The 60,948-nt window shown below is 40.5% G+C and overlaps 1 protein-coding gene across 4 annotated transcripts; it reads right to left on the bottom strand.

The window, feature by feature from the left end:
- Positions 1-4,196: 4,196 nt before the first annotated feature.
- TPD52 (tumor protein D52) lies at positions 4,197-44,336 on the bottom strand. Of its 4 annotated transcripts, XM_069465507.1 has the most exons (8): positions 44,177-44,336; positions 31,435-31,550; positions 20,340-20,488; positions 18,585-18,686; positions 17,483-17,509; positions 11,741-11,782; positions 10,144-10,192; positions 4,197-6,062 (listed from the first exon to the last, which is right to left on the bottom strand). In XM_069465507.1, exons 1-8 carry the CDS (start codon positions 44,313-44,315, stop codon positions 5,943-5,945), a joined length of 744 nt encoding a protein of 247 aa, XP_069321608.1. In that variant the 5' UTR covers positions 44,316-44,336; the 3' UTR covers positions 4,197-5,942. The 4 variants fall into 4 exon arrangements, with proteins under 4 accessions (XP_069321608.1, XP_069321612.1, XP_069321609.1 ...); XM_069465511.1 differs by lacking the exon at positions 11,741-11,782; XM_069465508.1 differs by lacking the exon at positions 17,483-17,509.
- Positions 44,337-60,948: the final 16,612 nt, after the last annotated feature.

Below are 60,948 nucleotides of genomic sequence, written 5' to 3'. Positions count from 1 at the left end.
GGATTGCAGGTGTGAGCCACTGCGTCCGGCCAGACCCTATTTTTTTTTTTTTTTTTTTTTTTTTTTGAGGCAGAGTCTCACTCTGTTGCTTGGGCTAGAGTGCCATGGCATCAGCCTAGCTCACAGCAACCTCAAACTCCTTGGCTCAAGCAATCCTTCTGCCTCAGCCTCCCGAGTAGCTGGGACTACAGGCATGTGCCACCATGCCTGGCTAATTTTTTCAATATAGTTTTAGTTGTCCAGCTAATTTTTTTCTATTTTTAGTAGAGATGGGGGTCTCACTCTTGCTCAGGCTGGCCTCAAACTCCTGAGCTCAAACGATCCACCTGCCTCGGCCTCCCAGAGTGCTAGGATTACAGGTGTGAGCCACCGCCCCCGGCCCAGACCCTATTTTAATAATGCCTTTGACTATGGATTTTAAATCTTTCTGATGCTCTCAAACTAATGGCATAGACAGCATACAGGTCACAGAAGGACACTGACTTTGGAATGGTGCATAACTGTATGGATCATAAGATTTATTACTAGCCGACTCCAGGGTAATCCTTACAAATTCAGTAGGGGGTTTAAGATAAATTCTACTCCAGGTGAGTTCTCCCTCTTGACACTTAAACTATTTCCCTTGACCATACATGGACTAAAACAATTTTGCGTTATCTTCTATGGCTGTTGCTACTTCTACTTCCTTCTAGAAGCAAGTGTGGTAAATTGTAAAGAGCATAGCCAGTGACTTTTAAGAACCCTGAATTCTAGTCCTGACTCTAATCCTGATCTTAGGCAGGACAATTTAATGTTGCTGATTTGGGTTCACTTGTAAAACCAAGCTATTGCCCTCTGTGCCAAGCTTAAGGAAGTGCTTTGTAAACTTAAATATTAACACATCAGTATGGACAGAACAAATGGGGTTACTAAGATCCTAGCTCTAAAATTCAGCAGATGTATTGTATTTATGTCCCATCTCAGCTAGATGATAAATTCCTCAAGGATTGTAACAGGCATTTGGAGACAAATCCTGTAGCTTTTAATGTATTTGTTGACGGCTGTATGTACTCACAAGATAGGATACATCATCTTGAAGCCTTCAATTTTACTTAGTTATTTTCACATTAAACACATTTTTAAAAAATACGTGAAATGCAAAATTCATCTGATTTTAAAACATAAAAGTTGTGTCAACTGACTTCAAGTTATGCCTTAAAACTTTCTGCCTCTGGTAGAGCATCAGAGGCATCAAATGAGAGGAACTATAAAGTACCAAGCAAGTCAAGGAGGATGTCTGCAGACTCTGCTTGCCTATATAAGCACCAACAGTGACATGGACTGTAATGGCAGTGTTTCCACATCTTCATGGCATCTTAAGAGTTCTGATCCTGCTTTAATTATACCTTCCTTCTTGCTTTATTAAAAATACAAGCCTCTTTTTTCTCTTGTAGCTTGCAAATTGTTAATACACATTGCAAAAATATTAGTAATGGCAGATGGCAAAGAAAGTGAACAGAAAATGGTTCAAGTCTACTATCAAGTTTAAGTGTGATACTTTACATCTACTGGCTATGTCTCATCTATAAAATGGTGACACTGCCATGTACCTGAGTAAAGAATTAAAGGTGATGAGTATAAAATGCCCAGGCACTTATTGAAAGCTCAATGCATAGTAATTATGGGTGGAGGTGACGTGAGGTTATTAGAAATTCGTGCCTCTTAACCACATGTGCAAACCTGGAATAATGTCTGGAAGTACAGATCGGGGAGCTACTAGTATCATTCTAAAGGTAGTCATTTCAGCCATAGAAATGGATAAGATCATTAAAGGGATCATGTAGAACTGCAGTCCCCAGCACCCAGTACTGGTCCCTGGCCTGTTGGGAACCAGGGTGCATAGCAGGAGATGAGCAGCAGTGAATGATGGAAGTGTCAGCTGTATTTACAGCTGCTCCCCAACACTTGAATCACCAGTATAAGCTCCACCTTCCTATCAGATCAGAACCCTACTTTAAACTGCACATGCGAGGGGTCCAGGTTGCACACTCCTTATGAGAATCTAATGCCTGATGATCTGCAGTGGAGCTGAGGCAGTGATGCTAGCACTGGGGAGTGGCTGCAAATACAGATTATCATTAGCAGAGGTTTGACTGCACAATAAATGAAATTCGCTTGAATCATCCTAAAACCATCCCCTCCACCGACCCACCGCTGTCCGTGGAAAAACTGTCTTCCCTGAAACTGGTCCCTGATGCCAAAAAGATTCAGGACCGCTGATGGAGAAGGTAACTAGGGAATAGCATTTGAAGAACTGGAAGAACACTAATGCTAAAAAATAGTCAAACTTAAGTAAGAATAGAATTAATCCTAGAAACCAAGGAAAACTTTAACGCATGTGTTGAAGTGGAGAACGTTACAGTGAAAGATCATACCCACTTACAAATACAGAAACAAAATTGTGTCTGGTTTTTACTGTGTGATACAAAAACCATCAAATTAAAATAATCACACTATCAGCCAACCCTCAGCAAGTGACATCAAAATTACATACAAGAGCTGGCAAGAATTTTAGTTGCCAAATATGATTTAAGTATGAAATCCTGGCAGGTGATAGCACATGCAGGCCCTACCCACTGAGGGCTTACAAACTAAGAGTGAAAAGCCTTTTGGTTCATTTGGATTTCAGAGTCAGAATAGGAAATTATGAAATCTAAGGTTTGCAGGTTTATTTAAAAGTGATACTGCTTTATATTAACTGTGATCCATATGTGGACTCTATAATTAATCCAGTTAGAATGTCATTAAAAATATATATGAATCAATGGCCAAGGGTCTCTTCACTATGGGCGAAAGTGTGATTTTTCATCTGGGTTTTAAGAGCAATAAAGAAATACATGACTGGGCACAGGGGACAGGTCTATAGTCTCAGCTACTTTGGAGGCTGAAGCAGGAGGATCACTAGAGCCCAGGAGTCTGAGGCCAGCCTGGGCAACATAGTGAGACCCTCCCTCACCCCACCAAAAAACGAAAAAAGAAACACATGATCTTGACAAACAACCTTATGTAGCATCTCCTCTAGCACACATGCAGCAAAAAAGTTACTTAATAAGTGGCTTTTGGTAGCCAGCATGTAGCTTTTTCAGTTTTGCTTATTAATTCAAGGGCGCTGCTCATGGTTCTTTACATATCCCAGGGCATGAAGGGTTTGGAGAGAAGTTGCATAATGGGCTTGTCTCTTTCCTCAACAGACAGGTAATACATACAATAGAACCCATACCCAAATCATAGAATTTTTATTGTTTTCAAATACTATACAAAAAAATAGACAGTATGTATATCTTGATTAACAGATCCAGAAACAGTCCAAATTAAATGTTTTTTTTTCCTATTTCAAGCTACTTTGAGTTGCTACAATGATAATCCAATTACTGAATTCTACTCTCTTCCATCTCAATTACTTTGGCCTCATAAGCACAAAAATTCTTGCTTTATTTCCCACAAACTTTAAATTAAGGACATTCCTTTTTGTAAGAAAGGGATATCGTCAGGGATATTTTCTTCTATTATACTTCTTGAGTCCTTAAATATCTGAGATTTCACTCTCGTTTTCTTAGAGTGTTAAACACAAAACACAATAGAGTAACCAGGACTTTTTTCTAGTATTTCTATTAATTACTATGTTTCAAATTCCTTAAATATGTGGGAATTCATGTTGAATCTGCCCTACAAAGACCATTTTGAGTATTTCTAAATCCATGTCTATTTTTCTAAATTCATCTTCACTCTTTGTACTACTTTTAAGGGGCAGAGTACTTTACAATAGATTAATTTTTGTTTTTGATTAAGTGCAGGTAGATGTCTAGAAAAGTGATTCTCCAATTTCTTCTTTCACAACCATCCCCAATACACACCTACATATACCCCTCCCACTTCCCACCCCTATTTCTATCATTTTCCCCTAATTGGGCAGTAAAGAGATTTGAGGATATTCTCTCAACTAAAGAAATTGCCATCTCACTCATATTTTGCCTTCTTGAAAAGATAGTTATAGGGCAGGACACTCAAGAAATGATGTGATGAAAAGATGTTGGAATAAAAAAAAAATTAAAGACTCGTGGGCAGAAAAAATAACTTAACAGTTACGATGAATCACCACAATATTTCTATAGAAAGATAAATTTCTACAGATCCACTTCTCTGGGACAATGCTTCAACAACCTTTGCCTAAAATTCTCTAAAAAGAAATAATTTAGAATATGTTAATCTGATACCATTAAGCAATGATTTAAAGTGGATGGTTAAAAAACTGGTTTGTTTTTTTGTTTTGTTTTGTTTTGTTTTAGCATAGACAACAGTTGATTCTTTAACACAACAAGCTTTTTCCAGACCATTGGTCTCATAATAAATATTAAGACCTATACTACTGATATACAGAATTTATTAAGCTTTTCACATGTAATAGAGCATAGTTTAATTGCGTCCAAAATGCTAACAAAAGCTCTAGCAATCAAGAATGGCAACATGTTATTTCATAGCAATCAACACTTGTGGCTTTTCAAATTTGGTTTTTATAAGATAATTTATCCTGAAGTAAATCTAGCCATGCTTTTAAAAAATGCTTTAGGTCACTCCAAGCTTGGCAATTAACATTTGGCATAAACAATAATAAAACAATCACAACTTGATAAATAACAAATACAACATTGTAGGCCATAAACATATACAGCATAAGGAAAAAGTGGTGGTGACATGTAAGCAGTTATTAGAAATGAGTACCTTGGCCTCTGTGCAAATTCGTCCAGAGGCCATGATTCACTCAGCCCCAACACTCAGTTCTCAAATAGGGGGCAGTGTCTACAGTATCCTTTTACAATTTCTAACACATTGAAAACAAATAAGTAGAAAAATGATGAGTTCATTTTTATTAATGCATTGCAACCTCACGAGTTATCACCAACCCCTTAGTATAAAAAAATGCTCAAGTTATATTAGTCGTATAACTTTGTGTGCTTATTTTAAATGGTGCTGAATGGATTAAATGAAGACAGCAATGTTTCCCCTAATGTGATTGATTTTGGTGTTTTTACAGCAATCTAGATCTAAAAAACTTTCAGTTTGAATTGACAAGAGTGCTTACATTTCAACCTACTGATGATACAATAATATCCTTGATTCAGAATGTTATTTTGTCAGTTTACTCAAATTAGAATTTTAACCTGATAAAAAATAAGTTGATATGAGTGACATAATAACCAATACACTGAAATGGTTACTGTCAAAAAATGGAGATAAGGATGGATGGGAGAGGAGTTCTACTGTCATCACCTACAAGTTTGATTACGGTATACACTGTCACTTACAAAACTGTAACAAATTGGATGTAGAGCTATTTATGCGAGTCTGGTGTCTTCAGACACCCAAGATATGTATCTTGTACCAAAACAGTGTTTACTCCAAAATATCTTTTTGTAACTGGTAGCTCTTCCCTTAGAGGTAAAGAAAATATACCCAAACTTTTAATAACTAGGATTCAGAAAATGTAAAGGAACAATTTTAATTAGGAATCAAATATACAGAGATTCAAAGAGAAAAGGAAATCTTGTAGAAGACAAAGACCAAACTGGCATCCCAAATCTAGAGCAATTTTGTAAAGGAAGAAAGTGTCTACGACAACCTGCAGCTTCTTAGATCATTCTAGTGAGTGTCCCCAGGTACTATAAGTGTTTTTATAATGGTGTTTCCTAAATAAAGGGCCTTAAATACACATTAAAGGGTGTTTCCCAGGAATAGAGGTGACGATATTTTCATTTTGTTTAACCCACAAACTATTTGGTCAAAGGAATATGTAAAGCTAAATAAAAGCACATCTGGTAGAAATTCATGACAATGAACGTTGACAAGATGTGCTTGGATCTCGCTTGCAGCATCTGGCAGTGGGTAGCAGAACAAAGGTAGGAATCTCACAGGCTCTCCTGTGTCGGTTCTGGAAGAGGCTCCGTGGCGGTGGCACTAGCATTTGCAGCTGAATTCAAGACTTCTCCAAAATCACCGCCAGCAGGCTTGGTTCCCCCTACTTTGGACTTTAAAAAAAAGTTCAAAAAAGGAAAAGACATCATGAAACATAAAATTAGCCGATTCTGCATAAAGCAACTGTAATTTTGCTTTCAAGAACAAATAAATCAGGAACCTAATAGCTTAGTGATTAGTATATATGTATGGAATTTAGTACTGTTGTAAACCACTTGAGCGTGGTTTCATAGTAAAACTTATGCATTCTTTTTTGCTGAAATATTCTGACTGGTAAATTCTACACTTTCTCCTTTTTTCTCCCTATCTGCTAATTGTTCTTCACAAGGAAATCTGTCTAAAGAACTTTGTAAGGCCTATTATTCTAAAATATCTACGAAATATCTACAAACTCTCTTTATACTTGGATAACATTTTGTATTGCATCAAAGTGTTCATTCAGCTACACTCATTCAAGAAATATCATTGAGTACAAAAAAGATAATGTATATATTTTTCCCAGTTACAGTATAAGCTTTCTAACCTTTTACTAAAGTGTAGTCTAAAGACCTACATACCCAACATCACCTGGGATCTTCATAGAAATACAGAATCTCAGATATCCCCTCTACCCACAACTCAACTCCAACAGCAGTTTAAAAAGATCTCCAGGTCATTCATATGCACATTATAGTTTGAATGACCTAGAAGCATAACTCCAAGCTACATGGCCTGAAATTTTGTCAATAATCATTTATTTGAATGAATATATCCTGCCTTACATTTATACAATATTTTATGCTTTTCAAAACCCTTACACATAACATGTCACTTTATCCTTTTCAACACTGATGTATCTGTGCTCTCTCACTGTGTTACCTCTTGTGACTGTCCAACAGGACAGCTAACATTAAGAAACCAGTCAGTGACCAAGGATGCAATAAGCTCACAGTGGGTGTGAACTTGACCTTGTTCTTAGCTCAGTCTTAACTGACTGGCCAGAGACTCATTAACAATTGGAAGCTAGTTGAAATTTCTCCCTCATTGTTTTTGATTTCCCATCCAAATACTTGTTAATTGTTTGGGAAATTTGTATATCTATTATTTATTTATTGAATTTACTAAAATACATTCCTTAATTAGAAGAAAATATCAAGATTCCTTGCAATTCAACATGTCTAAAACTGAACTTCTCCCCCACAACTAGCCCCTTCTCTGTTCTTTTTTTTTTTTTTTTTCTTTTTGAGACAGGGTCTTCTTTCTCTGCCTCTCGGGCTAGAATGCACTGGAGTCATCATAGCTCACTGCACTTCAAACTCCTGGGCTTCAGTGATCCTCCTGCTTCAGCCTCCCAAGTGGTTGGGACTACAAGTGTGCACCACCATGCCCAGCTGATTTTTCTATTTTTGGTAGAGACGGTTTCGCTCTTGCTCAGGCTGGTCTTGAACTCCTGGCCTCAAGCGATCCTCCTGCCTCAGCCTCCCAAAAGGATTACAGGCCTAAGCCACCTCACCTGGCCTTCTATTCTTTTTTTAAGACTACTTTAAATGGTAGTAGCACCTACCTAGTTGCCCCAACTCAACACCTGGGAGCTGTCCTTGATCCCAATCCATCTTGTTCCACATCCAATTAATCTTTTTTCTGCCATTTCTCACTTCTAAATATCTCAAGACTTTGTCCCACTGCACTACCTTAATTCACTCTACCATCATCTTTGGCCTCTGGATTACAACTCCCTCCTCCCAACTAATTTGCTGTCTCCCATCTTTCTCCCCTTCCATGAGCAGGGCAGGCAGTGGTCTTTCTAAAATGTACAGAATATGCCACTCGGGTTGTTTAAAATCCATCACTGGCTTCCCATTTCCCCATGTCCAAATTCTTTAACGTAGCCTACCCAACTCTCTAGCTTCACCTCTTGTTCAATACCCTACAGCACAATGAAGTTCTTGGTGTTCCTCAAAAGAGCTCCCAAGCTTCAAACATTCCCCTCAACCTAAGGGTCTCCATTTATATTACTGCGTCCTCTGAGACGCCTTCTCTGACCTTCCCTCCTGCCAATGTAGATCAGGTTCCTGCTACTTGTCCTCACTGCACCCTCAACTTTTCCTGTCATAGCCCTTACCTCACTTTATTTTCATTGGCGATTTAATTGCCTAAACATCTTACAGAAAGGGTCTATGTGTCTCTTGCTCACTGTGGTACCTCCAGTGGCTAATACTCAGTGCACCCACAGATAAATCAATCCAGAATCTAAATGTAGTACATGTAGATCTGATGTTTAATTGAATATAAATTTATGGCTGGGCACGGTGGCTCACGCCTGTAATCCTAGCACTCTGGGAGGTCAAGGTGGGAGGATCGCTTGAGCTCAGGTGTTCGAGACCAGCTTAAGAAAGAGTGAGACCCCGTCTCTAATAAAATAAATAAATAAGTCCTACTTATAAAAAAATAATTGAAAATAAACTTACTTTAGCAAAATTATATCCCAAGCATAACAACTTTATTTTATAACTTCCTTGGGATACCTGTTTTAACAAGCTATACTTTTTAAAAATTACTTTTTTAAAAATCTGAATGGTGCCTACTCATATTTTAAAAGATTACAATTTACAGAGTCTAAATATATTCAAGAAAAGAGTATATAATAAATGACCTGGAAGTTTCTCCTCATCTCCAACGTCAAAAGGACACAGGGTACCTGGCTTTCCAACTAGCCATTTCAAAAACTAATGCTTACAGCAGATTTCAAGGAGAGGCCGTAACGGTCCTAACAATATTGAGAACTGAATTATAGTGAGCCTTGACTTCTTGCAACTACAGTTTCTTTTCAAATGTATGACTTGACGTTAAGAAGACTAAAGCAGGTCTCTTGGAATGACTATGATATATTTTAATTCATCAAATACGTATTTGGACAATGTACCAAGGACTGTTCTAAGCCCCTGAGAAACAACAGTGAGCAAAAAGAACAGGTCCCTGCATTCATAGATTCATAGGGCATCATGCTAGTGGAGACTGAAAAAACAAGTTGTAGGACTGTGTGTGTACACTGTGATTCCTTTTTGAAAAACATTCATGTATTTGCTACAAACAGAAAAGGTATGTGCTAATGCTTATATGTGCCAGAAAAAGATCCAGATCACTGCAGAGTGTTTGATTTTCTTTTATTAAACATATCTGCTTCTATAATTTTTAAAAGATGCATTTAAAAATAAGTGACTCAATGTTCTAAAAGACTAAACTGAATATTTGTTTTTAAGCTGATTTATAAAAAAAATTTAAGATATTAGTTTTAATCCTTAAAATATATCCATTGTAATTATCAGAGTTAGGTTAGGAAGAAATGAACATATGGCTTTATATTAATACAAACTACGTCTGTAGAAAGGGTCAGGTAGTGGATGGGAACTAGATGACCTTTAAGGTTGCTTGTGATCCTAAGAGTTGATGATTTTGTAGTTTTGTATATAATCTTTAAGATAATACAATTTAAAAATCAGTAAAGCTAATCATTATGGGAAACTGTTTAACACCATTGAAATCAAATAAAAAAAATAGTGAATTGTCAATGATGATCATGGCATCATCATAATAAAAATGTCCAATAATTGAGGACTGAACAAATAATATCCATTATTAGGTAATGTACAAGCAGCCATTACACATAATACTGAGGGAGAATACTGAACAATACAGGGAAATGTTTATGATGTATGGTTAATTCTTTTTTAAAGTATAACAGCATAGTACTACTACATATATATATATTAGTCTCTGAGTGGGCAGATCAATTTTTTGTTTTTTGTGTTTCCTATATTATTGTTAATTGTCTACAATAAAGTTATATCAAATTTTGTCCAATTGCAAAAGTATTTAAATGAATAAAGCAAAAGGCGGCACAAATTTCTAAAGTGCTATTATTGCTTTCTAAATTGTACTTTTCCTTTCAGTATTGACCATGCTGCCATGCTACAACATACATGCAAAAAATATTGATTAAAAGAGTATATACCACCTTAAATGTCTATTAATAACATAAAAGAGCTCTTTAAATATTTTTAGAAAGAAATACTAACGTGAATGATTTACCCACACCAAAGAAAGTTAAGGCACCAGGCAATGTATCACAAAGATTCTATTCATCTCTCTACTTGCCTTTAAGTTTTCAACCTTTTCTTCAAAGGATTTGAAAGTTGGGGAGTTTCTATGGAGAGAAAAGAAAAACAAATAGTAACATTATGAATACTAAAAAAAAAAAAACCAACAATTTTTAAAACATCTTTAGTTGATTATATTCCTCTTCAACATTATTCTCAATCAGCAAAAGAACAGATATTTATCTGTATCATATGTGTGCAGGCATATATATACAAATATTTATTATGATGCAAGATTATCAATTTCTGATGCAGTATTTCTAACAATATGCTTTTGATTCCATGAAGAGAGCCATTCATAGACATAAGTGATACATTAATAGATAAGGTCAAGTATACATGTGAGGAGAGGGAACAAAGCCAGGTAAAACATCAATTCTGTCGCTTCCTCAACCAACTTGTCATGGTACAAGAAAATGCCACCATTAGATCAGTTTAATTTTGGTGAAGGTACTATGCTCTAAAACTGTTTAGATTGGCATCTTGCCTGGCAGGATTCCCACATGAAGCCATATCACCCAAGCAAGACAAGCAGACTATTATGCACTTCCGTATCAAGGATCCTAATACCCAGGGAGCAGCATAATATACAGGGAATGGAAAGACCAAAAGGAAGGGAGAAGCACAGAAAATTGGCTTTGCCTGCTTCACAGTGTTGCCCCAACTGACAGAGAGACCACGCTGAGCCCACAGGACAGGGGCCTTCCATTCATCCATATTGATTAAGTAGGATCATAGCACCTTTGTCTCTCACACATGAGTTTCCAAAGCTGTTATCCTATCCACCTGACCTTGAATATCCTTCCTACTGCCAAGACGACAAAGGCCAAGGAAGGAACAAGGGGTTACCCTCCTTCCCACAGTGGTGACGGCAGAGGAGTGTAAGCGGATGCTTAAGCTGTGGTCCCCAGACCAGCTGCTGCAGCAGCTCTTGGGAACCTCTTAGCAAGGCCCATTCTCGGGCCCCACCCCGACTCCACAGAATCAGAAACTCTAGGTGCAAAGTTTGGCAGGCAGGGTTTTTAATAAGCACTCCAGGTGATTCCGACGTACTGTAAAGTTTAAGCCAAGTATCTATTGTTAAAAATCTTCTGCCTCTCTAGAGAGGTTAGGTGAGGTATTAATAACAACATGAACCACTTGCAAGTGCTTACTGATAAAAGCAGATAATAGAATGAAATCATTGTTGGCTCCAACTGTCACACTGGGATGAAGGAAGGGAAAATGGGAAGGATGGAAGAAAAGAGGAGCGTAACGAAAGCTAATTCAGACAAAGGCGGTGGGACACCCATATCCAGGAAAAGAGAAGGTTTATCAGACGAGCAGTACTTACTTTGAGATTTCAGAAATGAAACAAAATAAGGGTTTTACAAAATAAAATAGAAATAATTCTTTGTTTTTAGATCACAAACATTTGATAGATTTCTTGCACCTATGTCAACATTAGAGGAAGAATAACTGAAAGTTGATAGTGTTAAACACAGTTTGTTTAGAATAGAATTCTAGTTCCCTACTTCAGGACAGTTCAGGTTAAACATCTAAGTAAAGAATAAGAAAGCATAAGACCAACGACATTTCATAAAAATATACTTTACCTCATAGCAGGCATGCTAATTGAATGTTGAATGGAGCGTATACTAAGAGGCAGCATTAAAAAGAAATAGAAATGAAGTTAGTATAGTGGTGATTCGACATTACAAAAAGCCAGAAAGACACAGCTCTCTAGGCACTTTATTCTTTCAGCACATGAAGAATTAACTATTTTTTGAGGTGGAGGGGATCAAAATTATTCCAACATAATTTACTTTTATTCAGGAGCCAATTTAATCCCAGTAGTTATTAGAGCTAATGACACAATCTTGCATTTTTGTAGCACTTTGAAAACTGTAAAGCACTTTCACCTGGATCTGTGAGGAGCATCAAGGCTCCAAAGTTAAATGATTTGCCCAAGATCACAGCAGAATCAAGAATAAGACTTGGGTCTTTAGGACTATTAATTTGATGTTCACCACCTCCCCTCAAAAATGAAGTGTGCACACATACACACATATACACACACAAACGCACGGGCGCTCAAGGCCAGGGAAGGGCTCCCGCGGCCGACTTTCTCTCAGATATTTGTTCCCAGGCCAGAACAGGAAGGTTCCAAAAATCAATCACCTGTTGACAACTTTAAGTGATTTTAAAATTACATCTCCTGCCTGCGTAGTAATCTTAAATAGTATCAGTTTTCCAATAATTCATCTGAATTAAAGGCCATCTGAATTAAAAGCCATTCAAATAACATTTGGCCTCATCTCACTAGGACCAACATCTCACTCCAGGACAACGCAGTTCATTGACTGTCCAGGTTCAAGGTCACCTACTCTTGGCCATCTCCCATAGAAAGCTCCTCACGGGATGAGAGTACCTTAAATTTGGGGGCTTGTAAAATCATTATATTCTGCTGATATTGTTACTTTGCTTATAATATTTTCATCACTGATACAGCTTTTTAGGTAAATAATCTTTCCTTTGGGTAAAATAGATAGTTCAAAGTTTAATTTTCAATTATATTTAAATATTTTGTGTTTACAATTTAATTTTCTCAAAGACTCAATTGTTACAAATGATAATGTTTTGCCTATAGCTCCTCAAATCTAGTTTTGTAATATGTGACAACATGGAGTATGATCTTGATATACATCAAAAGACGCTGGCGGTTTGTGTAACCAAGATAATCAATGAAATATCTGGACATCTCTGCACTTGATGTCTTCTGTAACAGGAAAAGATCCGTGTAACTCAGCATTCTCTCTATCCTACACACTGGTGGTTGACACCCTGGGTACAAGACTATAATTTATTCTGGGAGGAATTTGCTAATTCTTTTTCTACTTGATCTACTAAAGTGTGTTGGTCCCACATTTTAACGAAAAAATTCTTCTAAATTTACACCACCACAACTCCAAGTATCACCTGTCCTTCCTCAGACCCTTCGAAAGAAGCTGCCTGGGACAGCCACATTGCCACACACTACCCTCCACCACAACTAATACCATAACTGCACCAGTGCAGCACCACCAACCACAGCTAACCTCCTGGTTAAAAAAAAAAAGGAGTTAGGACAATTAAGATTCTCACCCTGGTATATCGTAATTAAGACACTAGGCTGCTGGATCGGTTAGTGGTAGGTACTTCAGCTAGAAAGTTACATAGACTTAGATGTTGAAGGGACCAGGTGAAAGCTGCTAGGACACAGAGGAAGCTGGTTCCCAAAGAAAAAATCGAATATAAGCACAGAGAGAGGTAGAGGAAATGAGGGAGAGACGATCATGCAGGGAACAGGGCAGGGTGGAAGAGGAATGGGTTTCTTAAGTTTCCTTGGTTTCTAGAAGCTACCTGGGTTTCCATGTCAATTTTCCAGTGAGCAGGGCTGGTTTAGGTGGGGCCTGGGCTTGCTTCCTTTCCTCTCCTTGGATTACAAAAGAACTTTTTCTGTGCAATACATTCTCCTTTTTAGTTGAGCTAATTGACATAGTTTTCTGTTCCTAATAACCAAAAGACTCTTCACTAGATCATTCATTTTGGTAGAGATTACCAAATTCTGGCAACAGAAGATAAGTAATGGCCAAATGTGATAAATTCCTTGTCCATGGGACTCACATATTGAATTTGATTAGTATCAACAAATTGAGGAAATGGGTAAAGCATAAATTTCAGAAATTCACAGTTAATTCTAGTCACTGTCCCTGAGCACCTACGTAAAAGATTGCTTCCTAGTCAATCCTTTGGGTTCTATACCACTTTAACCAGCACTTACTGACTTAATATGTTTTAAGTGGTAATATATAAGGAAAGGCAAGGAAGTAATTCAAATAAGGTATTTATTTTGTGAAAAATCACTGAGTTGAAGTGTTTTGAGCATTTTTCTGTATGTGTTATATTTTGCTTTACTGTGAGATAAATATACCCATCAGAGAATAAAATCAATTAAGAGAGATTCACAATCAAGGTTTCTCTGCTTTTGAGGTAGCCATTTCAGCAGGAAGAACAAGGAGCATGTGTCAGTTTCAATTCTATCCAGTACTGGATCCTCTCCACAACCAGTATTAGATGATATTCCATTTTGTTAGTAGCTAGTTGTAACCTAACTATGGGGCCTGTCTCCCTTCTCTATGGGAAGTTACACAAAACTTCAACTTGCTTCAACTTGTACGTCATCTCTAATGTCATTCAAGTTTAAATATAAGATGGAAAACTTCAAAAGCAAGAAGTCATGTTGCTGCTCAACCAGAATCACCTCTAACAGACAGACTATAAACATCAGTTACCACGCATAAAGCAAATTTTGTTAAAATTTTTCTACCTTGAGTTTTACCCCTCAAATAATTTAATCTGTAGTCAAAGTAGGAACGTAAACCTGGGTTCCTCAAAACACTGAGGAAAAAAGAGGATAACATGATTCTCACTCATGGAATACTTTCCAATCTTACACTGTATTTACTTTTACTTTGAAAAAGTTATTCTCTTAAAAAGCTGAAACTGATTTTTTTTTTTTTTTAATTTTCCTTGTTTCTTACAGTTATTTGATCTTTTCATCCCCAATAATAAGACGGGAGAGGTAGCGGGAGGAGAAGGAAGGAAGTAGTAGCAGGTGGGGGAAGAGAAGGAAGAGTTAATGGCTAACATGTTGGCATGCTTACTATGTGCCAGGCATGCTGTTAAGGGCGATCTGTCTATTATCATTACATTTTGCCCTCACGCAATCTCTTGATGTAGGTGATGACAGTAGTTACTGTCAAAAGGAACTGCTGGTAGTGCGTAGAGGGGCACTGTCTTAAACCGTCACTGCTCTGGAGGGGCACAGGAGGAGGGTGCAGGCTTCGGAACTAGGGTGTGCTGGGTTCCAAGCCTGGCCACCAGCTATGTGCACCTGCTGTGCCACCTTGGGGAAGTCACTTCAATCTATGACTCAGTTTCCTCATCTGTAATATCAAAACAATAATAGCACCTACTCTAGAAGTATTATATATAGTCTTGCTGGGCATATAAATGGTAACCGTTACTGTTATAAAGGATGATTTTAACTGAAACACAAATTAACATCTACTTCATATTAGATTATACTCTTTTAAAGCTTTCTAGTTTCAGCCAGCTCCAAAGCTAACAACTGATATATATATATATTTCTCCCTACCCTCAATTAAGGCATAAGGCAAATATCTAAATCCCAAGGACTAATTAATTGACTATGTAAAATAACAATTGTTGCTGAGTCTAATACATTCAAGTTGGCAAAACTATTAATAGCATATTTTCTCCTTTTATATCCATAACTACATCAGAGAGTCAAATCACTGGTATAAGTTTGTCAGGTAAGATGACTCAGAACAAACAGTGAGATTAACCAACTGTTTCATACCACTCTACAAGGAACCTCCTGCATCCATCTCCAGGGGAGACAAGGACTTACCGCTGGGATTAGAACACTCAAAATCTACGGTCCCAACTCCCTCTCCTTGGACAGTCCTCGGGGGCACGTGACTAGTATTTGCCTCTGTGACTTACATAATCTAAAAAGATATGTTTTTTCTTTATATATGTGAACACATACAATCAGGACTTCTTGGCCTAGAAATGATTTTGTAAAGGGACTTTCATAACCTTTGTTCTGTACAAATTATGAAGTTTAACTTTCAAAACGTAATTTTACTTCTGCCATTTCCAATTTTTAATCACAAGCCTTACTTTAACCTCCACATACTGAAATGCAGTATATATTCATTAAAAACAAGACTGAAAATGGTAACGTATAATCTCAATTATATTTTTTAAAAAGGAAAAGTGACCACATAAGGAGCCAGAAAAGAGCAGAAAAACTTTTGTTTCTGATGAATTAATAAGACAGAACATATTGAGCCACACATAGGTACATTTGCTTAATCTTTTTAAAGGTATAAAAAAAGAACAGTGTTATGTACTGATGAAACATAGTCCCAATAGCCCTTTCATATTTTTATATTTTATATTCGTGTTTATATCGCATCTAACATTATTTTATAACCAGGTACTAACAGGGCTCTTTTGTTCTTATCTCATCCCAAGACCCCACTTTCTTCTCCCACTCCACTCAAAAGATTTTAAGCTATAATAAAATCCGTGTCTGTTTTTGCCTATATCCATGGGACCTGTCCACAGTAGACACACTAATGTTAGCAGAATGAATTATGTGACTAAATGTGTATTCAGTTACCTGCAGCATTTAGACCATTTTTAATTGAACACCAGAGATATACAATCACCTCTCATTATTGGCAACTTTTTGTTTAAAGCATAATTTTCATTTTAAATAATTCAACATTTAGAATTTATACATCTTTATGATTTACTCTGACTTCCAGGGCTAAATGTCACCAAGATAGGAGCTATAACTACCTGTTTGCTACCTTAAGAAGGCAAATAGCTACACCCCCACAAGTAATTGCTTGAGAAGATAATTTGCATTAGTAGGAACAGAGGTGAAGACTACTCTATCATCCTTCCTGCTTACACTCTAAAGACCTTCCTCCACCTTAGTTTCCTCCAACAACTAAATGAATAATCACAGTTTGGAAAGGAGAGAGGGGAAGAGTTTGCTCAACATCACAAAGTCTCTTTCTTTAAAGCATTGATTTGAGCTAACATCTTCTCAAGCTGCTTTCTTTTTTAGCCTAATATACTTTTTCCTTTTGTAAACCATAAAGGTGCCTTGTGCACATAGTTAAAAGAAATAATAATACAAAACTATAAGCTAGTAAAATAACCATTTAAAAATGCCATATAATGGCAAATATTATCTTATGTATATTTTACCACAATTAAAAAAAAGTAGGGGAACCCATATAACATGGAAGACTAACGGCATGAGGCAGTACATATGTACTCTATTACAACTGCATAATAAGACCCAGGTGAAGAATTCCAACATCCTCACAAAAGCACCAAAGAAACAAAAGCATCAAAAACAAACAAACAAAGTCAGACATTAAAAGGGAGGAATTCTGCATGCCATGGTAAAGCTGCTTCTTTTTACCAAAAAAAAAAAAAAAAAGCCAAGTTAAAAAAAAAAAACATCAAAATCATTTCCATATCCCTTGAACTACAGTGTCAAATACTTCTTTTAATTTATATATTACTCATGGTATACAAGAAATCCTCCCTTGAAATTAGGAATGCACTAGAGAAAAAGATACTCCGAATGCAAGAAAATTATGCAGTGGACAAACATGACCATCCAACGTGGCATATTCATCTAATCTCAGCATACTTGTCTTAAGCAACTGCTAGACTGCAGTGATGGTTCAAACTCTCCTTACCTAAAGGAATGTGAAAAGGCTTGCAATCTGTAAGAAGCCAGAGTAAGCATTAAAAAAGAAAGGAAGTTCTGATAAATCTAAAACAATTAAATAACCTAATTTAAAAAAGTTGTATAATGTTTTACCTGGGCGCTAAAGTACTACATAATTCAGTCACCATAAAAAGAAATGAGAACACCTAACAGATGTATATATAATTGTCAAAAGAGTTCAAGAAAGCTATTATTTATTACATTACGCTCGGAATGATGATAGTCCAAATATAACAAGCAAGGAATTTAGTTCTTTTGGTGCAAAGTATAACACATTAATTGACCTGTTCGACTGACAAAATTCTGGTTGTAAAATCTACTTTCCCCACAAGTGAAAAACACAAAGCCATGCAATCTAAGCATTTGTCACGTTTTGTTTTGTTTTAAAACACACATCTTGCATGCCAACAGAAGCACACCTGAATTAAACCACGTTTGTCACTGGCAGCAATATTCTAATCCACATGGGTAGAGGGGGACACAAAAGTGCCGTGAAGTGGTTTTATCAAAATGGCAAGGAAAATTCTGCAGACTAATCTAAATACAGATGGCAAATAAAAAGCAATGGCTCAAAATTAAGATTTGGGCCTAAGCATGATGGAGATATGGCTCGTAGGTTAGTACAAATCAGTGCACAAATGGGCATGTTGTAATCACATCATGGTATAAAAATGTCATGCACAGAAAGTAAAGCCAGGCCTCAATCCAAGTGTGCACTGCAATGCTCCTGTACTCATCCCCAGTGAGACACCAGGCTCCGCCCACAATCACAAGTTTGCAACATACTTACCCTGATGATCATGAAGGACTAAAAATTAGACAAAAAAGTTCAAAACCAGAATTTTTCAACAACCTTAAATGGATTCATCAGATGATCATTTTGAAGTTAGAATGCTATGCCTACGAGAAGTGAGGCAAGCGTTTCCCGTCCTGGTTTGAAGGAGTGTTCTCCCTCACTCTAACAGAAGAATCCAGCATCGGCCAGAGCCAAAGTCAGGAAACAAATGTAACCATAGTAACAGTTTCATTTGCCTTAGCTATTCAGTAAGCAAGGAAAAATGAAGACATACTTTACATCTTCCAGCTTTTTGGTGATGACGGAGCCAACAGATGAAAAAGCAGCTGAAGCCTTCTGTCCAGCCTGAGTCAAGGTTTCAGATGTCTTCTTGTATCTGCATGAAATTATAAACAAACAGAGCAAAGTCAGCTAATTTTTCCAGTATCAATTATTTCAAGTGCAGTGGTCACCACCTATTGGAGAACTCTTTAAAAAAGTATTCTTAACAACTTCTAAAATCCTTCATAACTACCTAGGCAGCATCATCACATCATCTTATACTTTAACCATCATTTCAGGCACAATGTTCTGCAGTACTCTAGTCCAGCCGGAAAGACAGAGGCCTAGCAGGGCAGGGCCAACGAAGTCAGGGTGAGGGCTAAAAACAGTCATGGAACAAAATCGAAAATCAGCCAAAATTTGAAAGAAATTATACCTCTTGTTCCTTCCTTTTTCATGTAAGCCAAACAAAACAAAAATGAAATCAAATTCCTCAGATGCCTTTTATAACTTGATCTCCTAAAAAAGGGGCCAGAAGCAAGAAGCAGGTTGGGATGAGCAGGACCCATGTGTATTTTATTATCCAAATATATTTTATGAACATAAAGAATTTTTTAAAATTTTGCATGTCTGTATAGCTACCAAATAAGGACTTGCTGGACTCTCAACAGAGTATGTAAAAGATACAATACTTAAAATGATTCTAGTGTGATACTTGCTATAATGCAAAGATGTAATTTACCACCTCCTTCCCAGCTACCCAGGGATTGGAGAACAAAAACACAAAAACAAAAACCACCACACACATATACACACACACACACGCACACACACACACACAAAAAACCCAGAACAAAAGAATATGATATCTACCAAAAAGGTTAAGACCCCCATATTATGGAAATGAATGCTCAGGCATTTTTACTTATCCTGCCAAGATCCAATAGCAAGAACAAATGGGGTTTATAGTAATACAAAGACTAGTATCCTGCATGTTTTCCTGTTGCCAACTTACAGGGATAGAAAATGGACCAAAAGATGGGCACCTGAGTACTGTCATGTAGGATACAGTTGGCCTCAGTACTGACAGTTAAATTGTAAAACAACCCTAAGCTCACCAGCTCAGCACATGGGCCTGAATACAGGAGACAGAGCAGTTCAGAATCTGTTGCTAGAAGCTTGCTCCTTCTTGTGCCAGGAAATGAAACTGCATTATGATAATGCTGTAACATACTATGTGTGATCGAAAAGACAAAAAGCTTAAGAGATTGGACTCTGCCACAAGCACATACCAGAGACAGTGACCCAAGAATCTTATAATACATACAGAGCAGGGTTAAAAACAAATACTGGTTCCAGACCTGAGTTCAAACCCTGACTTCACATTTTAAGAGTATATGACCTCAAAAATTATCTGAGCCTGTTTTCTTAGCTAGGGTCATCTCACCACCCACTCCACTGGGTTATCCTGAGGATAAAATGACACAATGCATATATTTGGCAAGTAAATATGTAACACTCTTGGAACTTGAATTTTATTTATTTAACTCACATATGAGGCTGGTTTTCTTTCTGTTCCCTAGAACAAATGCTCTGGAAAACCAAAGTTATAAAAGACGCAGGTACACTTGAGAATTGGAAAGAAAATGCCCTCTGTGGTCCAAAGAAAAGCTACAGAAGCATCCTCGTTCTCCTTCGCTTGCCCTCCCCAGATGAGCAAAAGTATCCTTTACATTCCCCAGAAAAATATGTAATCAAAGGAACATACGCAGATGTTGCCGTCACATCTTGCCACCCTTTGGCAATGTTCTGTTTTAGTTCCTGTAGTGAACTGATTCCAAGTTTCCGCTTGATCTCTGCTAGGTGCTTCTCTTTCGCTGCTAACACTTGAGACAGAGTCTGGATTTCTTCTTCTACCTACGAGGAAGGAGGTTGGGGTGGGAATACAGCAAGAGTAATTCAGTAAGTTAAGCTTGTAAGTGCAAGACTACATACCCAAAATTGCAGAGTCATTTTTAAAACTTCTTTCAATTTGTTTATATTTCTATTTAAAAACCACATATAATGTTAAATAAACTGGTTACACGCGGATTTCCCCTGTACAGCTTCTCTTTTCTCTTCCATGGTAGCTCTTCACATGCCCATCTGCACGTGTTCTTGGCTTTCTCCCCTCTCCTTATACTTCCTCACTTAGCCACCTGTAGGTTTAGGGATCAAACCCTCCATACCGAGAATACTCAAATTACTGTAACATCCACTCTCCGGACCTCTGGGTCTACTTTTCCAGCTAAACATTTCTACATGGATGCCCAGGAAAACTCATCTTTGTATACCAAATCAAAATAATGTCCATCCCCCACCAAAACACACACAATCAAGCCAAACTCACATCCAACCTTCTTACATATTTCATATGAGTTTATAGTAGATATGTCAGTTCCAGTGTCTGCCAAAGCCACAGCCATAATAAACCAAACTGCCTCCCCCAGAGAACCCTACAGAAGTCCCATGTGGACTCGTAATTGCTGATGGCTCAGACTCTGCTAGGTGGTTAGAGGTGGGACCATGACCCAAGGACAGCCACCCATCAAGTGGCCAGGAACCAGTGATGAGCCGGATGTGAAAAGAGGTACTCAACTAACCAGTCTCTCTCATCCAGGAACATGGTTTGAAAACTGGGATGACACTGAGTAAGAAGATGGAAAAACTTGAAGAAAGATGCCTTGAAGGATAAGTAGGACACAGTGAGAGATGCTGTGGAAAGCTTAAATATACTTAAGGAAGCCAAAATGGCAAGCAGAAGCTATGAAGGCAAGAAAAAGACTGGCAGAGTAGAAGAAACAGCTCAACAGCAAAAAACAAACAAAACCACAACCAATCCAATTAATTCTTCTTTGAATTGCTATGTTAACATCTCCACAGGAAAGAGATTCATGTTACTAACCTTAGAGGCAGGGTTTATGCTACTCTAAGTGGCCGCCAGTTAGAAATTTATTTTCTTGTTAACACATTAGCAAGACTGTTCTTTCACCGGCAAAAAGGATAGGCAAGATGGCTGACTAGAGACGTCAGTCGCCAGATCATCTCAGAAAAAAGAGAATGTCTCAGAAGAAAAAGCATAGCTCAGGTGTGATTCTGAGGGAAGAGTGCCAGAACCTCCCAGAGATCCCACAGGAAGAAGTTGTGGAGCAGAACGAGATTTCAGCAGAAATCCACTCCCGAGGAATTTCAAGCCCCATGGAAAGGGCAGTTGTGGGTGTTTGTTTCTCCGTCCCTCCCACCTCTGGCAGGCTGCAGGCTCCCGAACTGCCGGAGAGTCCCTCCACCTGCACAAGCCCAAGTGCTGCTGCCATCAGTGAACTGAGCGCTTCCTGGGAACAGAGCACCAGGCTGCCAGCCCTCTGGGGGTCACTCCGCCTCACCACAGACCCCAGTGAGCAGAGGCAGTGGGTGCCATACTGTTTTTCCACCCATTGTGTGCCTTTCTTCTCCCCCAGGGAGCTTCAACCCTTCAGTTGTCCTCACTAAATCCCACATAAACATTGCCCAAAATCTGCTCAGAAGGCAGTAGCCACAAGGGCCCGGTAGGTCCCGGGGAACTGTGTGATCCCAGAGCTTAGACACTCAGGGCAGGCTACCTTCAGGGGAGAGGAAAGTGCAGCACACCAGGGGAGCCCTCAGGACAAAGGGACAAAAGTCCCAGCTCTCCTCCATTCCAACTCTTCTCCTCTTCCTCCTCCCCTGCCCCACCCACTGCTGCTAATCCAGCCCAGGGGGTTCTGTGTGAGGTCAGCCCAGATGCCCCAACGGATGATTAAGCCAGAGCACTTGGGAGCAGCTGCTCCCAATGTCGGTATGCCTGCCACACCCAGGCTGCCACAGTATGGGGATCACACCTTTCCCATTAAGAACCCGCAGTGGATAGAGGGGTGCTGGGACTGTGAGCTTTCCACCAACCATCCCCAGTGCCACCTGCCTGGCTGCTCCAGCAGAGCAGGGCATACCCCAAGGTGGAGGGACATTAAGCCACTTGAGCATTCCATGGGCAACTTGGGACCACACACTTCTCCCTGGCACCGTCAGTGATTGAACTCAAGGGATCAGAGGACAGGTCCTCAGGCCAGATCCTGTACCCCCAGGACTTGATTCAGGGGCACAGAGGAGAGATTTGTGAACTGATGTGGAGAGAGGAGGGAATCCAGGTGGGCAGAATCAAAAGGAGAGTGTGGTGTGGGTCTAAGCTGCAGCACACTTGCTGAGTACCTCTCCCCCCACAGGAAAGCCATGCTTTCAGTCCAGATGTGGTACTGGGCAGAGAAGCTTGCAGCCTTCGGCAACATTGCTGATAAGCTGCCGCTTGTGGCCAGATGCTGGAGGGAGATCTGCAGGGCAAGGGAAGTAGGAGAGGAGTGAAATCCACTCCCACCTGCTGGACTGTGAATTCCGGACTGCTCCTCCCCACAAGCAGACTTTTTAGCCTGGTGGGGCTGCCTCAGCCCCTCCCCAGTGGCTTTCCCCGGCAGCCCACAGCAACCCCTGACCTCTGCTGAGACAGCTCTTGTGCCCACCTTTGTGGAGCCTGAACAGGGACTCAGCCAACCCACCCCTAACCAGCCTCAGTCCTCCACCCACCTCTGCTATGGATGAGAATAAGGAGTCCCGTGGGAGCTCCAGGGCCACATCCACTGCCTGGGACACATCCCAGTGCTTCTCCTGAATGACTAGAGCCGGACACAGGCCCCCAAACTACCATCGCAGCTGGCTCTCTCCTATAAGCACCTTCCACAAATGGAAACCCAAAACAAGGAGGAGTAGATAGTCTTATAACAGATAAAACAGACTGTAAATCAACAACACTGGAAAAAGACAAAGACGGTCATTATATGATGATCAGGGGATCAGTTCAACAAGGAGATACAACAATCCTAAATATGTATGCACCTAACACTGGAACTCACATATTCATAAAACAAATACTACTAGACCTAAGAAAACAAATAAAGAGTAACATAATAGTAGTGGGAGATTTCAACACTCCACTGACAGAATTGGACAGATCACTGAGGAAGAAAATAAATAAAGAAACACTGGACTTAAATGAGACACCAGAATAAATGGACCCAACAGACATTTATAGAACATTCGACCCAAAACACAGAATATACATTCTTCTCATCAGCAAGTGGCATATTCTACAAGGCAAACCATATGTTAGGTCACAAAACAAGTCTCAGCAAATTTTAAATATTGAAATCATACCATAGATCTTCTCAGGTCATAGTGGAATAAAACTAGAAATCAGTTCCAAGAGGAACTCTCAAAACAATACAAACTCATGGAAATTAAACAACCTGTTGCTGAATGATCTTTGGGTCAACAATGCTATCAAGATGGAAATCAAAAAAAAATTTTAATTGAATGACAATGGTGACAGAAGCTATCAAAAAAAATCTCTGGGATACAGCAAAAGCAGTGCTAAGAGGGAAATTCATAACACTAAATGCCTACATTAAAAAGACAGATCACAAATTAACAACCTTATATTACACCACAAGGAGCTAGAAAAACCAGAACAAACCAAGCCCAAATCTAGCAGAAAACAAGAAATAACAAAGATCAGAGCAGAACTAAAAGAAATTGAAGCCAACAAAAATAGAAAGGGTCATTGAAATGAAAAGTTGGTTCTCCGAAAAGATAAACAGATTGACAGACCACTAGCTAGAATGACCAAGAAGAGAGAGGATTCAAATACATTCAATCAGAAATGAAAAGGAGGAGATGTTACAACTGATACCATAGAAATAAAAAAGATCATCCAATACAATTATGAACACCTCTATACACACAAACTAGAAAACTGAGAGGAAATGAATAAATTCTTGGAAACACACAATCTCCCAAGTTTGAATCAGGAATAAATAGAAATCCTGAACAGACCAATAATGAATAGTGAGATTGAATCAGTAATAGGAAATCTCCCAGTAACAACAAAAAAAGTCCAGGACCATACAGATTCACAGTCAAATTCTACCAGACCTACAAAAAAGAACTGGTACCTATTCAAGTGAAACTGTTCCATAACATCAAGAAGGAGGGAATCCTCCCTAACTCATTCTATGAAGCCAGTATCACCTTGACACCAAAACCAGGAAAGAACACAACAAAAAAATGAAAACTACAGACAAATATCCTGTTAAGCCTAAGAAATATTGATTTATAGAAATGCCCCATATATTTTTAGAGACAGATATGATTTCAGAAGGCTTGCAAGGCTTTGCCCTAAAGGAAAATGTAAACGTGTTAGTTTGCATATCAAAAGCTGCCTCACCTCAGGAGGGCATCTCAATGGTCAGTAGCAGCTGCATTCCTAGGTGATACTGCAAGCTGGGCCTATGGCTCTCACCTGCTTTGAAAGACAAAGCAGGTCTTGCCTAGTGCCATGGGATGCCGCTGATCAACAAAGACAGGCTGCCGGAGATGAGAGCTGATCATAAGATGCCCAGACGGAACCATATGGTTAAAGTAAATAACATAAGAGACAGCTGATGCTTGACTTCTGAAATCTCTGTTCTAATACACAGTAACCAGAGCCACGATGTCTCTGTTTTTGCTAAAGTAATAGCCTTATCATAAAACTTAGAAGTTTGCCCTAAGAAGATTTTATAATTCATTGTTCACCTAGATAGAGTTAGTTGAAGGATCTGTAGTGGCCTTTTAGAAGACTTTGACCCTAAACTAAACTACCTATTATTACGTAAATCCCATTACCCTTGGCAACCGAAAACCTGTACCTGTGCTATAAGTACCTGTGTAAAACTTCAGTCTTGGTTGCATTTCTGCGGGAAGAGATGTAACCTTCCAGGCACCCTGCTTTATCTGTCTTCATAAATCTTTATAAGCTATATCTTTGGCTCTGTGTATTATTTTTATTTCTGTTTCCTACTATTTTTTCATCCATTGCGACGACCCCTGTCTGAGGGACCCAAACTTGTGCAAGGAGCATAGCTAACTCCCCACAATATCCCTTATGAACATAGATGCAAAAATATCAACAAAATACTAGTAAACCAAATTCAACAACACATCAAAAAAATAATTCACCAAGATCAAGTGGGTTTCGTCCTAGAGATATAGAGATGGTTCAACATATGCAAGTCAATAAATGTGATTCAGCACATAAACAGAATTGAAAACAAAAATCATATGATGATCGAAATAGATGAAAAAATGTATTTAACAAAATCCAACATCCCTTATGGAAAAAAACCTCAACAAACTAGGCATAGAAGTAACATATCTCAAAATAATAAAAGCCATTAGTAACAAACCTACAGTCAACATCCTACTGAATGGAGAAAAGTTGAAAGCATTCCCCCTAAGAAATGGAACAAGACAAGAACGCCAACTGTCACTACTTCCATTCAATATAGTGCTGGAAGTCCTACCCAGAGCAGCCAGGCAAGAGAAAGAAATAAAGGGTATCCAAATTGGGAAAGAAGAGGTCAAACTATCACTTCTCACTGATGATATGACCTTATATCTAGGAGGCCCCAAAGACTCTACCAAGAAACTCCTGGAATTGATTAAATCAGCAAAGTTTCAGGTTACTAAATCACTGTACGCAAATCAGTAGCATTTCTGTATACCAATAACTATCAAGCTGAGAGTCAAATCAAAGACTCAATACCATTCACAATAGCTACGAAGAAAATAAAACACCTAGAAATATACTTAACCATGGAGGTGAAAGATCTCCACAAAGAGAACTACGAAACACTGAGGGAAAAAATCACAAAAGACAAACAAATGGAAAAATATATCATGCTCACGGATTGGTAGAATCAACATTGTTAAAATGCCCATAGTACCCAAAAGTGGTTTACAGATTCAATGCAATCCCCATGAAAATACCAACAACATATTTCACAGATCTAGAAAAAATAATTCTATGCTTCGTCTGGAACCAAAAAAGAACCCGAATAACCAAAGCAATCTTAAGCACAAAGAACAAATCTAGGGGAATCACATCACCAGACTTCAAACTATACCACAAAGCTATAATAACCAAAACAGCATGGTATTGACACAAAAATAGAGACATAGAGCAATGCAATAGTACAGAAAATACATATAAAACCATCCACATACAGCCAAGTGATCTTTGACAAAGCAGACAACAATATACATTGGGGAAAAGAAATCCTAGTCAATAAATGGTGCTGGGACAACTGGAGTTCCACTCTTAAGAATGAAGCAGGATCCATCTCTCTCACCACTCACACAAATTAATTCAAGATAGATAAAATACTCAAATGTAAGCATGAAACCATAAAGATTCTAGAAGAAAATGTAGGGAAAACTCTTCTAGATATTGGCCTAGACAAAGAATTTAAGAAGATGACCCAATGGCAATTACAAAAATAAATAAATAAATGGGACTTGATTAAATTAAAAAGCTTCTACATGGCTGAGGAAACAATCAAAAGAGCAAATAGACAACCTACAGAATGAGCGAAAATATTCGCAAACGATACATTTGATAAAGGACTAATATCCAGAATCTACAAAGAACTCAAACAAATAAGCAAGAAAAAGATAAACAACCCTGGTAAAAAGTGGGCAAAGTACATGAACAGAAGCTTTTCAAAGGAAGATAAATGGCCAATAAACATATGAAAACATGCTCAACGTCACTAATCATCAGGGAAATGCAAATTAAAACAATATCACCTTACCCCTATTAGAATGCCTTTGATTAAAAAGTCCAAATATAATAGATGCTGGAGTGGATGCAGAGAGAAAAGAACGCTTATACACTGTTGGTGGGACTGGAAATTAGTATAACCTCTATGGAAAACAGTATGGAGACTTCTCAAAGAACTAAATGTCCATCAGCTGATGAATGGATAAACAAAATGTGGTATGTCCATAAAATGGAATCTTATTTGGCCATAAAAACGAAGTACTGACATGTGCTACAACATGAGTAAAACATTATACATGAAAGCTTTCCCCCTGAGATCAGGGAAAAAGACAGGATGCTCATTTTCACCACTGCTATTCAACACTGTACTGGATGTTAAACCAGAGCAATTCAGCAAGAAAAATAAGTAAGAGGCATCCAAATTGGAAAGGAAAATTAAAACTATTTTTAATCACATATGGCATGATTTTATGTATAGAAAATCCTAAATAATCCACAAAAAAAATTCAAGCTCATAAACAAATTCAGTAAAGCTACAGAATACAAGATCAATATGCGAAATTCAGTTGTATTTCTACAATAGCAATAAACGTTCTGAAAAGGAAATTTAAAAAACAATTTCATTTATAATCACATCAAAAAGAATACTTAGAAATAAATGTAACTAAAAAGTATAAGACTTGTACACAGAAAACTATAAAACATTCATTGCTCAAAGAAATCAAAGATGACTTAAATAAATGGAAAGATATTCCATGTCATGTATTAGAAGACTTAATATTGTTAAGATAGTGATATTCACGAAATCTGCTTACAAATTCAATGCGAGCCCTATCAAAATCCCAAAGGCCTTTTCTTGGGGGTGGAAAAGCAGATTCTGAAACACATATGTAATTGAAACAGATCCTGAATAACAATTTTGAAAATGAAGGAAAAAGTAGAGGACTTGTAGATTTCAAAACTTACTATAAAACTAATCAAAACTGGGTGGTACTGTCATAAGAATAGACATATAGACAAATGTAATAGAATTGAGAATCCAGCAATAAACCCATACATCTATAATCTATGGTTGACTGATTTTTCTGTGTGTGTTTGTTTGCCTGTTTTACAAGAATGCCAAGAACATCTACTTGGGAAAGAATATTCTTATCCATAAATGGTGCTGAGAAAACTAAATATTCACATGTGAAAGAATGAAGTTAGACTCCTACCACAAACCACATACAAAAATTAAAATATATCAAGGGCTTAAATGTACAAGCAAACACTATAAAAATCTTAGAAGAGGGCCGGCCGGGCATGGTGGCTCATGCCTATAATCCTAGCACTCTGGGAGGCCGAGGTGGGCGGATTGTTTGAGCTCAGGAGTTCGAGACCAGCCTGAGCAAGAGTGAGACCCCGTTTCTACTAAAAACAGAAAGAAATTATATGGACAGCTAAAAATAATATACATAGAAAAAATTAGCCGGGCATGGTGGCAAGTGCCTGTAGTCCCAGCTACCTGGGAGGCTGAGGCAGTTGGATTGCTTGAGCCCAGGAGTTTGAGGTTGCTGTGAGCTAGGCTGACGCCACGGCACTCTAGCCCTGGCAACAGAGTGAGACTCTGTCTCAAAAATAAATAAATAAATAAAAAGTCTTAGAAGAAAACACAGGGATAAATCTTTATGATCTGAGATTTGGAAAAGGACAAGCAACTAAAGAAAAAAATAAATCAGACTTCATCAAAATTTAAAACTTTTGTGCAAAGAAAATGGTGAACTAATACCTCTTGTATTAACCTGGATGTAGGTGGAGCCCATTCTTCTAAATAAAGTATCACAAGAATGGAAAAACAGGCCGGGCGCGGTGGCTCACGCCTGTAATCCTAGCACTCTGGGAGGCCAAGGTGGGCGGATCGTTTGAGCTCAGGAGTTCGAGACCAGCCTGAGCAAGAGCGAGACCCCATCTCTACTAAAAAAAATAGAAAGAAATTATATGGACAGCTAAATATATATATAGAAAAAATTAGCCGGGCATGGTGGTGCATGCCTGTAGTCCCAACTACTCGGGAGGCTGAGACAGCAGGATCCCTTGAGCTCAGGAGTTTGAGGTTGCTGTGAGCTAGGCTGATGCCACGGCACTCACTCTAGCCTGGGCAACAGAGTGAGACTCTGTCTCAAAAAAAAAAAAAAAAAAAAAAAAAAAAAGAATGGAAAAACAAACACCATGTGTACTCACCATTAAATTGGAACTAATACATCAACACATATGTGCACATACGGAAATAACATTCATTGGAAATCAAGCAAGTGGGGGGGGGCGGTAAATTCATACCTAACGGGTACAATGCACACTATCTGGGGGATGGGCACACTTAAAACTTTGACTCAAACCGTACAAAAGCAATTTATGTAACCAAAACATTTGTACCCCTATAATATTCTGAAATTTTAAAAAAAACAAACTTTTGTGCATCGAAGAACACCATAAAGAAAGTAAAAAGATAAACTAGAGAATAGGAGAAAATGTTTGCAAATCATGTATCTGATAATTTTTTCCAAATTGTTACTCAGGATATATGATAAGGGTCTAGTATCCAGAATATATATATAACTCATACATCTCAACAGACAATCCAATGTTAAAAATGGGCAAATGACTCGACATTTCTCCGAAGAAGTTATACAAAGGGCCAATAAGCACATCAAAAGATGCTCAGTATGATTAGTCATGAGGGAAATACAAATCAAAACCACAATGAGATAGCATTTCACACCCACTAGGATGATTATCATTAAAAAGACAGCAAATAACAAATGTTGCCAAGGATGTGGAGCAATGGGTGATAGGAACGTAAAATGGCATCACTGCTATGGAAAACAGCTTGGCAATTCCCCAAAAAAGTTAAGCCATAACCATACGGCAAACGCAATTCCACTTCTAGATGTATATGCAAAAGAACTAAAACTAGGTATTCAAACAAGTATTTGTACATAAATATTCCTAGCTAACTATGCACAACAGTCAAAAGGTGGAAATCAACCAATGTCTATCAACAGATGAATGGATAACATGTGGTAGAAACACACACTGGAATATTATTCAGCCATAAGAAGGAATAAAGTACTGAGACATACTACAACACGGATAAACCTCAACAACATTTATGCTAGGTGAAAAGCCAGATACAAAATTGTATGATTTGTAACACACTGTATGATTCCATTTATATAAAAATCCAAAAACTTGTTAAATCCAGGGAGTCAGAAAGCAGATTAGCTGTAGCCAGGAGCTGAGGGAGGGGAGACTGAGGCTTAATGAGTACAGGGGTCTCCTTTAGAGGTAAAAAAAAAAAAGTGTGGAACTTGAAAGAGGTGACAGTTGCACAATACTGTGAATGTGTTAAGTGCCACTGAATTGTACATTTTAAAATGATTAATTTTATGTTACGTGAATTTCTTGGAAGAAAGGAAATTGGGAAAGGAGGAAGGAAGGAAGTTGGATGGATGGAAAGAAGGAAGGAAAAGAGGAAAGGAGGGAGGGAGGAAGGAGGTTTAGAAGTGCCTATCTCCACAACACAGCCAAGGGTAGAACAAAGTCATTGATGCAGCTGAAGAGTCAAGTGCATCAGACATCAGCGAGGTTCCCTAGAAGATATTCACTAGTACTCCTCTCATCCATTTCCTACTTCACACCCTACTTTTCAGATCCACTTTATATACATTTCTCATATAAAAACAAACTTCTCTGAGGCAGGAGGATCACTTAAGGCCAGGAGTTCAAGACTAGCATGGACAACACAGGAAGACCCCATCTCTAAAAAAAGAAAAGGAAAGAAAAAAGAAAAAAAAATTTTTTTTAATTAGCCAGGAGCAGTGGTACACACCTGTAGTCCCAGCTAGTCAGGAGGCTGAGGTGGGAAGCTCAGGAGTTCAAGGCTGCAGTGAGCTGTGATTGCATCACTGTACCCCAGCCTGGGCGACAGAGCGAGACCCGTCTATTAAAAAAAAAAAAAATTCTATCACCCTCCTTCTATCCCCTCTCCCCTACTGAAGATCTCTAGGACAAGCAAACACACGGTGCTTTTTCTCCCCAGGAACTGACTGTATCAGGCACCACGTGCTTTAGAAATACAAACGACAGTACTTTTAAAGTTCCAAAAGAAATCGTTCTTTACCTTTGCAAGTTCTCTTCTTAGCTCTTCTCGCTCCTCTTCCGATAGGGTCTCTGTAGTACCGATCGTGGCAGCAACATCTTCTCCTTCCTCCGGGACTGGGTCTGTTCTCAGCAGACCTTGTTGGGGATTAAAAAGAAAAGTCTGTAAGGCATGAAAGCTAGTAAAATTCTCCTTTAGGCTTCTCCACTGTCCCGGCCAGAATAAAGCCAGTTAGGTAAGAGCCACACATCACTTTTCTGGACCTTCAAATGACCTGGCTCTCCCAGTGAAGGACAAAAGAAAAATATGGGCAAACCACTAGAAACCACCAACTTAGATTCTGCCAAAATATGAATTTAGAAAATATAGCGTTCTTTCAGCTTCTGTTCAGTCTCAGTCACAATGTAGTTAGTTACTACAGAGCAGAAGAGGTAGAGGCCCAGCATGGGATCTTGCCAAGGCTTTCAAATGCTGCATGAGTAAATCGGTATAAATTCGATGAAAGAGTTTAGCCCCTTCACAACCTGGGGGAGGAGTCTGTACATGTCTTCAGCTTCCTGTGCTGATCAAACCCAACGTGAAGGAGCAACCCCTGAAAGAATGAGATGCCCTAAAGAAATCTTTATTCCATTTGTTTTCATGGGTTAGTGGAGGTAAGAAACACCTTCTTGTAGCTTTTTAGAAACATATATCTCATCTAGATACCTTTGAAAAAGACTCCTAATGTATATGTTCAGAGACATGACTGATCAACAGCCACACAGAGACTTTCCACATTGAGACCAATCCCGCAGCGCCTGGCCCCTGGCACGGAGACCCTGGAGAGCGGCCAGGGAGGCAGCTGCCTGAGGCACTCTCCCGTCTCCTCCTGCCCAAACCCCATCTGCAAGGCTACGATGAAGCCAGCAAAGCACCCAAACCTTGGGTGCAAAATTGAAGGGGCCACCAAAACATTCAATATAAATATTTTGATGCAATAGTTTTTTAAAAACCCAAGTTAATTCAAAAAATCCATGATGAACAAAATACCAAAATTTTAAATAGACCGGATCAGTTTGCTGATATTTCCCTTTGCCTCAGGCTCCAAAATGGCTCTGCACATACAGCGCCGTTGCTGATCCTGTCTTTATTTAAAAGCGTGATATTTTATTCATCATGGATTTTTCTGCATCCATTTTGACTTTTTAAAAATACCGTATTGACATATCATTTGATGACTGAGCTTTATTGCACCTCTTAAATTTCATGCCTGAGGCAAGTGCTTGCTGTCCTCGGTCACCTTACCCTGGCCCGGATTCTGCCCATCCATTTTCACGTCACAGGTTTGGGATTTCACAGGCTCCTCTGGCAACAGATTTCTTGCATAAGGGACCAGAGAAAGGTTTCCTCCTCTACCTGCTATTCACCTATTCCTGCCAGGGAGTATCTCAGCCATTGAGACTGTTCCCCACCACCTCCCAGGACCATTCTGAGAAGTGCCGGTTTAGCCAAAGCAGCAATGTGGCATCCTGCCCAAAGCAAGATGCCAGGCAGCAGATGCAGGGAAGAAAAACCAAGGAGAATAACCGCACTGTTGAACAAGCAGCCAGCGTCACGGCAAACATAAGACAGCTATAAGCATCAATGAGATAATGTGCATGTACATTGTGTACAAGTTATAAAGGCACGTGGTACAGGGTCTATTGTATACTAACTGCTTCATGGTAGTTAATAATTATAATAACAATAATCACCAGCATGACAGTACCAAAACAGTGTGTACCTGGAAAATGTTTACAGAATTGTTAAAGGCATAAAGTAATACAAATAAAACAATTCAAAATCTACAAACTGAACTGGCACACAATATGATTAAGCTCTTGAATGCACACACTGTATTTGACAGATATAATCAATAGGTAGAAAAGCTCAATGAATAATTGCTTCTGTGGTCTCCTCTAAAATATCTCCAAAAGGACTGCCCAAGTAAATTTCTATGATAGAAATCTGAAGAACAAAAACCATACGTACTCACTACTAAATTGAAACTTACAGATCAACACTCAGGTGCACATATGGTGGCAAAATTCAACAGAAATCAAGCAGCGGGGGAGGGGATGGCTAAATTCACACCTAACAGGTACAACGCACACTATATGGGCAAGGAACACATTTATAACTTTGACGCAAACTGTACAAAAGCAATTCATATAACCAAAACCTTTATACTCCCATAATATTCTGAAATTAAAAAAAAAAAGAAATCTGATCATGTCTCCCTTCAGCTTAAAATCCTTCAGTGGTTCCTTACTGTTTTCGCAACAAAGTTCAGCCCCTGAGGTTGGCACACAAGCCTGACTGGATCCATCTCCTGCTATCTGGCGTTGGCACCTCTTATTCTAACTCCTGCCAAATCAAACTGTGAGCAAGGTGCTGCACTGGGTACCATCAGAAACCATTTCCGAGGAGCCATGTGTGCTTGCAAATTTATCCTGCATATCATATTCTTTGACAAAAAGAGCATGAAATTGAGGATGGGAGGCAAGCATACAAGTAACAATCACATAAGGCAGTGTAGTAAGAACCACTACAGAGTTACCTATAAACATTCTTTATTTTATTTTTAATGTTTTGTTCAGTACTTCCAAGCCTTCCAACTAGAACAGGACCCAAATACAGAACAAACAAAATTCAAGTACTAAACCATGCCTTTAACAGCAAAGACTCTTTCATGCTTTTTAATAAACACTATTTTGTAAATCTGCTTAAGAGGAAAAATACAATATCTGAGTGCTAATGGTGCTTTAAGCATACTGCCCAATTCCAAAAAGAATCTAAGAGGTTTCTGATACTATTCAAGTATTCAGTTAGGCTCCCAAGGAAAATAAATGTCTCATAAGCACACTGGTTGAGTCTCAAGAAAAAAAAGAAAAGAAAAGAAATCTCTCAGAAAAGGAGACTATGGAGTCACCCACAGTTGGCTTCAGGAATGCCAAAATGCCTCTGAGATTTTATATTCAATGTCTTAAGAAAGATGGTGATTACATGTTCTGCTTTTTTTACATTAGCCTGTAGGTGGCAGCAAATTATCAACATTAAATTTTAAAGGTGGTGTTTTAAGATAATCAACTGGGGGGGAAAAAATCAGAAAATAAAGGACATGAATGAAGAATAGGAAACACGCCTTAGGAAAATTATTAGCCACAGCCACCACCACTGAGCGCATTCTATTCATATCCGAATCTGAGCTAAGTGGTCCAAATATATTAAGTCATTTACGTGTAACATTTCTATGAGGTTGGGTCACTATCACCATTTACAGGTGAGGAAACTGGATTTTATAGAAGTTAAGCAGTTTGCCCAAGGTGACACACCTGAATATTTGGTAGAGTTAGGATTTTGAACCCAGTCTGAATTGAAAGCAAATGCTTCAAATCATTGATCTGAAAACAAAGACAAAAGTAAGGGGCAGAAGGTCAGACTTGGAGGGTATCTAAAAGCAATAATAAAAATAAGACACTGTAAAGAAATAATCAAATCTGGCAGACTAGATCAACAGCAGTCCTCATCATTTCCAACTCTACAGTTTCTCCAAACCAGGGAATCCAAATCTTGCCTTATATATTTTTCTATATATTATGCTTCCTATATGTTCAATAGTATGGTATTTAATATGAAGGAGTCTGGCTGTTGGGAGAAAAGATATTAATTTCTCATTCACAACATGAAAGGTGGGAAATAGAAACATTTTAAAGTACAGAATATTTAAAACCATAAATAATCCAAAAAATTTTGTTTGTTCATTAGTTTTAGTGTTTCCTTTCAGAATCTGATGGAAAGTTGTTTTTAAAAGACAAAGAAGGGGGAGAAAATATGATTAATATTTATTAATGTCTAATATACCAGCTACTAGAAAGGGAGGCTTCTTAGATGTTACCCCGCAAAAACAAAAACACCTCACAACAACACCTGAGAGGGGTAGTGGTGCTTATTTCCATTAGGAAACTGAGGTCCTCTGAGGTTACATAACTTGCCCAGAGTCACAGAGGCAAGATTAAAACTCAAATCTTTCTGACTGTAGACTCCTGCCCCTTCACATATACTTTTTCTTAGAGAAATGACAATAAGCAGGGCAGGACAAGGAATCAGTGCTTCCTTTCTCCACAGGGACTTTTTACTTCCCTGAGGGTAGGAGAACTTGTGGCAATCCCTGATTGGAGTGTCACAGGTAACAGTGTCAAACCCAAGTAAGTAAAAATGGGTGACAATCTGTTCCATCAGGCTAACATTTTAGCCACTCCCTTAATTCTTCTTCACCTAGTTGTGCAAGTAGATTGTCAGCCTGTCTTAATTCTGTCTGTAATATCCAACCCACACACACACCTGCACAGTTTTACAGGAAGGAGTGACAAGTCTAGACTTGTCTTTTGGAAAGTCCTTCCAGCAGCAGGGTGGAGGGTGGCCTGGACTGGGAAGAACCTGGAGCCCAGTGACAGGGCGACTGCTGGATGCCCAGGTGAGAGCCCCAGCATCTTGGCAGTGAGGATGGAGAAGACAGAGATGTGCCCCATCAACCTGAAGATACACTGTTACATTTTACATCTGTGAGATGCACTGTAGGATTCATCAGCCAAGCAGTGGCTGTGACATAGTTCATCACCTACAAACATGCCTCCAAATTTGCAAAACAGGTGTCAGTGGTTTAGAAAATCCCAGATCCAGTAACAGACGTCTCTTTTAAGAAAGGCTGCATCACAGACATTTTACGTGAAGAAAATATATAAATAGAACGGACATGGGATCATTCCTAGCTGAAAAGCAATTCAAGTAAGTTTGGCAATGCATGTGTTTTAGATAAACGTTAACTTTTTTATTTTAACAAATCTGGGCCGGGCGCGGTGGCTCACGCCTGTAATCCTAGCACTCTGGGAGGCCGAGGTTGGGCGGATCGTTTGAGCTCAGGAGTTCGAGACCAGCCTGAGCAAGAGTGAGACCCCATCTCTACTAAAAATAGAAAGAAATTATATGGACAGCTAAAAATATATATAGAAAAACATTAGCCGGGCATGGTGGCGCATGCCTGTAGTCCCAGCTACTCGGGAGGCTGAGACAGGAGGATCGCTTAAGCCCAGGAGTTTGAGGTTGCTGTGAGCTAGGCTGACGCCACGGCACTCACTCTAGCCTGGGCAGCAGAGTGAGACTCTGTCTCAAAAAAAAAAAACAAATCTGTACAGGAGTGTTATCATCAGTGTACATGTCTGAATAAATCTAAAAAAATTCAATAAACATAAAATTAAAATTTGTAAGTGACAATAAAGCACTGTTGGGTTTTTCTTAGTTTAGTTTAACTGGCAACATTTTCCCCCTTCATGAAACACAAAATATTAATAGTACTTCCTATGATCTGTGGTGTCTTAAAGTTGATGAAATATGACACTTCATCCTTCAGAGAACTTGTGAGTAATTTGAGACACATGAAGTTCTTACACTTTTGGCCTCAGTGGAAACTTGTGTGAGGGAGTGTGACCTGAGGAAGGAATGGCAGGACCACCCACAGTGACGAAGAGAAGAGTTCAGTCTTGAACAGGTCTCTAGTTCTAGACTACAAAGTCCTGATGTCACTTCCTTATCTTTCCATCTCAGAACTCAGCGTCTAGAACAGAACGAATGTTAATAAATGTTGTATCTGAACTGATTCATCGGTTAAAGATTTAATCAAAGTAACTTTCTCTTTACTTTCTCATGCACAACCACCTTTTCGCCACCTACTTCCACAAATTTCAACCAGGGAAAGAAGCAAAAGCCACTTTTATAAAAACTCAGACCCTACAGTGAAGCCATGAATAAGAGTTTGGTGAGCACCTCTCTGTTCCTCTGATGGGTGCTGTCACCATGGACCTGTCCCCACTCCCATTCTGGAGCACCCACCTAAACCGTTCTTTTTTGACTCTCATCCCAATTAAGACCAAGTGCTTCAAGACTTCCTATGATTATCAATTAAAAGTTTTTTTAGGCATTTCATATCATTTAGATCTAAAAAGAATTTTGAAGCATTTGAATCAAATGCTTCATCATATGAGGAAACTGGGGACAGAGATTTTGAAAAGAGTAAAGGCAAGCATAAACTTTGACATTATAACAGATGAGGCTGTGGGTTGAACTGTGTCACCTTAAAAGATATGTTCAATTTCCTAACTTCCTAATCCCCTGTTACCTGTAAATGCAACTTTATTTGGAAACAGGGTCTTTGCAGACGCAACCAAGTTAAGATGAGGTCATACTGGATGAGGGTGGGCTCTAATCCAATGGCTGGTGTCCTTATATTTAATAAGAAGGAAATTTGAACACAGAGACCCAGCGAGAAGACATGTGGAGATACACAGAGACACAGGGAGAACACCTGTGATGAGGGAGAGGCAGAGTGATGTAGCTACAAGCCAAGGAACGCCAAGGATTGCAAGCAACCAGCAGAAGCGAGGGAGAGGCAGGGAAGGACTTGCCTGCAGGTTTCAGGAGGAGCATGGCACTGCCAACACCTTAATTTCAACTTCCAGCCTGAAGAGATAAGATATTTCTGTTGTTTTAAGCCACCCAGTTTTGCTATGCAGCCCAAGGAAACCGATACAGATTGAAAGGTGTATAAACAGGATTCAGCCAATTACTACCTGGGAAACCTTTAAACAAATGTTTACCTTCAATGGGTCCCAGGCCCCTTCCCTATAAAAAGTGGGCACAGATGAGGATTTGTTATTTCCCCACTTTGCTATGCCCTACAACTCATCCTGGCTATTTCCTCTCTCTTTCCTTCTCTTCCATGAGGCTTGGCTCTCAGGCCACACTTCCCACCACTCCTCAACCCCTGGCAGCCCTGGACCTGCCCGGCAATGCCACACACACATCCTTTGGACTAAGGGCACTTCTCAGTCATACCTCATTTGGCATCGCCAAGGCACACGACACCAAACTTCTGTCCGACCTCTACATGCCTCTCATCCCTCCTGGTTTTTCTTTTCCTACCTCTCTGAGAGGTCGTTTCATCCCACTCTCTGGATCTACTTCACTCCCCACCTCCAATCCCACCACCCCTGCCGAATTCAGGCTCTCACTATTTCTTGCTTACTTGCGTGCTTGCCCCTAAGCTCCCAGATCTCTGTCCTCTCCAATCCATTCACCATCCTGCCACCAGAGTGAGCTTTCTAGGGTTTGTATCTGACACAGCAGTCCCTGCCTTGAATCCTTCCATGGCTTCCCACCTCCTCATGAAGCTCCCTGCTCTTGACAACTTGGATTTCCACCCCCCACCTCCTGCTGCTGCCCTCACTGCGGCCCCCCACCCCTGCATCTTCCAACCTACGGTCCCCTCCAAGGAGACATGGTTTTTTCTAAAGGAATGTATTAGCTCAAAAAAAATTTTTTTTAATATAGCTCCCATACATTTTTTGTCTCAATTTATTATGATAAAATATATAACAAAACATGTCATTTTAACCATTTTTAAGTGTCTAATTCAGTGGCATTAATTACCTTCACAATCTCATGCAACCATCTCCACTGTATCTCTTTCTAAAACATACTCTCTTCTTTGTGTCTTTGTATATTTTATTTTCTCTGACTGAAACTGCCTCTCTCTTTTTCCAAGTCTCATTCACTTCAACAAGTCAGTTTTAGGCAACTGCTGCTCTGGAGGATTCCCCTGGATCACACGACCCAGGCTGAGAAATGAGCCTGGGCTCTGGGTGTAACCACCTCTGTGTAGAGTCTACTGCACTAGAACACGGGCCTGCAGTTGGCAATACCTGGCCTTCGTGCTCCGACCCTGTGTCTTCAGCCCCAGCACAGCCTCTGACGCACAGCGTCTAACACACACACACACACACACACACACACACGCCCATCAACACTCTGAGTCAGTGAATTATAGAAAAGGTACACTGTTGAGTTAGAGGGAAAGAACCCAATCTCCCTTCGTTATCTATCTTTTATAGTGAGCTTTTTAAAATTTTATATATTGCATTTTCACTTCACGGCTTTTACATACAAAGAGCTTTTTTTTTTTTTTAACTTTAGAAAATTCACATTTCATGTCTGTCTTAAGAAATACAACTTCTATCTCATACATAATTTATCCAAAGATTGTTACTATTTGGAACAGGTCACCTTTCCTCATGTCATACTTTCCTGAGAAAGTGTGTGCACAGTCAAACGTACCATACTTATATACATAGGGCACAAATGATATCACAGAAGAAAGAATATAACATCAGCTGTCCCCCCCAAAATTCAACTACGAGGGAAAAAGATGCCAGAAAAGGAGTCTAAGATATCTGCTATTTAGCCTGAATGTTAACACTATTTACCCAGGAAAGCATTTGTTAATGTATAATTGAGCCCTAGAAGCTTCTCTGGAAAAGAAAACTGCATACACCTCTCTTACACAGTCTTCAAAGAGGCAAAAATGACTTTAAGACCACAGTAGCAATAAGAAACTTCAGTCACTGGACTGTTTTGTTTACGTACCGACAGGGGAAATATGCATCCCCCTTTTTTAAACCTAGAGACATAAAAAGAGATTGAGACATAAAAAGAGATTTAAACATGAGTTCAAAGTATCTTTAGCGGCAATATCTAAGAAGATCACAAGATATTTTTCCCCCTTATAAGCCTGTGCGTGGGGCCCCCTCTCTCTCTGTGCCTCGTTTCTGGAAGTGATAAAATCCCAGAAGAACTGGAAGGAATATTTGGAGATCCCCACACCAGGGTGGGTCCCTTCAGGAGATCCCAAATAGGACCCAGTTAGGACAGGGCTTCTCGGCTGTGACACCACAGATATTTTGAATCGGATAATTCTCTGTGGTGGGGGCTGTCCTGGGTGCTGTCCTAGGCATCCTCCCGTGTAACATCCCAGGCTCCTGCCCACTAGATGTCAGTGGCAGCCCTATACCCAGTTATGGAAGCAGACCGGGGGGGGGGGGGGGGGGGGGATGCGGGTTATCCTAAGGCCAAAAGGGGAAGGAGGGCTTGGGAGCCACAGCAGGCAGAAAGTACTCCTGGGACTCAGCTTGCAAAGAGGGCCCCAAACAGCGGTCAATGTCCCACCCAAGACAAAAGGTTACCTCCCAAAACTTCACTTCACAAAAAGACTGGAAAAAAAAAAAAAAAAAAAAAAAAAAAGACTGGAGAAGGAAGAAAAGATGGTCTAGATAGAACACATTAGCATTCCTATGCTTTACTTGCTCCTTCCAGTAGCCCTAAACTGACCCTTAAATCTTTTTCACCTTAAAAAAAAAAAAAAAAAAATCTTCGGTCAATTACTTCAGAGCCATCTCCTCTCCCCACCGTTCCACCCCCCAAAAATCAGGAATAAAACTAGTAACCGGGACACTCCACAAAAGAGAGACAAAGGTCAGCCATGGAGAAGTTTGGGGATCCCCGAAGAGGAAGTCTCTTCCTCTGTAGGAATAAGGAGAAGTCTCTTCAATTCTGCTCTGATTTTTATTTTGCGCAGCATAGATATGTTTGCTATTTAAGACTGTTGTAATAATGAAAAACTTCTGAGCAGTCACCACTTCCCTAAAAAGACGTGGGAATGACACAGTAGAAATCAAAAAGAGCAAAACAGAATGAAAAGAAGAACTAAGAAGAGCTAAGGAATTTCAGTTTGATTTTCCAGTCTTTTTAGAGTTTCAGATATGACAGCATCAAACTAAAATGTCAGATTTCTTTCCTTGCTCATACTTCCTGAAGTCACTAGAAATAACCAAAGGTGCCGTGAGCCGGGGCTGCATCTTCCTGTGCATTAGAAAATTCTTAGGAGGAGGAGAGAGTCTATGTAAATAACATTTGGGAAATTATCCTTATAGGTGTTCACAGAATGGAAGAGAAAATCCAACAAAAGACACCAGCTGTGAGACTTCCCTGGTGCTGACTAGCAACTACAAAATGGAATGGAATGTGCGGGTCTCCGTGGCACATGAGGAAACACCAAACCACCCCCACAGTAAAACCCTTGACACCAAGGGAGAAGTTAGGCCTTGAATGATTAACCTGTTCTACAACATCCATTAGCAGGGAGCTTAAGGCATTGTGGTCTAACAAACACACAAACACACACACACATATTAGCTTGAAAATTAAGAGACAAGTGCTAGTCCAAGTTTAGACTAACTAAACTTTGTGATCTGGAGACACCACACATTTTTCCCAACCTCAGTGTTCACATCTGTAAAATGGATGGGAGTGTGAATGAATGAACTAGTCCTTACCAGTTTCACTCACTCATTCATTCAACAAACACTTGTTGAGCCATAAATGTCAAGCACTATTTTGGGTGCTTGGGGAAACAGCAGTGAGTGAACAAAAAAGATAAACTAACATTCCTTAATGGAACTTATAGTCCAGATTCTGAAACTTACTATAAATCAGAGTTTTCAAACTATGGGTTGGGAAATCCATTCAGCAGTACCAGATGAGCATTTTAAAAAGAAGAAATGGAATAAAATGATATAAAATAGCTGAGTACATCACATATAGTAAGGATAAGCTCTAGTTCTTAACATTTTGCTTCAGTTACTGATGGATATTTGTGTTTATTAGCACTGTGGGTCAGGCGGTATCAGGCATTTCTGAATATGGGTTGGTTGTGCCCAGAGAGTTTAAAGGCTCCTGATAAACAGCCTTTTTTTTGCTACAGCCTCTGGCCGTCATTCTGTGATTGCTTCTTAGGAACATCCCGCCTGTAGACTAAATCTCATTACTTTCTCATTTGCCCCATGATGGCATTTTGGATAAATACCAAGGCATATATTCCTTTCAGATCGGCATTCCCAACCTTTCTGATACCATGCCTTTTCACATCAGTCCCTCTTGTCTGCATTACTTCCCTGCTGATCAAGAAAATACACGGCAGTCAAAAGCCACATGAACTATTAATGGATTCAAAATGTATTGGTCCCAAGAGCTCCTACATAGAAATAAGAGTACAAACACATGGAAGACATATTATTCATTCCACCTACGCACCATGAGTCCCAGGCACAGAGACTGGTAATCGCTCTTGTGGGTTCCCCCTCTTATTTTGCTATTTTATAATCACCCCATTCTTACCTGATGACTGTTTACGGTGGTTCTGTTTATTGTTTGACTGCTCCCTTTCTTTCAACTAATGCAAACTACTAAATCTATGCACTTACGGGTACATGAGTTTGTTTTAAATTGCTGTTATTCATTTGCTTTTTTATAATTTTTTTAAAATTCTGTAACTCTAAGGACCTTCAGACAGCTACTAAGAATTGAGAACATAATTATTTGAAATTTGCCTAGAGGCATACCCAGCCCTACAATCGGGCCTTGGTTTTGACAGAAACATCCAAAGGCACCCATGATGGTAACTGGGAACGTGAAAGGCAGTGAAAGAAATAGAGAGACAAGAAGAGTAGACGAGAACTAAAAGAAACGAGCAACATCAGTCTTCCTGGGAATCTCGAACCCCTGCACACTGACTGCCGAGGTCTACCTGAAGTGCTGAAACTGCAGCCCCGGCTTCTCGAAGGTTTTCGTGGCCCCTTGTCACTTAGGCTTTACTGTGTTACCGAGTTCTAACGTCCCCACTGTGTGCTGCCCTTATACATAAGTTAGAAAGCGGCTGGGCAAGGCGGGGAGCCCTGGACCTTATTACAGAGGTCCAAGGTGGACCATACAGACATGGTAAAGTCAGCACAGGAGAAAGCTTCCTGGCAATCCGGCTCCCCACAACAGACATCTAGCAGCTGCCTACCTGCCCCCAACTTGACGAGACCAGTCCTGGGCCCTCTCCGTCATCATCAACATTTTCTCCTTCCTGGAAATCCCAGCTGCACCCCTAAACGTGGTTACCAGTTGCAACCAAGAGTTAGAGGAATGTTCCTTTTAGCACACTCTCTGTTGTCAGCAAACCTACAAACCTAAAATACCTACACAGCTAGGTTTCATGCAGTAGCCTTTGCCACTATTTTTCTAAATGATCCATTTTTTAAGCTTAAGAACAAAATGTGACCTATTCTTCATTAATAAGGAAAACATTAACTTCTGGGAAAACCTGGTTGCTTCTCTGGCAAATTATAGAGGAAGTTACATTTAGCCCTCTCCCAGTGTTGGCTGTAAAATGACAGAACCCGCCTGGATGTTGGCTAAGGCTGCCTCCAGCTTTGTGCTGCCCGGGGCTGATAAATGAAGATCTCCCCTGACAGTGCTCCTGGCCTTCAGAACAATCCCATACTGGCACATACAAAGGAACAACTGCTTCCACAGGTGCAGCAATTGTGAGTTTTTCTAAAAAAAAAAAAAAAAAAAAAAAATCTCTTGCCTAGGAATTTCTGTAAGTTACTCTCAGTATGCCATAACAAAACCCAGGGCATCCATTAGCAGGACTTTGGATTTAGTCGGTGCTTCAGATACTTTAGTCAGGAAAGTCTTCATAAATTACAGGCTGAAACCAGGGCCTTCGGATTCCTCCTTTGTTGTTATTTACCAGTTCAACAAACTCAAAGTGAGCTGGTAATATCAAGGGGAGAACTCTAATGATCATATAAATAGTGCTAACTTTAAAATCTAACTTCCCAGTATACATGTATTCTAAATATTTAATGAGCCATCTATCTCTCTGCTTTGAATCTAGAACAGCTTTGTTAGCTAGTTAACAACCCAGCAACACCCTGGTACATCTTTAACAATTTTAAAGCCAGGCAAACCCCAAGCTATGTCTAGATTTTATCACAGGCAAGCTTCACTTTACAAAATTAGTAGTTACCAAATTTTGGCAGAGCAGGCGATCCGGGTGGAGATGAATTTCCACTAGGAGACAAGTAGAGATAGCTTTTGTTCACTCCTGTATCGAAATCAAACGGGGACTGGTAGTCCTCATATAAGTCCATCTCTCCACAATCCATTCCAGACAAACGCAGAACGCATGGCTTTCTAACCACCTGCCCTGATTCCTCAGCTGAGCGCCGCTTTGGCCATATTCCCTTTGCAGGATGCAACCTCGCCGAAGAAATCAACCCAGGGGCTAGAGGCCCTGGCTTCCGGGCCCAGGTACGGCATTTCCTTGGGAGAGCCCGCCTGACAAACAGACCTATTTAATAAATGACTTATCCTGAGCAACCTTAGGAGGGGCTCTGTTCGCCACCTGTTGTTAATTTCAGTCAACAATGAACAACCTGGGCAGGGGAGCGGCGCTTTCCTCAGTAAACAAAGGAGAGCCGCGTTCTGCAAACGATGTACAAACAGTCCAAGCCCACGTCAGGCGCTGGCAAAATTGCAACAAGAAACCACAATTTATTTTTTAAAAAAAACAGTCAGCTGACCACAACTACACCAGGGCAGACTTAATCTTCTAGGACAAGGAAGGATTACCCGCCAGTAATCTGCCGCCACTGCCATCTGGGGGATACGTTTTTTCCATCCTGGATTACCGCAGAATTCTGAAAGCCAAGCTTCCTGGTTTCGCAATCAGCTTTCTAAGCATAACTTGGGACGAAAATAAAGCTATATTTCCATTATTGCTTTATCTAAAGTGGAGTCTCACTGAGTGTCACAAAAGTTTCAGACTGACTATTACTTCTTTTTTCTCTTTTTTGGAAAAGATGGTGGTTCAGTTACATGCACTGAAAAGAGAAGAACCAGCTTTGAAGGTAACACTCCCAGGTGTTCCCGCACCTTCTTTGTTTAACTAAGGCCGTGGCAATAAACCTGTGTGCTGCCCTGCAGAGTGGCTGGGCCACAGTTGGCTCGTAACAAAACTTCCAAGTCACCAAATTCATTTCCTTTACCATCAGTCTCTTAGCAGAACCTTTCTATGCTGACTCTGGCCTTAGCTCAAGCCACAGCATTTACATCTCCTGCTGCTTCTAATATTAAGGAGGTAAAAATAAAAGCCACCCACCCTCAGGTGGGCAGTGGTCTGAAACTGCATGACAAAAAAGGGCAGTATTCTACCTTTTCAAATCTACCTCATAAAAAGAAAACTCAGAGATACTCTCCTGAAATTGGAAGCAAATACAAAACCTAATATACTTAAAGCATGAAAAAAAAAATCAGTGTGTGTCTAGTGCATAAAATATACATGAACCAAGATAGTCTATATTCACCTCAAGTTATGAGTTGTTTTCACATACAGAATACACACCTGGATGATTTTTAAAATTTTTTTGTTAATCTCATGTTGTACTCTATGGCAAGTCTTTTAAGTTTTTTAAAAATTTAACACCAACCAAAAAAATGATCTGTACGTTTCTCCTAAAAGGTATCAAAATTTGGGCAACTATAAATGTTCATTCCATGTTTAGAAATCAAATAAATAGTTTTTATTATTTGAAAGAATGAATTGTCTGGTTTCTTGAAATCATAGTCTCTCTGTTGTGACAGGAAAGATATCCGAGTCACGTCCCTGGACTGGAGTGTGGTTCAGGGGACTCTGGCCCTCTCCATACACTCTGCATTTGGTCACTAAATACTGGTAGAAAAAGCGTGTCTCTGCGACTTGACTTGTTCTTCCTCCTAGAGCCCCAGGTATTAGAAGGTAACTAATAATGACACAGGCACAGGGCAAGCCACGGCCACTTCCACAGTTCTCAACATCGCTGGAGCCCAGTCCCTGACCTTCTGTGTTGACATACAGGCCACCCCCTCCGCCTGCAGTGCCACCTTTTTCTGCTTGCCAGTCAAGCCTCAGGCAGAAATGTCCCCTCTTCCAGAAGCCCCGGTTTCTGCCCCCTCCTGCCCCGGCGGCAACACACAGAACGTGAATGCCAGCCATCTGGGCCTCCCCGCCTCTTCTCCAGGCAGGCTGCACGCTCTACTGCAGAGCCTGCCCCGAAGGTGTCCCTGTAATCAGCGTGGGATGGAAAAGACCAGTGATGGCTTATGGAGACATTACGGACCTTATTTATAAATGTGAGGATTTAGAATTTAAGTAATTATCTAAAATTTTTACTCTACCGGTTTTAAATGTAATCTTAATACTGTGCTGCAACACCCTGGCTCTCTGAACCGGTGCTTGTTCTCTGTATCTCTGGTCAGATCCCTGTCAAGACACTCTGGCCTGTGACGAATGTGAAAACAGACGACCGGAGGCAGGAAAGGCTGGAATGGGCTGATGAAATGGCAAAAATTCAGTTGACTCAAGAGTCACATACAAAGTTGAAAGGAAATAAAAAATGGAAATGTTATTGGGGCCAGACCATTCAAGACCTTGAGTGACAAAATTTTCTATGTAATGATGTGGGGGGAAAAAAAAAATCTGAAGGTTTTTGAGCTAGGCAGAAACAGTATAAAAATAAAGTTTTATCTTAAGATGACTCTGGAAATGGCGTGCTGAGGATGCCCTGTAGGCAGAGAGAAGCTAAAAGAGAGTGGCGGACTCAGAAACAGGCCACTGAAAAATCCTACCGAGGAGGGAAGCCTTTGTATTGGGCGCAGCTCTTTTTATTTCCTGCTGTGGGCTAGTTGGCCCAAGGAAGAACCTGGTAAGTTTTATTCCTGTCCTGCCGGACATTTCCACATGGCTGTTCCAAAAGTATTAATATTTCAAAATCAACATGCATGAGATCAAATTCACCGGTTTTCTTCATTGATGTTCTTACCTCTAAATTCGCTATCTTGAGTCCTCCAGGCCTGACCTCAAAGGAATAACATCCAAGCACTCCCCCTCTATCAGGAGGCACCATCGAGCTATCCACCAACCTGCACCGGTGCCTGCCACCCTTCCCTCTTCTCTGTTGTCACTGACCACACCCTACGTCAGACCCACCTGGAAGGCTCCAGGAGAGACCCAGCCCAAGGGACAGTGTGGCAGACGTCTCCTGTCTTGTCTGTTCAGCGCTCTTTCCCTTGAGGGAGTCTACTTCACTTGCTCCATGGAGTTCTGGGGGGAGAGAGGACCGTAGTTCCCACCTTTCCCTGGCCTTAGCGTGGGCCTGTGCTTCAGATCCAGCCCACGCAGACATACCCTCCCCTGCTCACAAGGACTGGCCTAGGGTGGTCGTATGACCCAAAGACTACCAGTCTGTAGCCTTCCCTGATGTTTACTCTATGACTAAGGGAAGAAAGTGACTCTCCCTATAACCTGAGCTGTTGGATGCTGGTTTGGAAGGGCCAGGGGGCTCCTTCCCTCCTTGTGCCAACAGGCAAGAGAACCAGGGCTGAGACTGGGAAAGGACAGAAGTAGAAACCGGGCAAGGATGGGGCAGTAGCACCAAGGCCCTGCACCCAGCCATCCTGGACTTCCCAGTTATTAAACAAACACATTTCTGTTCAGTTTCACTTATGGGTGGAGTGGGACTCTATCATTTCAATAGAAAGAGTCCCAAAGTACTACTTTCTAACCATATTTCCCACTATAACCCAACCATGTTTCAGCCAAACTTGATTTTCCTGTTTCTTGAACACATCCTAAACTTGGCTGGATGATTTTCTTGAACTAGAGTCTCCTTTTCCTATATTTTTACTTGTTAAATTCCTACCTACTTATCAAGTCCCACTTAAGAAGTTACAAATGAATGGCATATGTACATTTTAGATGCTATCTGAAATAGAAAAAATAAGCAACACATCCCTACTAAAAATGGGTTATTTAAATGCTAAAAAGAACATTCACGTAATAGAAAAATATGCAAACATTAACATAATGGTGTAAATATACATATTTTTAACATGAAAAGATGTTCTTGATACATTGAGTAAACAAAGCAGGTTGTATGTATGATGCATATTTGTGTAATCATCGAAGAGAGAGGAAAGCAACCAATGAAAAGAAAGAAAATGGGCAGAATGAGAAATCCATGTCCTACAACCGCAGAAAAGAGCTCAGGCACTGCAGTGTCAGCAGAGGGCGCCCAAGGGCAGCTCAGAGGGTGCAGCCAGCGACGTCCTTACTACAGGGAAGTAAGAGGACTAATGGAAACGGGAGTAGATACAAATGACTATAAAGAAATTCAGTTTCTGTCTGCCTATTAACACATCATTGCAATATGTTAAGGTAAATCCTCCCCAAATCTGAAGGACATTTATGGGATAGTGTGATTTAAAAGCTATTTAACATTCAAAATTTACTCTGAGGTCCCCTAAAGGGCATCTCAAAGGGAGATGATGTGGCTGCCAACAGGAGAGGCAGACACAGGTATTCAGGTAATGTGGATGCGTCAGGATGACACAGCTGCCAGCTTAAAGAGGCTCCAACTAGCCAAATAGAGAACAATCAGACTACTGGCATAATTAGGGACAGCAATGGATTATAAACCATTAGAAAAACAGGAATCCAGAAGTCCATGCAAACAGTAACTAGACAAATAAATAAAGGAGGAGAAAGAAGACTCTTAATTACAGCAGAATGCCATCCTGACCATCCTTATAAAGATCTTTTCAGGCAAGAACAATCAATGGTTGAGAAATCCAGGGGGAAATTTTGATGAACAGCACAATATTCACCTGGTCTTAAAGTGCCTCCCCATGGATTAACTAGTTGACAGAAGGGAAAACATAGCAACGGTGTGATGGAGAAAGGGACAACACCTTGACTGAGTGACCAAAATAGCCACCACCCAGTGAGAGGCATATGGGCGTGTGTCTGCAGATACGGTCCTCTGAATACCTGTGTAGTGTTCGGGCCAGGAATGCAGAACCTGAATCTAGTCACGAGGAAACACCAGACAACTCCAAAATGAGGAAAGTTCTATTTTTTGTGTATAATTTTTTACGATATTACTTTCTTGAGAGAGGAAAGGTTCTGTTTTTAAAAGGGGAAGGGAGCTACATTCATCAAAAACATCAATGCCGGCCGGGCGCGGTGGCTCACGCCTGTAATCCTAGCACTCTGGGAGGCCGAGGCGGGTGGATCGCTCGAGGTCAGGAGTTCGAGACCAGCCTGAGCAAGAGCGAGACCCCGTCTCTACTAAAAATAGAAAGACATTATATGGACAACTAAAAATCTATATAGAAAAAATTAGCCGGGCATGGTGGCGCATGCCTGTAGTCCCAGCTACTCGGGAGGCTGAGGCAGTAGGATCGCTTAAGCCGAGGAGTCTGAGGTTGCTGTGAGCTAGGCTGACGCCACGGCACTCACTCTAGCCTGGGCAACAAAGTGAGACTCTGTCTCAACAAAAAAAAAAAAAAAAAAAAAAAAAAACATCAATGCCATAAAAGACAAAGAAAGGCTGTGAAAATGATCCATGTTAAAGAACACTAAAAAGATACAACAATTTAAGACCATACCTGATCCTAGATTGGGTCCTTACTAAAGAGGGGGGACAAAATTCTAAAAGGGGCATTGCTGAGTCTGTTGAAAAAATTGGAATCTGACCATAGATTTAAGTTTTATATCAATTTCAAATTTACTGAAATTGACAACTATGCTGTAGTTATATAAGGGAATCTCCCTCTTCTTAGGAAATACAAACTGAAATTTTTAGGGCCAAGGGCCATGAGGTATGCAACTTACTGTCAAATAGTTCAGAAAATACACACACACAGAATGATAGAACAGATGGGGTAAAATGTTAACAGGGAGTGAATCTGAGTAGAGAATGCAGGTGTTCTTTATCCTATTCTTACTCTTGCAATCTTTCTGTAAATTTGAAAAGGCTTTTAAAAGATGATGGAGAAGAACTCCTCTGCAGCCCTGAAGGGCCGGGGCGGAGGGAGCAGGACTGAGATCGGTCTCGGCGTAGACACACAGGCACATCCCAGTTCCCGGCTGTCTGAGAGCGGAGAGGATGCTCTCCACCTTCCATGCGGCTGCGGCAGATTCACCCTCCACAGTGAAGTCTCCCCGTCACCTCCTTCAGTCCCAACTTCCCAGAGGAAGACCAGGGCGGACCCTGTTCCCCAGTCAGGATGAGAGGGTGGGAAGGCGGCCAGGGGGGTGAATACCACCTTCCTTGCCCCCTGGCTGTGCCACAGTAAACAAACCTCAACTCAAGAAAAGGGACTCAGTTTTAAATGTGAAATTCCATTTACAATCACATGGGTAGACGCTCCCTTATTTACATAATTTCTCAATCCTCAAAACCTCTGTGAGGCAAACACTGTTTATCCCCATTTTTCAGAGGGGAAATGAGGCATAGACAGTTTATGTAAACATCTCTTCAGACACAAAGCTAGCAAGTGAAGGAGCTGGAATTTGAAGCCAGGTAGGTGCCTGCAAGGCGAGTGACTACAGTACTTAGAATCAGGTGCTGAGCCACTCCCCACACAAACCCCTGAGGATCTCACTACAACCAGGTCTGCACAGCTGATGAGCTCCAGGCGATGGCAGGACGCTGGTCCCAGGACCACATGGACCCCACTCTGAGTAAGAAGGTGATAGAGGACTTTGAATGGCAGGCTAGAGAGTAAGAACTTGGTTTTCATCACAATAAAATAACATTCATTAGCATTTATTTAATCCTTACAACATGGGGTTGTAACGTTCTCTCCAATTCTCAGATGAACAAACATCAGGGACTGAGAAACGAAGGACAGTGCCCTGAAGTCGCACAGCGGCAGCTCTCGCCACACAGCACCTGAGCAGCGGGGGGCCAGCTCAGGTCGTTAGGAGGGGGAAGGGGGTGTCGGAGCTGTGCTTTGGGAGGATCATTCTCACCTCTGCGTGAGGCTGGGTTGCAGGGGGCAGATGGGAAATCAGCAAACGTATCCAGCAGCAGCACCTACGGTGTTAGGCACTGAACTGTGTCCCCCAAATTCATGTGCTGAGGCCCTAACCCCAAAGTGACTATATTTGGAGATAGGTCCTGGAAGGCGGTAACTAAGGTTAAGTGAGGTCATAAGGGTGAGGCCCTAATCTGATAGGGCTGGTGTCCTTACAAGAAGAAGAGACATCAGGGATGTGCCCAAGTACCCAGAGAAAAGGCCATGTCAGGGCTCAGTGAGAAGGTGAGGGTCTGCAGACCAGGACTGGGCCCTCACCAGGAGCCTACCTACCCTGCCAGCACCTTGGACTTTCAGCCTCAGAATGTGAGAAAACAAATTTGTGTTGTTTAAGTTACCCCGTCTGTGGTATGGTGATGGCAGCCCAGGCCGACTAATACAAAGGGCATGGGTCAGGGAGGACAGCAGGAACAGCAAGGCAAAGATGCCATGGAGGGAGAGCAACAGCTGCTGGAGACCAGCCAGATAACTGGGAGAGCAAACTGATTCCCCAGCAGGAGTCGTGAAAGACCATGATAGCATTAATTAAGATGGCAACAAAAGAGTGTGATTCAGGAAGAAAGAGGAGACTTTAGGTGGTAAGAGAGTGAGTTCCATTTTGGCAGGTTTGGCTTGCAGTGCTCAGGAGACTTCTATATGCAAATGGCTACCCCGATGATTAGAAATTAAACTCTGGAGCTCAGAAAAAAGTTAGGGGCAAAAATACAAATGTGAGAAATCCAGAGACTGTCAAGGAAAAGCCCAAAGAGAAGAGAGAGCCCATGAGGGAAGGGGAGAGGAAGGGAGTGAACACATGCAAGTAGGAAGCAGGCCAAAGGGCAGGAAATGCCCTTTACTACCAATAATAATTATGACTCATCCCTAAGGAACCCTATGTGCCAGACGTTCTTCTATGCACTTCACACCAACCCTATGAGGTAGGTGTTTGCACTACCCCATTTTACAGATGACAAAACTGAGGCACACAGTGGCTAAGTAACTTGCCCCAGGCACACACAGCTAGTAAGTGGTGGAGTTGGAGAACTGAGGCACACAGTGGTTAAGTAACTTGCCCCAGGCACAGAGCTAGTAGTGGTGAAGCTGGGATTCCAACCCTGGCATTCTGGCTCCAGTGCTCTCAAGAAGCACAACACTTGGAAGAAAACCTCAAGTATAGGCATAAAGGGAGGAGAGGAAGTGAACAAGAGCAAATGCGAGAGACTTAAAACGAAGCCACCGGACTTGGTGCCCTGCTGATCTGGCAGAGAAGCTTTAGTAAGAGTGATGACATGAGTCAGCTAAGGGGAAGTGGAGGCCAGTGGGAAAGAAAGGGTAGAAACAAGTAAAAGAAAGAAAAAAAAAAAAAAAAAGGTGTGTGTGGGTGTGTGTGTGTGTGTGTGTTGGAAGAGTGCAAGGAGGCAATGTAGGAGGGGGCACAGTGGGGACCAGCTGGGGATGAAGCAGGTGCACGAGAAGGCTCAGCGACCAGGTCCCTGCTCAGGATGGGCTTCCATCTCTACACTGAATAAAAGCGCCATTAAATCATTCCAGCTTTCTTTTAAAAATATATGTCAGCCTTCAGATTAGAAACTGTGTTATAAATTTAGGAAATACTCCCTATGGGAATGTCATTCCTTCCCTCTTTATTTTCCACCCCAAAGGGAAAGTCTATTGTGGCACAGTATTATAAGAAAACCTATCCTCTGTGGCTGCAGTCCCCAACCAACCCCCAGCTCGAGGACTAGTACAAGTCCCCATAGCCTGTTAAGAACTGGGCCGCACAGCAGGAGGTGAGAGGCCAGCAAACCAGCGAAGCTTCATCTGTATTTACAGCCGCTCCCCATCACTCTCATCACTGCATAAGCTCCGCCTCCTGCCCGATCAGCGGTAGCATTAGATTCTCATAGGAGCATGAACCCTACTGTAAGCTGCGCATGCCAGGGATCTAGGATGTGTGCTCCTTATGAGAATCTAATGCCTGATGATCTGACGTGGTGATGCCAGCACTGGGGAGCAGCTGCAAATACAGATTATCATTAGCAGAGAGGTTTGTACAATAAATGTAATGCGCTTGAATTATCCTCAAACCCCTCCCTCCCCACCCCTCCCATCACCAACCCCATCCCATTTCACCTCCCAACCCCCAGTGTGTGGAAAAATTGTCTTCCATGAAACTGGTCCCTGGTGCCAAAAAGGTTGGGGACCACTGCTCTGTGGAGCCCCCTCTCCAGAATAAAAATGCACAAACTAGCAGACACACACAAATTACTTTTAATAATTTAATTATTTTATAAATGCAAACATTCTTTAGGTGATAAACGAGTTCTTAAAAAGTACAAATCCATTGACTTAACCCATGACTTGCAAAGAGATTCTCACTTGGTAGGAACCCCCAATATCCTCAGCAGAATGTTCTTCTGCCCTCTCAAAATAATAGAAAGTGAGTTAATGTCAGTAGCCAGGCCACAGGCTTCTTTTTTCTTTAATAATTTTTTTTAAATATTAAAGAGCAAGAGTGACACATAATGAGACTTCATTCCCTCCCTCAACCTATCTCCAAATACATTATCTGGTTGAGCCTCGAACTGGGAAAGTCAGAACCCGTTGAGAAGTCTCAAGAATACCTTGATTCTCTATCATAAGGAGTCAGAGACTGGATTCCAAAATATACAAAAACATCTTACTATTTTCAATTCCATCACCTCAGGATGTGTTCCTGCCACTCCCGTTCTCAGACTATAGAGATTTCATTAGCACAGCAGAAAATAATAGATAGCTTGATATTTGCCATGTACCTACATAATGAACTGCAATATACAGATTTTTCATTGTATAAATAGACTTTGAGTTAAAATTTTATGGTCACTCCTCACACGATTGGTAGTTCCCATGATTACAGGCTCAGGTAACAGATCTCCAACCACTGCTTCTCAAACTTTAAAATAGACACGACCCACCTGGGAAGCCTATTAAACTGCAGGTTGTGATTTAGAAGGTGTGCAGTGGGCCCAAGACGCTGCCTTTCAGGACAAGCACCAGGTGATTTCTGATGCTGAAAGTCCGGCTTTAGATAACAGCTGCTAAGTCTGCCACAGATGAAAGCTTGAGTAAACTCTAAATACTTATTCTACATGGCCTTTGCACTTTCTAAATATATATTTTTGTGGGTGCAGTGTACATTATTCCGGTGATGGGAACACTAAAAACACAGACATCACCTCTGTACAATTCATCCATGTAACCAAAAATCACATGTACCCCTAAATCTATAAAAATTTTAAAAAGCAATTAAAAAAAGAAAAAAACATATACTTTTTTTTTTTTAAATAAGAGACAAATTTCGTAGCCAAATGGGTTTTGATTTGTTGGTGTTTTGTTTTTGATTTCCTGCTATCCTAATAGTAAACAAAGCAAACAAATTCAGACAGGACAAAACGGGCTATGTCACGACAGGGCATACATCAGTCTGGCCTTTTCAATAGGATAATTATTTAGAGTCTGGAATTATAATAATAATGAACAGAGTCTGGAATAATGGCTCAGTAACAAGAAAATGAAAGCAGGACATTCTGGCTAAAAGTATTAACAATGTATTTGAGAGTACAGTGGTCTCTATGGCAAGATTATTGGAAGATAAAGAGGTCTAGTCCAAGCTAAATGTTTCCAATTTGCTGACTGAGTTTAAAGAGAGCTCTGTAGGGGTGCATAAACACAACCGACTGTCAGAGCCCTAGAAGGAATAATGAACTGGCAGAGGAAATTTTAATTTGGAAAAACATTCACAATGCTTACACAGCTATTCCTGGCAACTGGAGGCTCATATGAAACACTTCTCCTTAAGGGAATGGGAGTTTGTCAAGAACAGCAGTAGGCACTTACTTTAAATTAACATTGGACCACGAACTTCTATCAGCAGCAAGCTGGGGCATACCAAACAAGCTCAAAATACCAATTCATACATTTAGGCGGCTGAACTTGCCTTTAAGCTATAACAAACCAATTACGTGTACCCAGTGGGTCAACCATTAAACAAATACATAGCACAAATATTGTCAATTTTTTCCTAAATTTTATTATGAAACAGAGTCTCATGCCAAAATTTATAGCACCACTATCTGAACCTGCTACTCTTGGTTAAGAAATGCCATTTCTCACTTCAAATTTCACATACTTTCCTTTTTAAAGACAATTACCAATGCCACAAGTAAACTCAAAAGTAGCCCATCACCTTGAAACCAAATCAAGAGCTGCAAGGCTTTAAGACAGCCTCTCTGCCTTTGGGCACAAGACTGAAGACCTGACACTTTGTAAATATCTGACTGTAATGACAAATATATTTTTTATTGTGAAGGCTCCTTATTGACTTTTCTCAGAGTTTCATAAAACATCACTATCAAACAGGTATTTATCAAATCAGCATGTAATTTTATTTATTCCAGGAAGCTTTCCCAGTGTTAAATGGATAAGGTAATTGAAGTTTAGATGAGAAGGGAGCATGGGGTGGAAAAATGCTTTCCTGAAAAGTAGCCAGAATTACGAAACCAGGTAATTACTGTCATGTCATCCCTGAAAGATCAAGATAACTACTGTGTACAATTTTATAATCTTACTTGATATGGCTAAGAATGCTAACTACTCACAAACCCAACTGCCCTTATCCCTATGTATATAGCTAAACTACATTTCCCAGGCTCCCTGACAGTTAGAGGTGGCATGTGACTAAGTTCCAGCAAAAATTAAATGATACATACAAAACATGAGGGAGATATAAAGATTGTTGTCAACAGCCACTGAGATTTGGGGGTGTTACTACAGCAAAATTTAACATAAGCTGACTGACAGAAATATTTTGCCAAATAAATTCCTCTTTTAAAATGATCACATCTACAGATGAGAGAGTTTTAGAAGCAGGAAAGTGGTGACAGCTAGTTGCACAATGATGTGAATGTAATGAATGCTGCCGACTTATACAGTTAAAAATGGTTAAACTTGCAAATTTTGTGTTATACATATTCTACCACAGTAAAAAAAAATCTTATAATTATAAGAGTTGAGACAGTCATTTGTACTTCAAAGGAAATTACTACCAGACAGACCAAAATTAGGAGTTCAAAATGGAGCAATAGGGAAGAAGGAGAGTACAGTAACCATGATTAAAGAATGTCTTGTAAAACATTTTAAACACTCTTTCCTGAGGACACAATCAGGACCCTTGTGTCCAGACTAGTTCAGAAAATGTTCCTTATGGAGACTAGGAAGGCCCTGGCAGCGGCAGGCCTGGTGAGGTTGCCACAGTGAGCAGGGCCGTTGTCAGCAAGGGGAGAGACACTGGGGTCGAGAGTCTGTACTACTCAGTCAAAAACCCATTTCAGATCCTGCAATCGTGCTCCCAAGTGTTTACCCAAACGAGTTGAAAACGTATGTCCACACAAAAACCTGCACATGGCTGCTTACAATAGCTTTATTGATAGTCACCAGAAAGTAGAAGCAACCAAGATGTACTTCTGTGGGTGAATCGGTAATAAATTGTGGCACATGAAGAAAATGGAATATTATTATTTAGCACTAAGGAGAAATGAGCTATCAAGCCATGAAAAGACACAGTGTAACCTTAAATGCACATTACTAAGTGAAAGAAGCCAATCTAAAAAGGTACATACTGTAAGACCCCAACTGTATGACATTTTGGAAAAAGCAAAACTGTGAAGACGTAAAAAGATCAGTGGCTGCCAGGGGTTCAAGGAGAAAGAAGGAGGGATTAAACAGGTGGAGCACAGGAGATTTGGGGGGCAGTGAAACTGTGCTGTATGATACCGTAACGGTGGACACATGTCCTTATGCATTTGTCAAAAGCCATTGAAAGGCCAGGCCGGTGATGCCTGTAATCCCAGCACTTTGGGAGGCTGAGGCAGGGAGAACCACTTGAGGCCAGGAGTTCAAGGTTGCCGTGGCAGCAGCCTACCAAGATGACAAACCTATCTGCCCATGATATAATAAAACCAGCAATCCTAGTTCCTGTCCTCCGATTCCTAAGAAGGCCAGTGTGGCGCCTGCATCTTCTCTAAATAGTGTCCTAAACATTTAACCTGCACGTTGATCAAAACAGAGAGCAACTCTAAATTTAGATTCTCCATAAAGAGGATTTGATTTAGAAAAATAATCCTCTGGAGAAATCTAGCCTCCAGATTTTCAGAACTGAAAATCAAAGAGCACTAACGGCAGAATGGGGCAAAACGACACCCAGAAACAAGCTCTGAAAGACAGAAACCATAGCAACACCGGAATACGAAGACTACTGCTTTAAATAAGCTGATCCAAGTTCTAAGGACTCTTCTCTGTCATATTTTCTTACTTTCAAATAAAAACAGAAACACCATTTAAACCGACTTCTCTTTACAGATTTTACTCTGCTGCTTAAGAACAAGCAGGGAAAGAAAAGTAGGAAGACACTGAAAAACTTGACCTGAAACAAGGTTCGTCCTGGCTGCCAGGTAAAGGACAGTTCAGCACGCAGCATTTCAAAAGTTTCTAAGAATCAGCTCTTTCGGCCACCTCGCCAGCTAATGTTTACTAAGTCATTTGAACAGTCAGGGTTCTCCAGAAGGGAGATACAATATATGAATATCATAACTATAGAGACTGAGAAGTCCCAAGATCTGCGATGGCCAACTGGGGACCCAGGACAAACTATGGAGTTAGTTCCAGTTCAAGTCTGGATCCAAGGGCAAGGGAAGAATGATGCACTGGCTAGAGAGAGGTTCCCTCGTACCCTGCCTTTTTGTTCCATTCAGGCCTTCGATGGATTGGATGAGGTCCACCTAGTTGAAGAAGGCAATCCGCTTTAATCAGTCCACCAACTCCAATGCTAATCTCATCCAAATGCACTCTCACAGACACGCCCAAAATGTGACCAAACGTCTGAGCACTCTGTAGCCCAGCAAGTCCACACATAAAATTAATCATCACATCATTGCTGAGCTCAGAGTGTTGCTGTACTGACTGTTACAGGGACATATTTACTGTTAAATGCTTTAGCAGCAAGGACCCAGTCAACAACATATTTAGCAGAAAGAGGGATGGAACAGAAATGATCTAGATAACAAATAAGCATGATGGAGGATTAGGCAACCAAGTGAAATTGTGTGTGTGTCTGAGAGAAAGAGAGAGAGACGGAGAAGGGGGAGGGAGAGACGGGAAGAGAGGAAGAGAGAGAGAGAGTGCACATTAAGTGCAAGTGAGCACTGAGACTCCAGGGTGTTGGGAATGACGGGTTATACTCAACTTCACAATAGAAATTGCAGCATGTCCTAGTTATCTAAGACTGTTTAACAAATTACCCCAAAACCCAGCAGCTTAAAACATCAAGCATTTATCATCTCACAGCTTCTGAAGGTCAGGCATCAGGGAGCAGTTTGGCTACACTGGGGTTTCTCATGAGGTTGCAGGCAAGCTGCTGGCCAGGCAGGGCTGCAATCTCTGAAGGCTTAACTGGGGCTAGAGAAGCTGCGTCCAAGCTCACTCATGTTAACTATCACAGCAGGCCTTTTCTCCTCCCTACATTGGCTTCCTTATCAAGCTGCTCACAACGTGGCAGCCAGCTTCCCCCAGAGAAAGTGATAAAGAGAGACAAAGAGACCGAAGATGGAAGCCACAGTCTTTCATAACCTAATCTCCGAATTGGCAGATCATCATTTCTGCTATATTCTACTGGTCACACAGATTAAACCTGGTAACATGCGGAAGGGGATTATGCACAGGTGTGAATACCAGATCAGCAGAAACCATCCTGGAGGCTGGCTCTCACATAGAATGTACCAACCACGTACTTATAGAGCTGGAAATTTTGGCCCCACCCCCAACCTGTGGGGAGCGGAGAGGGGCTGAAGGTTAAGTTGATAAATCAATAGCCAATGATTTAATCAATCATGCCTATGTAATAATGCTTCCCATTAAAAAAACAATCGTGATTCTGGGAGCTTGCAGTCATCTCATTAACATGCAAAAGACATTCAGCACTCTAGAGAGTCCAAAGAATTTAGGGCCTATATGGCAGGAAACGAGGACAAAGACCAAATATATATTTTACAATATCACAACAAGATATTCTAGAAGGCTTTTCTATTTGCAAGCTTCCAGATAGCTGAACACATGGAGGTTCCTGGAGAGGGCATGGAAGCTCCACACCCCTACTCCCATACCTCACCCTATGCTCCTCTTCCACCTAGCTGTGCATCTTTTTCCTTTGTCGTATCCTGTATAATAAATGGTTAAACACAAGTACAGTGTTTCCCTCAGATCTATGAACCACTCAAGCAAACTGATCAAACCCCAAGAGGGGAGTCATGGAAACCTCAATTTACAGGCAGTGTTAAAAAATAAATTCTAACTGGGGGTTTATTAGACTGGGGTAGCTCAGTCGCTTTCAATTCCTATGTGAACAAACCAAAGCCCAATGTAAACACTAAACTGAACTAGAAACTGCACCAATCAGAAACCGCCAACTAACCTCTCACTAGAAACTTTCTACTCTGACCAATCAAAATTGTTTTCTTTGTTTTGCTTCTGCCAATACTTTATAAAAGGTTCCCCTCTTGCCACTTGCAGCAGAATGCTAGTCCCTTGCTGTCTAATGCTTTCCCAACTCATGAATGACTGAATGCTCAAATAAACTGTTTAAAATTTAAATGTGCTTAAGTTTTTCTTTTATCAAATCTGGTGTCAGAAGTGGGATCCAAAGGCGACCACATGATGATGATCTCTGGGAGCAATGAGCAAAGTACCCCGCGGACCCCTGATGCTACATGCTTCTCACTGCATATCTGGAGGTCATCACCAGTAAGTCCTCTCCCATATCTGAGTTCTACAACTTGTGTCAAGTTCTCTGATTTATGTGAACATTTCTGGACTAGACTGAATTTAGATGTCCTAGCAGAAACTGGACTGGGTTTCATAGGGAGGATTCAGGTGTCTAACTGGGTCAGACAACCCAAAATTGTACTGGGTTTAGTAAAAGACCTCCAGTAGGAAAAGTTCTAGGAAGAAAAAAAATAATGAGTTTATTTAAATCCATGGACTCTGTGACTCCATCTCAGTACTTGTGCTTTTCTAGAGAACTGGATAAATCTTACCAAAACTAATTTAGAATTTTGGTGGCCACAATGGGGAAGTTTTAACCTAAACAAAATTGCTCACCTACAGCACACGCGTGCATGTGTGGGCGCGCACACACACACACACACACACACACAGATGAGACAATGGAATGTATTTTTGACTGGCATGTGGGGCTTCCAACCTCTCCATCTTTCCATCATCCTCTACCTACCCTGATCTACTGACTTTTTCTGCTTGCTTACCTGCATGCACACCCCAAAGGAAAAAAGAAGAAAAAGAACTAGATCAATGTTTATAAAGTTAAGCCCTCTGATAAATCAGATCTGCTTTTTAAACCACCCTTATACCTTGGTCAAAATCTTGATCTCAGAGCAGTAATAAAAAGTATTCTATCATAAAAAAATGCTTTGTCTGCCCTATTCATTAATGGGCTCTACCCTGAACTCGGTAATCTAGTTAAACACACACAGATAGGACATGAAGAAGAAACAAAAATGGATGCAAGAGGCACAATGGTGTCCCCCAAGAGGATGAGATCTCTGGCTATGAGCCCCCATTTGGTACACATATAAACCATTAAGAGCAAACAACAACAACAACAACAAAAACCCACAAATAACCTTTTGAAAGCCTTGAAAGCCATTCCGAAGGCATTCCTCACCTGCACTGACTAGTCAATCAACCAGACCTGCAGACAAAAGAAAAATGAATCTGTTACTGATTTCAAAGCCCCCTCAGACATCCCAGGCATTCGATCAATTCAGCCAGCCCTAACTGCCCTCATGG

This window comes from Eulemur rufifrons, chromosome 3, assembly GCF_041146395.1.
Source record: "Eulemur rufifrons isolate Redbay chromosome 3, OSU_ERuf_1, whole genome shotgun sequence".
NCBI lineage: Eukaryota > Metazoa > Chordata > Mammalia > Primates > Lemuridae > Eulemur > Eulemur rufifrons.
Note: the sequence above shows the minus strand (reverse complement) of the source record. Positions and strands in the feature narration are given on the sequence as shown.

What these genes read in the sequence shown, in the direction of transcription:
- TPD52 (XM_069465507.1), bottom strand. Translation starts at nt 44,315, where the DNA reads ATGGATTGTGGAGAGATGGACTTATATGAGGACTACCAGTCCCCGTTT. An exon ending in TAAGAAGAGAACTTGCAAAG is followed by an intron (nt 20,489 to 31,434) that starts GTAAAGAACGAT and finishes CCTTCCTCGTAG; the next exon opens with GTAGAAGAAGAAATCCAGAC. An exon ending in ATTAGCATGCCTGCTATGAG is followed by an intron (nt 10,193 to 11,740) that starts GTAAAGTATATT and finishes TTCTCTCCATAG; the next exon opens with AAACTCCCCAACTTTCAAAT.